Source organism: Vipera berus, assembly GCF_964194415.1.
Source record: "Vipera berus genome assembly, chromosome: 9".
NCBI lineage: Eukaryota > Metazoa > Chordata > Lepidosauria > Squamata > Viperidae > Vipera > Vipera berus.
The window spans coordinates 8,014,299-8,086,387 of record NC_138212.1 but is presented as its reverse complement, the minus strand read 5'-3'; the positions used below and the strand labels follow the sequence as shown (position 1 = coordinate 8,086,387).

General features: G+C 44.0%; 2 protein-coding genes across 2 annotated transcripts; both read right to left on the bottom strand.

Annotated features, from left to right (window-relative positions):
• Positions 1-16,273: 16,273 nt before the first annotated feature.
• On the bottom strand, positions 16,274-42,759 carry LOC308671881 (IgGFc-binding protein-like; the record flags this gene model as incomplete). Its single annotated transcript, XM_081334364.1, has 21 exons — positions 16,274-16,303; positions 16,399-16,563; positions 18,340-18,872; positions 19,479-20,043; positions 21,481-22,079; positions 22,607-22,872; positions 23,126-23,412; positions 24,600-24,782; positions 26,421-26,620; positions 27,370-27,928; positions 30,034-30,632; positions 31,926-32,475; positions 33,370-33,968; positions 35,736-35,793; positions 37,092-37,507; positions 38,834-38,993; positions 39,435-39,572; positions 40,115-40,396; positions 40,481-40,611; positions 41,731-41,769; positions 42,717-42,759. The coding sequence occupies 21 exons, from the start codon at positions 42,757-42,759 to the stop codon at positions 16,274-16,276; spliced, it is 6,402 nt and encodes a 2,133-aa protein (XP_081190490.1).
• Positions 42,760-46,662: 3,903 nt separating this feature from the next.
• HPN (hepsin) lies at positions 46,663-59,379 on the bottom strand. Its single transcript, XM_081334515.1, has 12 exons — positions 59,270-59,379; positions 57,992-58,093; positions 57,286-57,327; positions 56,914-57,043; positions 55,639-55,761; positions 53,791-53,831; positions 53,307-53,472; positions 52,278-52,468; positions 51,728-51,823; positions 50,054-50,196; positions 48,407-48,571; positions 46,663-47,107 (listed from the first exon to the last, which is right to left on the bottom strand). Exons 1-12 carry the CDS (start codon positions 59,283-59,285, stop codon positions 47,069-47,071), a joined length of 1,254 nt encoding a protein of 417 aa, XP_081190641.1. The 5' UTR covers positions 59,286-59,379; the 3' UTR covers positions 46,663-47,068.
• Between the last annotated feature and the right edge of the window lie 12,710 nt (positions 59,380-72,089).

The following is a 72,089-nucleotide window of genomic DNA, read 5'->3' as shown; positions in this document are numbered from 1 at the left end:
CCCATCTGGCTGACTAAAATCCCACAGAGCTCTTCGCATTCCTGCAGATTTTCACAGGGCTCCAGGGTGGAATTGTCATCCATACACCTTAATAAAATAATGATAAGAGCAAAGCAAGAGGTCTTGGGTTTGTTAGAAGCTTCGCAGCAAAATTTAAACAAATATAATGGAGCGTTCGTATCTTTTTAATAGGATAGGATAGGATAGGGTTAGGGTAGGGTAGGGTAGGGTAGAATAGAATAGAATAGAATAGAATAGAATAGAATAGAATAGAATAGAATAGAATAGAATAGAATAGAATAGAATAGAATAGAATAGAATAGAATAGAATAGAATAGAATAGAATAGAATAGAATAGAATAGAATAGAATCTGGAAGGGACCTTGGAGGTCTTCTAGTCCAGCCCCCTGCTCAAGCAGGAGAACCTATACCATCTCAGACAAGTGACTGTCTAGCCTCTTCTTAAAATCCTCCAGTGATGGAACACCCACAATTTCTGAAGGCAACTTCTGTTCCACTGGTTAATTGTCCTCACTGTTAGGAAGTTTCTCCTTAATTCCAGGTTGCTTCTCTCTTTAATTAGTTTCCAACCATTGTTTCTTGTCCTGCCCTCTGTCAGCCCCTCAAATACTGGAATGCTGCTATCATGTCACCCCTGTTTCTTCTTTTCTCAACTTTGGCAGCTTGAAGAAGTGTGGACTTCAACTCCCAGAATTCCTCAGCCAGGAATTGCCAAAAGTTGAGAAACACAACTCCGGCAAATGCAGGAAATGAAGCAAGAATGTTTTATCAAACGTGTTGTTGATCCTTAATGATCAGATGCCTTCCCTGGTGGTGCATTATTAGCAATAGCATAAAATGTATTCCTAGCTAGATAAAAAGACAAAAAAAAGTGAATATCACAATCTAGTAATACATCAAGCTGTGGCAGCTTTTCTTTCATACACAAATGTGCAATATTTCCATCTATTTTGGAATGCAAATTGAATTTGATTTCATTGGACTCACAGTGGAGCAGTGAGACTTAATATGTCATCTTTGAATCTTTCCTTACCCTGCTGGGCTGGTCTCTGTTTTCCAGGCATTGCCAAAGTGCAAATCATTGTGGGCTCTGCTTCCATCAGGCAACACTTTATCATCCTCTGGAATACCATTAAAATCTCCGCACATTCCACACAGCTTCCCCTGATACTCTGGTCCCACTTTGATGAACAGAGTGTGTTGGCTATTATAATGGATTTCTACATTTGCTGCCAATTTTATTATCACCTTATTTTTTATCTTGGAAATGGAGCCCGTAAGCAACAGGATATGGGGCAGTTCCACCATTTCATGGTTGACCTGAAAAAGGAATGTAGAATTAGGGAAATAGATAGATAGATAACCTTTATTGTCATCTTTTAGTGGCACACATTAAAAATGAAATTTTGTTGCTTGCTCTCAATAGAATAGAATAGAATAGAATAGAATAGAATAGAATAGAATAGAATAGAATAGAATAGAATAGAATAGAATAGAATAGAATAGAGTTGGAAGGGACCTTAGAGGTCTTCTAGTCCAGCCTCCCACTTAAGCAGGAGAACTTATACCATCTCAGACAAGTGACTGTCTAGCCCAGGAGTAGGCAACCTTGGCTCTTTTATGACTCGTGAACTTCAACTCCCAGAATTCCTGAGCCAGCATAGCTGGCTCAGGAATTCTGGGAGTTGAAGTCCACGAGTCATGAAAGAGCCAAGGTTGCCTACCCCTGGGCTAGCCTTTTCTTAAAAACCTCCAGTGATGGAGCACCCATGATTTCTGGAGGCAAGCTGTTCCACTGGTTGATTGTCCTCATTGTCAGGAAGTTTCTCCTTAATTCTAGGTTGCTTCTCTCTTTGATCAGTTTCCAACCATCGTTTCTCATCCTTCCCTCTGGTGCTCTGGTGAACAACCTGTCCCCCTCTGCCTTGTGGCAGCCCCTCAGATACTAGAACACTGCTATCATGTCTCCCCTATTTCTTCTTTTCTTTAGACTAGCCAAACCCAAGTCCTGCAGCCGTTCTTTGTAGGTTTTAGTCTCCAGGCCTTTGATCATCTTAGTTGTTCTTTTCTGATTTTTTTTCCAAACTCTCAACATCTTTGATTATCAACTCTGATCGTTTTAAAGGGAATTAGATTAATTATTGAAGAAAAGGGCCATTAGTCATCACAGGCCAGCCCTAGATTCAAAGACAACTTGTTGCTGGGGGTCATAAGTAGGATAGCAACAGACTTCCAATAGACATCTAGTAGACATCAGAGAAGAGAATGCTGGACTAGGTGAACCACTGGCCAGTTCTAGCTAGGAGGAGCAGAACCAGAATATATGGTGGTCTAGGACTAGGATTCCAACATTTATTTGTTGAACATTCAAGGCTGACTCAGCCTTCCATCCTTCCGAGGTAGGTAAAATGAGGACCCAGATTGTTGGGGGCAGTAAGCTGACTTTGTAAAAAATGCCACTGGGGGCCCCCTGAAAGCCCTAATAAGCAGGCATATACATAGAATGAAGGCTATTGCTAAGCACATTGATTTGTGCTTCTTAGATTGTAAGCCGCCCTGAGTCTTCGGAGAAGGGCGGGATATAAATGGGATTAAAAAAAAATTGTGCAAACTCTGAGAAGTTCTCCCCTACCATATGAGGAGACCTTTCTTCATAAAAGGATAAACGTTACTAACTTGCAGAATACCATCTCTTCGGTGTTCAGAAATATCCCCAGAATGGGAATTTGGCAGAAGAGAAAGGCTCAAAAAGAATTGTGCTGCAGCAAGAATCACATATGGCAATATTCCACACACCTCTACAATGGGACCACTCCTTAGGACAATATGAAAACTTAGCGTGCTGCTCCACAACCAGACTTCCACTCGAGTTACAAAAGACACCTGAGACTTTCCCCGATGTTGATTCTGTGCCACAACCCGGAAGAAGAATGGAGAGGAGGCATTGCAAGTCTTCGAGATCTCGTAGGCGCAGGTGCCTTGGAAATGTGCCACCGAGCCATCAAAGGTGAAGTAATGAGGGTCTCCAGTCACTGTGCAGGTTCCCCATGGCGAGTGACAGCCTAGTTTTCCACACTTCGCAGTACATGTCTGTCCAGGATTACAGCTGGCAGCCACGCAGCGGAAGTCAGAGGGGCCGTAACAGCTGCACTGCTCATGGCAACCAGGCAGCCAGACCCGGTCCCCAATCTGCGATGCACCCAAAAGAAATGTTAACAATGAAGTTCATGGGATTATGAAGCTCAAGCAACACCTGTAAATGCAACGTGGTCAGAGTGAGCTCATTAACCCATTTTATTACCCCTCCGGAAATGTCCTCTAGAGATGATTTTGCCTTTAACTATGAATAGTTATTGCTGGCTTAGCGATGGCTTAGATCAGGGGTTCCCAACCAGGGAACATGCTTGCACCCACTGGGGGTGCGAGATGATATTCCAGGGAGTGCGAAAACTTGGGTTTTCAAAATTATAGTTATATGCATAATTTGCTGCCGTTATCTTGAACTTTTGTAAGGGTTGCGAGAATATAACAGAAGCGTTCTAGAGGTGCGGGGTATAGAAAAGGTTGGGAAGCACTGGCTTAGATCTTCTAGAGATCCTATAGAGATGATTTTGCCCTTAACTATGAATAGCGATTGCTGGCTTAGTGATGGCTTAGATCTTCTTCGCTGTAAATATTTGTTGGGTTTTTGTCCTTGCTTATATTTGACAAGGATGAAATCTCTTTCTCTTTTTTTGTGGGGGGTTTGCATTTAGAACAGCATTTCTGCTCTCACCAAGAGGCATCTGGTTAAGTTATTTCTGCCTGAAACATTTGACCAAATAAAATGAACGGACTTTTGCTCTTGAAACAGAAGTCTGATTTTTCCCAGAAGAGGACACATTAAGCACTATTTTTAACTCTGTTTATCATTATTATTTTGATCTGGATTGCTCTGTTATTCTCCTGTATTTCCTGGCACATGCTTGCTCATAATTTATAGTTTGAATAAAAGCCTTGGCTAATTTGTAACGTTTACTGTCTGTTCCAGAGTTCAAAATCCATCTTCACTGCTAAAAACAGATATTATCACACTTAAAACAGGATCACGAAAAGGTCCTAGTTCCCCTCGTAGAGACACCACTTAGTTTTTCTCTCCTCCATCAGCAAGGGGCAGAAAGAGGAGGTCAACCAGAATTCAAGGAAGGTGAGGGGACAGTCTCCAAACCATCTGGATAAGCCTGCCTCAATTGCTGCTCTCAGCAAACTAGGTTTCATTGGCCTCCTTGGATATTTGTGGTTCTAGTTTCTAACAGAATATCAATGACCAGGATAGCTGCCCTGGCATCCTTAAGGTAGCTTCTTTCAAGACCATTGTGGAAGTTGAAATGGAGGTTACTAGCATTCTAGGTCAAAGCTAAGGGAAGTTCAGGAGAGACTTTATGCCATAGCAGTCACCCAATATTATATGGTGTCACCTGGTCAGGATCTAGGATTTTACCTTATAAGTCAGCCCATTGTATATGCAGCCACACTGCTGTTCTGGAATGCAACTGTCCCCACTGCGCAAGTACCCTTGGTCACAGAAACATCCTTCAGAGCACGTGGGAAGGCAATGAAGCTCAACCCAAACACGCGAGCAGACATCCTGGCAGGGAACCCCACAGAGTTCATAGTGGCTGTTGGTCTGGCAATCGAGGCCTGTTCAAGGAATGAAAAACAATCCTTTTATCAATCGCATGTTTGAAGCATTTAAAACTTTAGGCTGCTTTACTTAAGAACCGCTGACCTAAAATGGAGAAGATCACAGGATGTTCAGAACAGACATATTGAAGTCCAAAGCAGAAATGGATATTTCTCCACCTACCACAGAAATCTTCTCTCCTCCAAGATGAGATGGTGACATTGGCTCTCTGACAAGCTGCCACATATATCTGAATGGAGTGACATAGGATGCTATTGTCTCCAGAGGAGGCGTAAAGGTCAAAAATGCAGTCTGTGAAGAAGGACAGTGGCTCAACTTGGAGATGGCAAGAAGAAAATGGTCCATCTGGATTCTGGATGATCCAACACAGAGATTTAAAGTGAGTGAGATGTTCTCCTTGTTCAAACACTGGAATGAAGGCAACCGATTCACCTGTATCAGCAAGATTCGTTTCTGATCTCCAGTTCAGGACAAAGTCCAGTATGTCCTCTGTAGTTGAGCCATTTCTCATCATAAAGTCATCCTCCATGAGTTCATTGAAGTTCCCACATAGACCACAAGCCAGGCCTCGGTATTCAGGGGAAAGGGTAATAAAGAGATTGTGACCTGGCTCATAATTCACTATTAAGCCAAACTCTGTTTTTAAAACAGTATAAAATCCATGTTGATAAATGGTGATTCCTAAAGCCTGGATTTGTACTGGCAGGTTTACTACCACTCCATCAATCTGTGTGAAAGATGAGAACAAAGAACATTTACTGCTACCAATAGAAAACTCAGCAGCAAAAATTACGTAAAATTAATTTGGCTTTGGGATCTAGTTAATTGGCATCATTCCTCCAAAGCAGCAAAGGAAGAAGAGATTGTTGAAGAGAAACCACAGATGTGATGTACTGCAAGTGTCAGAAGCCTGATGTTTAACTACATTGGAATTGCAATTCCTAGCATCCCCAAACTGTTGTGTCACATCATCTGAAGAGCATCAGGTTAAGAAAGACGGAGTTTATCCTCACCAGCCAAAATTTCCACTGGTTCAATTTACAAAGAAACAAAACAGTTACTTAGGTGTTGATCTTACTTTATTTACCTTGACTGTTCCCTGATGTTCTCTCTGCAGGTATATCTGAGTATTGTTCACTGATACAATAACTCTTGATAGTACAGATAAAGGGCTGTTAAGCAACTTTTCATTCTTCACTTCAACCCTGAAAGAAGGTAAAGACTTGGACGCTGGGCACAGTTCCACCAAGATGTATGTGGAGATACCTTGGAAGTTATACTGCTGCCCATCAAAGGTGGTATAGTGGAGAAATTTAGAAATTCGACAGATGCCATCTGGCAATGCATGGCAGCCAAATATTCCCTTCTGAGTGCCACAGAATTGTTCAGGGCCACAGAAGGACCCATCAGCTTCAACGGCAGATATGGAGCCATCACAGTAATACTTTTTTTGACAACCTTCTCCTTCCAGGAAGAACGTTTCCCCTTTTAAGTAATAGCGTCCATTGTAGCTGCAGCCACACTGCTCCCACGGAACACAGTCAGTGCCACTCAGCACAAACCCTGCTTCACACTGGCATCCTTCTACACACATGCTCTGGAAGCAGTTTGGAGGTCCAGCTGGTTGGGTGCAAGAGGCAGGGCAGGGAGAGCCACAAAGCTCGTAATAACTATTTGGTGGGCAACTCAGCTCTGAAAGAAATAAGCATTGCCATTTATTCCAATCTGAAAGAAATTGGCCAGAAAATCCTTTGTGCAAAGGAAAATAAGATAGATTTAATATATATGTAGAGAGCCTGCGGTCTTCCAAAGGTTGAATTCCAACTACTGTTAGTATTAATTTACATGGCCTGTGATGAAAGGTGATGGCAATTGTCATTTAACAATATCTGAAAGACTGTACTGAAAAAGGAAGGAAGAAAGGGGGAAAAATATGCAGATTAAAAATGTAAATATGGTGCATGGTGCATGATCCATGTCTAGATCAAACTTTAGACTGCCAGAATGAAGCCACTTTCTTGGCTTGGTGGTGGGCCAAAAATAAATCATTATCAGTACATGATGTGGAGCAACTGTCTGCCTTGGTATGTAGAGTGCCTAACGAGAGAACAAGAACTGTTGAAACTATATTCAATGAATTCAATTATATTCACTTACCGCACTCTGCAATTTCCCTCCAAGCCCGAATGTTGATGCCACGAACCTGACATTGCCAAGCATAGCTTTGGAGGGCTTCACACAGGCTTTTATGAGCACCTTGACTTGTGCAAAGGTCGATTACACAGTTTTCCATGTGGTTTTGAAGACCCATAAGATTCCCACATTCTTCAAATGGTCCCTCTCTATTGCTGATCATCCCACAGTAATTCTGAGATCTGAAGAGGGCTAGTTGAGTTTCACTGCACGTGGTTGGGACTCCAACCACTGCACAGTAGAAAGGGGAATCAGCTTTCTTCCAGCTGTTGCCAAAAATGTCTCTGTTCTGAACTACAGAGCTGTTGGGAGTCCTGAAGTCCTGCTGATGGTTGTCACTGAAATTTCCACCAAGACCACAGAGGAAGCCAGAATAAGTCTCAGGAACAGAAACTGACACATAGTAAGACCAATCATAGGAGATGGAGAGACCGAACTCAGTTTGAATGATGATGGACATTCCACTGTAATAGGCATAGAGTTTCCCAGAGGCCAAGATAACAGGCAGATTCACCAAGACACCATTGACCTAAGACAAAAAAGTGATGCCAGAAATCCTTAAGAATGAATGGATCGGCACTCCCCAATTTTTCATCTAAGGATGATTAATTTAAGGTAAAAGGTAAAGATTCCCTTGAGTCAAGGTCTACTCAGAATAGACCTCAGAAACATCTATGTGGTTTTCATAGGAATAGGGTGGACATGGCTTGGCATTGACTCATTCTGGGATTAATACCAAAGAATCAAGGTAGGGCAATCTTGAGTTTATTTCTCACAGTTTCTTACTTTTCAGGGCAAAACTCAGGATTTAGATAACTTTGGAGTCAGGGCTGAAAAACGGTTCTAGGGCAAGATTCTAGGAGCTTCTCAAAGGAAAGAGAACATCACAGCTTTTCATTTGGACTCTTTTGTGGGCTGCAGTGAAATACATGGGGAAATCCCACTGACAATGAAAATGAAACTAGGGTTAGTGTTAGGGCTAGGGTTAGGAAGGGTTAGGAGACAGCCAACAAAGGACTTGCGGAAGGAGGTGGTAGGAGAGGCTTGTGCCGCCTGGTCACGGCGCAAGGCACAGGAGAGTTGGCGGAGGACTGCACCCGGGCAGGTGATCTGCGGAGTGAAGCTTAAAGAAAGCCCCTCCAGGGGCGCACAGTGGCAGCGGAGCTGTTCACCGTCACTCCCCCCTGGCTCAGAAATGGCGCAGGGGGACCGGGCCTACTCCGCCCATCCCATCCACCTTAGCAGGGCAGTCCAGCTCGGGAGGGGAGTGAAAGTTTGCCGATCAAGGAGTGGCCTGGCGGGGGTGGGGGACTGAGTTCTGGCACCTTTTTTTTTCTTACAAAAAAAGCACTAGATTTACTTATACAGGTAGTCCTCGATGTATGGCCACAACTGAGCCCCAAGTTTCTGTTGCTAAGTGAGGTTTGCCCATTTTACGACCTTTCTTGCCACAACTGGTAACTGAATCACTGTGGTTGTTAAGTTACTAACATGGCTGTTAAATGAATCTGGCTTCCCCATTGACTTTCTGGGACGCTGTGACCGTCATAAATATGAGTTAGTTGTACAGCGTCTGAATTTTGATCATGTGACCATGGGGATGCTGTAATGGTCATAATTGCGAAAAATGGTCATAAATCACTTTTTCCAGTGCCGTTGTAACTTTGAACGGTCACAGGACTATGCATGTACAGTAGCTATAGCATATTTTCCTTTCCAAGCCCTGTTCAACAGTCTACTTAATCTGCCATCTGCTAACACTTACTCAGACTTTCTTGAACGGCATGCCTTGGATGCTGGTTTTCACACCACAATGCCCAATGACAAAATTCCTCACATATTGCTATAAGCTGTGGTGGCACAGTGGTCAGAATACAGTACTGCAAGCTAATTCGGCTGACTGCCGACTGCCATCAGTTTGGCAGTTCGATTCTCACCGGCTCAAGGTAGACTCAGCCTTCCATCCTTCCGAGGTCGGTAAAATGAGGAGCCAGATTGTTGGGAGCCATAATAGGCTGACTAGGTAAACTGCTTAGAGAGGGCTGTAAAACACTGTGAAGCGGTATATAAGTCTAAGTGCTTTTCTATCGCTGTTGCTACTGGGAAGGCCCTTTCTTTAGACTTTGCAGAATGCCCCTCTTACCTGCACTTTGCCTTCCTGTCCTTGCTTTACAGTGATGCGCTCCCCATATACATCCAGCGTAAGTTGCCTAGTCAAAGATGGTGCAATGGAGTATCTGTGCCCATTTACTACGTGGATGGTGAAAGCAGGTAGCTTGCCAGGAGGGCCACAATACTGGGTGAGGACGTACGTGCATGCTCCTTGGTAGCTAAAGGCTGCCCCACTGAAAGTGATAACATAAAAGTAGCCAAATAACCACATAGTGCCGTACGACACAGGATAACAGTCCCAAATACCATCCACAGCTTTGCACATCTCCTGAGGCCCACAGGTAAGCTCTTGGCACTCCAGAGGGTGGCCAGGTTGTTTGCAGGTACACTTTTTGATGCAAGTGTCTGGCAGGACCACCTCTTCTCCCAGCTGATAGTCACGGCCATTGAGCTGACAGCCACACTGTCCCAGGGGAATGCATGCGCCTTCGTTCAAGACGTGCCCCTCCTGACAGGTGCATCCTGCTATGCACGGCTTGGGGCATTTGATGAGAGCTGTGTGGTTGGCACAAGTGAGTGGGCAGGCTGTGCCACAGAAATCGTAGTAAGCATTGGGTGGGCAGGTAATAACTAAGGAGAAAAGAAAACAAAAGGTTAAAATGAGACACAAACATCATCCACCTTTGGGGAAGCAGGAAGGTTAAAATAGGGCTTTGTAAATCTTGGGTGTAGAAAACCAAACCACGAGTTGGGGATGTAAAGCTCTATAAGTCTAAAAGTTGCCAAGTTTGGGGACCGCTGCACAAGACAGTCCAGCATTGCATCTCTGAAACTTTCCATACTTCAAAACTGGGAAACACCCCACCCCCCACCCCCCCACCCCCACATTTTCACACTAGGACCTTTTGAGGGACCAAAAGGAAAGAGGTTCCTTGCTCACCACATCCCAGCTCTTCCCTCCAGCTGTGCACCTGCACCCCGAGAGTCTGGCACATCTCCCCATAGGTTTCTATAGCCGCACACAGCATGTCATTGTTTTGTCCATACTGGCAAAGATCAAAAATGCAGGAGTTGTAATATGGAGCAGGATCCTCATGCCAGTGGCACTCTGAGAAAGGCCCAGATCGATCTGTGAGGATCTCACACTTCTGTTCCAGGCCTGGGTGATTTATGCATGGCGCAAGAGCACCTGTATCATTAGTGCATCTGAAAGGCAAGAAAACCTCGTTACGTTATATGCAGACTTCTCCCTGTCTTTCTCTTTGTATTTTCTTTCACTTTCTACTCTTTCTTTCCCTTTCTGAGTTAAGTTTGTATGTCTCCTATTATATATTTTTTTAAAAAAATCATTAAATTATTTCTAAAAATAAAGGATAAAGAAATCCATTATAAATCAAACTTACCTTGGGGGGCTGATTTCAGACTTCCAAGCATTTCCAAATTCAGCATCATTTTTGGCTTTTTTCCCATTGGGCAAGGCTTTGTCATCATCACGATAGCCATTGAAATTCCCGCACATCCCACTCAGCTTCCCCCAATATTCAGGACCCACACGAACAAACAAAGCGTGGCGGCCATTGTACTGGACCTCCAAACTGGGATGGCTTCTTACAGTTAATATCTGGCTTCTCTTTGTGATGTTGGCTAAATGCTCTAGTTTTGCTGGCAAAGCAACTTGTCTCCCATCAACCTAAAAATATAGTGGAAATCCAAGTAGGTATGTAATCAATTGTATGGGGAGAAGAAGAGGCTGAGGCTTTAGCACAACATGAAGCCCATGTGATCTCACATGAAGGGTGAGATTCCAAAATATTGTAGCCATTGTTTTAATTATCCTTGTTTGTATTTCCTAATCCTCATCAGGATGTTTTTGAGAAAAACAGGGGAGCATAGGTTCTTATTCTATACTGTAATAGCTATGATCATTTGCAAACCGATTCATATTAATTGGAAGACACTGGATGAGACTAGTCCAGGGGTAGGCAACCTCGGCTCTTTTATGACTCCTGGACTTCAACTCCCAGAATTCCTGAGTCAGCATAGTCCAGGAGTCATAAAAGAGCCGAGGTTGCCTACCCCTGGACTAGACCAACAGGGCTCAGGAATTCTGGGAGTTGAAGTCCAGGAGTCATAAAAAAGCCGAGGTTGCCTACCTCTGGACTAGACCAACATGGCTCAGGAATTCTGGGAGTTGAAGTCCACGAGTCATAAAAGAGCCAAGGTTGCCTACCCCTGGACTAGACCAACATAGCTCAGGAATTCTGGGAGTTGAAGTCCACGAGTCATAAAAGAGCTAAGGTTGCCTACCCCTGGACTAGACTAAGAGGAGAGTTTGAAGTAGTGAGATATATTTAATTCTTCTGGTGACCTGGGAAAGAAACCCCTTGAATTTTCTTTGAGCTCTCTTGGAAGAAAATATGAGCTATAATAATAATAATAGATTAATTAGGCATAATAATTAGAGGCCAAATTAGAGCTAAAACTGGATATATACAACCGAATTTCACGTTTCCTATATCCCTGTATTTTGAGAACATCCTTTGAAAAGCTCAGATTCAATCCCTACCATACCTAAGAATGTCTTGTTCTTGGGAAAACTACCTATCCTAACATCAGGGTGATGTTCTTCCATCACAGTGGACAAAGTCACTCATTGGTTAAATAATTTACTTGGGGTTTTTTTGTCCTAAGCATTGAAATTCCTGACTGATGCAGAATCATAGCAACTAAGAATTGGAGGGACGTATATGTGCCATTCCCTACTCATATATGGAAAAGTGCAACATCCCAACAAATAGGACTTCAGCTTCTTCTTGAAGACTTTTAACAAAGTAAAGATCAACCCATTAGATAATTTCATTGTCAACCTTCTTTTATCACTAAACATATCTGGTAAGATTTAGTTAAAATCTAGTATTCTGTCATCTCAAGAAATAACATATCTTTGCTCATATGTGTGCACAAACCAGCCAGATCTTTGTTCTGTACCAGCCTGCTACCGGCCTTGCAGAAAGGCAACCCCTGTACAAACGGCAGAGGCTGGAATACGTCTGCCAAATTTATTACACAAACAAACAAAACATGAAACAAGATACCGGAGCTTTGATCCTCTATCGGAGCGGTTGCTTTCAGCAAACCAGCCCTCCCCCAAACACTCCCTTTATAAGAGTTCAGGGCGTGGCCTCTCTTTGCCTCCTTCCGAGAAGTCCCACAGCCTTTCTCTGCTTGCTCCTACTTGACTGCCTCCTGCGTCGGGCGTCCTTGAACAGGGCCAGCTGTGGGTCATCTTCATCCACACTGTCGGGCTCACACAGCTGGGTCTCCACCAAGTAAGAGGGGCCTGGCTGGGGGCTCTGCGGAGCCTCCAAGCCATCATCAGCAAGTTCTTCTTCAACACCCCCCTCCTCCCCCTCATCTGAGTCATCCGAGTCATCCGACCCAACTGCCGAACCCACAGGCTGACCCTGAATCACAACAATCTTATCTCTTTTTTCCAAACTAAATATTATCTTAAAACTGTTGCTATCGTTATCAACATCATCATCCCATATTTTCCAAATGGCCATTGATTATGTTGATTTATTATACAGTTTTTCCCCTCCTTTTTTTTGCATGTATCAAGAAGTTGTCCTCACCTTCACATCTTTTCCTTGTTCCAAAACAACATGAGAACTGAACTGCTTGAAGCTAAGCCAAATGTCCACTCGGTAAATAAAAGAGACTCGGGGATTCCGGAAATTCTTATTAGTAGCCACAACCCGGAAGGAGAAATCCAAGGAGGAGTTGGGTGTCTTTGAGATCTCATAAGCACAACTGCCCTGGAAATGGGCTATGGCCCCATCAAATGTGAAGTAATGAGGGTCTCCAGAAACAGTGCAAGTGGTCAGCTGATTCTTACAACCCAGCTTTCCATCCTGAATTGCACATTGCTGGCCAGGATTGCAGCTGGCTGGGATGCAGTGAAAGGTAGATGAATTCTCACAGCTGCACCTTTTGGTGCAACCAGAAAGCCAGAGAAGGTCTCCAACCTGATAAGTAAACCAGTAGTTAATTACTCAAGACAACACTTGAACACTATGCCACAGTCTGCCCATCTTATTCAGATCAGTTTCCTACCTCTGCAAAATAGGTTTTGTTTATCTATTTTACTAGGTAAAATAAAAGATCTTAGAAGGTAGAATAGAAGATCTTACCTGGAAAGTTAATACAACCCAGGTGGCCAGAAAGGCCGAACAGAGACTTCACTTTCTCAGGCTCTTGCAGAAGAACAGGGTAGAATAAAGGCTAATGACCCTCTTTTACTGGTCTACTATAGAGCATCATCTCTATACATCCTCTTGTACTGTATTGTGGTTTGGTATGCTGGTCTGACAGCCGCGGATAGGAAAGCATTACAGAGGGTGGTGATTACAGCACAAGACATCGTGGGCTGTCCCCTGACACCACTGGATGACCTCGCCAGGGTCCGCTGCCTTGGAAGAGTGAGGAAAATTCTCAGGGATGACTCACACCCTGGTCGGTACCTCTTTACTCTCCTACCATCGGGTAGGAGATACAGGAGTATAGCCAGCTGCACCAACAGGCTGAAGAACAGCTTTTATCCATGGGCTGTCAGGCTTTTGAACGGGAAATAATTTTATAAACTTTATGCATGATTGAATTGCGAGGCCGGTGTGTTGTGCAATTAGCTCACATGGTGTAATAAGATGGAGGGTTTGTTGTCACTGTGAGTTGGGGGTGGGGGCACGAAGGGAGGCTCAGCCAATCTCAATGTATGCATGGTTGTACTTTGACAATAAAGGTTAATTCATTCATAGATTTGTTTCTAGTGTTCTATTTGATATGTTTGACCTTGGAATACTGCCCCTGCTGCTTCTCCTGTTTGGGGCTATTCCTCTTTTTCTCATTGTGCAGCTTATGTGGTGGCTCATGTTTCCTTCTTTGAAGAAGATCTGTGAGAGACTTGGGAACTCTTTCTTGCGAAGCATTTCAGATCCTCTGAGGTTTAAGTACTCTTTTTTTTTCCTCCTTAAGACCTGCTCAAGTTATTTTAAGAGCCGCGGTGGTGCAGTGGTGAGAATGCAGTACTGCAGGCTAACTCAAGAGTTCGATCCTAACCAGCTCAAGGATGATTCAGTCATCCCAACTTTCTGAGGTCAGAAAAACGAGGACCCAGAGTGTTGGGGGCAAAATATGCTGATTCTGCAAATTGCTTCGAGAGGGCTGTAGAGCACTGTGAAGCGGTATATAAGTCTAAGTGCTGTTGCTATTGCAATCTCCCTTTATTTTGTCTCAACAACAGCCCCCATGTGGGGCAGGCTGGGTTGAAAGAGGGAGAACTGGCCTAAATCACCCACCAAGCTTCTATGGCTTGAGCGGGGATGAGAACCTGGATCTTTCCACTCTTAGCCCACCACCTTTCCCACCACACAACACTATGTCACAAAATCACGAGTGAGGTCCAACTGTTGAAGTGGACTATAGGTAGTCCTCAACTTACAGCCGTTCATTTAGTGGCCATTGAAAGTTACAATGGCACTGAAAAGCATGACTTTGTGACTGCTTATCACACGACCATTGCAATATCACATGATCAAAATTTGGACACTTGGCAAATGGCATGCATTTATGACAGCTGCTGTGCCCTGCAGTCATATGATCATCTTTTGCGACCTTCAGATAAGCAAAGTCCATGGGGGAAGCCAGATTCACTTAATAACCATGCTACTCACTTAACAACTGCCCTGATTCACTTAGTAACAGTGGCAAGAAAGGTCTTAAAACTTACTTAAGAACTGTCTTGCTTAGCAACAGAAATTCCAGGCTCAGTCGTAAGCTGAGGACTGCCTGTAGTATCTGGGTCTTATAACCTTCCCCATTTCACCACACAGACCTTTGGTTCAAAGGGAGAACCTGACTTACATTGTAATAATGGCCATTGTGTTCACAGCCACACTGCTCCTGCCGAATACACATGTTTCCACTCCATAGATACCCTGCATCACAGACGCATCCTTCAGAGCACAGAGGGCTGCAGAGATGTGTAAGTGTGGCACAAAAACCCCGACAAGGCGCATGACAAAGCTCATAATGGCTGTTGGCTGGGCAATCTGGATCTTTAAAATGAGAGGTGGGGGGAAGGAATCAGTCATTTTGCTGCCGATCCTATCCACGAGAAGAAACTTTCAAAATCTGGGGTGGTGCTATTTGATGCATTTTTCTGGGTTTCATTTTAAACAACAATAATGTGGGCTTGATTCAGCTTTTCCTTCACACAAAAAGAAAAGAAAAGAAAAGCATATTCCCGCCACTGCCCATAAATCTTATAATGTTCTCTTCTAGAAAACATTCCAAATAACTCATGTTAAATATGTAAAAATGACCAAGTCTACAGCAAAATGTTATAGTATTTCCAAGTCCAGGAGTAAGCAACCTTGGCTCTTTTATGACTGGTGGACTTCAACTCCAAAACTAGCAAGATAGAGTGGGAACTTTTCTGCACAATCAAGGCATTTTTCCATACATCTCCCTTCCCCAGTTTAGCAGGAAGCCCAATATGACATGACATTAAACAAATCAGAGTCAATTCATGGAAATTTATACTAAGAAATACTATGTGTTCACAACAAGGTACTTAAATAGGTAATTAAATTAAGCCATTGCTTTTGTGCAAAATGTGCCTTGGAGATCTTTCAGAGATCTGATTAAGTATCACACAATGCATCTAACATTTGCTGAATTAATTGATTTTTGGGGGTTCACACATTATCTTGAACCATAAACTAACCAAACTGGCTGACTTCACATAGTACACTAATAATCTAGCCAACATTTGCAGTAATCAGACTTAGCATGTTGTGGGAATGCATCTGCTCAGCTTTTCCTTAACCTTAAACTTAGGTAAATGTATTGCATAAACACACCTATTCATAAACAGAATATTAAGTGATGTCCTAGAAGTGTTCCAGCCTTCATAAAATATATTGGCCTGTGCTAATTGACTCACCGCAAAAAGATCCAATTCTCCAAGGCCTGAGGGTGACGTTGGCTCTCTGGCAGGCTACTACATATGCTTGAATGGAACCGCACAAGATCCTCTGATCCCCAGCTGATGCATAAACATCCAGAATGCAATTTGTTAAATAGGGTTCGGGGTTGACCAGAGAATGGCAAGAAGCAAATGGCCCATCAGCTTTCTGGATGATCCAGCACATGGATTTAGACCAGATGAGACGTTCCTTAACAAATCTAGGAGGCACAAAGCTACCTGTGACCGTTGATGAACTCCAGATGCTAGCAAGGTCCAAGGAGTGTTTTGCTACGGAGCTGATTTGCAAGCTAGAATCGCTGTCATTGGCTCTCTTGAAATTGCCACACATCCCACATACCTGCCCTTGGTATTTAGAGGAAAGGGTTACAAAGAGGCTGTGTGCCAGGTCATAGCTCACGGTTAAACCAAAGTCAGTTGTTAAAACAACGTAAAATCCATGTTGATAAATGGCAATCCTCTGGCTTTTCAAATGGACAGGAATGTGCTGAGCTATACCATTGATCTATATGAAGGGGGGGGGAAAAACAGGTGATGCAGTGATTAGAATGCAGTATTGCAAGATAACTCTGCCCACTGTCAGGAGTTCAATCCTGACCAGCTCAAGGTTGACTCAGCCTTCCATCTTTCCAAAGTCAGTAAAATGAAGACCCAGATTGTTGGGGGCCATAGGCTGACTCTGTAAACTGCTTAGAGAGGGCTGTACAGCACTATGAAGCAGTATATACGTAGGTCTAAGTGCTATTGCTACTGCTATTAGAACTCATCTTTTTCTCAATTACCATTTACCAATGATGACACTTTCATTTGCTTCATGGTGACTACACCCTAATCACTATTAGCTGGCAGGTAATGTGACCCTAAAGACCTTAAGCCTTTGCTTGTGGAATGCCAATATCTGATGATGTCTACTGTGGATACTTAACATTTTCTCTTCTGACTCAGAACTGGATGGTCCCAGTTGATTGTACATAGCCACCATTTTAATTCTCTGTAATTTCTGGTGCAGTGCCAATGGGAGGCTTGATGGGAAAGAAAAGTAGTGATCAGATATTGCTAGGAGACTGACTCTATGGGACACTAATGGAGTTTAGAAAGAAGGGATTTAGACAGTTACCCTACTTCAAATATTGAAATAATGTGTCAAGCATCATGAAATGCAGAGGCTAACCCATATTTAAAAAGGGACGCGGTGGCTCAGTGGGTTAGGACGCTGAGCTTGTCGATCAGAAGGTCGGCAGTTTGGCGGGTCGAATCCCGAGTGCCGCGTAACAGAGTGAGCGCCTGTTACTCGTCCCAGCTTCTGCCAACCTAGCAGTTCGAAAGCAGGTAAAAATGCAAGTAGAAAAATAGGGACCACTACGGTGGGAAGGTAACAGCGTTCCGTGCGCCTTTGGTGTCTAGTCATGCCGGCCACATGACCACGGAGACGTCCTCGGACAAACGCTGGCTCTTCGGCTATGAAACGGAGATGAGCACCGGCCCCTAGAGTCGGAAACGACTAGCACGCATGTGCGGGGGAACCTTTACCTTTACTTTTTAACCCATATTTGTGTGTGTGTGTGTGTGTGTGTGTGTGTGTGTGTGTGTGTGTGTGTGTGAAAGAGAGAGAGAGAGAGAGAGAGAGAGAGAGAGAGAGAGAGAGAGAGAGAGAGAGAGAGAGAGAGAGAGAGAGAGGAGGAGGAGGAGGAGGAGGAGGAGGAGGAGGAGGAGGAGGAGGAGGAGGAGGAGGAGGAGGAGGTGGAGGAGGATAGAGGAGGAGGAGGAGGAATGGTTATGGTCGTGCTGATCCTAACATTGAATATGGAGCATTCATAGATAAAGACAGATTCAGAGATAAAGTTAGAGAAGCTTTTGGCATCTCTCCTTTAAACTCATTTACATTTTAAAGACCTAGTCTAAATATGTTCCAAATGTGGCGGCGTATTGGAGACTCTGAAGGCATAGGATTCCCAGCCTCTCCTGGTGGCCCTCAACCTCATTCATGATAGATCTTTTTTTGCTGGCCTACTCAATGTCAGTGTTTCCCATATTGTGAATAATTGCCCTCCAAAGCTGGAGGTTAAGCAGATATTCCTCCTCTAACTTAAAGCTCAAACCTCAGACTTATAAGGTGATACATCCTACATCCCTTGGGTTGTTGTCTCAGAGGTTACAGGAGGATGTTTCTAACACTCTTCTTTTTTAAAACATTTGTTCACTTGGAATACAACAATAAATGCAAAACATACTTAAAATCACACCCTACTTTCGGATTACAGATAGGTGAAATTGTCCTCACCAACACCCTCCCGTGGTGCTCCCTCTGCAGATGTATCCGGGTGTCATTCACTAGAACCATCACCATTGATATCTCAGGAAAAAGCCTGGTAGATGTCTTCTCATTCTTCACTTCAACTCTGAAAGAAGGCAAAAACTTGGACATTGGGCACAATTCCACCAAGACATACATAGAGGTCCCTTGGAAGCTGTACGGTTGTCCATCGAAGGTGATGTGGTGAAGAAATCCAGAAATTTGACAGATGCCATCTGACAACATGTGGCAACCATACACTCCCTTCTGAACGCCACAGAATTGGTCTGGACCACAGAAGGAACCATCAGCTTCAACGGCAGAGATGGAGCCATCACAGCGATACTTTTTTTTACAGTTTTCTCCTTCCAAGAAGAATGTTTCCCCTTTCAAGTAATACTGTCCATTGTAACTGCAGCCACACTGCTCCCACGGCACACAGTCAGTGCCACTCAGCACAAACCCTGCTTCACACTGGCATCCTTCCACACACATGTTCTGGAAGCAGTTTGGAGGTCCAGCTGGTTGGGTGCAAGAGGCAGGGCAGGGAGAGCCACAAAGTACATAACGACTGTTCTCTGGGCAAGTTAACTCTAAATGCAAAATATCAGATCATTTGTTTTAATACCAAAGACAGATTTGGGAATTAATATAATGGGGATAAAAGAGTAGGAACAGTAATGTAAAATATTTTTGCAAGATCAAATCTGGGTCGGTCACAAATCCGAAAGCTCGGAGGACTAAACTGCTAATTGTGAGAGTTTAAAAACCACATGTGTATGTGTTTGTGTACAACAGTGTACCTTGTTTTGCAACATTGACTTCTCTTCCAATAAATATTACTAATTGAAACTCTGGAAAACTTGTTCATTAACTGTTTCCAGTGCAGATTGACAGGAGTGAAGATCTGATTCACACACAAACATATATAGTCATTCATTCATTCATTCATTCATTCATTCAGTCATTCATTCATTCATTCTTTAAAAACTATTTAACAGAAAGAGAAGCAAGATTCTCACACAGTGGAATGCCATGTTTAACAGACACCATATTTTATCTGCAAACCTGCAAAAAATGTTCATTTCTGTTTTTTAAAACCAGTCTTTATACTGAATATGACTTACCACACCCAGTGATCTTTCTCCATGGCTGAATCCTGACGTGGTTTGCTTGACATCTCTGGGCGTAGGTAGATAGTACTTCACACAGAATCTTGCGGCTGCCCTGTGTTGTGCATAGGATCTTCACACAATTCTCTGCATAATACTGAGCTTCTGTTTGGTCCTGGCAGTCTTGAAATGGCCCATTAATATCACGAATGAGTCCACAATAAGCCAGCGATCTGTACTGGGCCAATTCAGTTTCACTGCAATTTGGTAAGGGCATGACAGCTGCGCAGTGGAATGGGGAGCCAGAATCTTTCCAGCTGTTGCCAAAAGTCTCTGGATCCTGAACCACGGAGCCCCTGGGAGTCCTTAAGTCATTGTGGTGATTCTGGTTGAAATCTCCACCAAGGCCGCAGAGAGACCCTGAGTAAATTTCAGGAACTGAAACTGACACGTGGTAAGACCAATCGTAGGAAACAGAGAGGCCGATATCAGTCTTAATAGTGAGGAAGGTGGTGGTAGAATAGGCATAGAGTTTTCCCATTGCAAGGTTGATGGGCAGATTCATCAGAAAACCATTCACCTGAGACAAAGTCAGGGGAACAATGTCCTTGTCAAATTCATTGGTGTATTTAACTAGTCAGTACACCCTCCATCTTCTACTAGCTAACTATAAGGATCTAGACAGAAAATTAGACAAATTACCTTCTTCTCAGGTAATCCTAGACCAGGGGTAGGCAACCTTGGCTCTTTTATGACTGGTGGACTTCAACTCCCAGAATTCCTGAGCCAGCATGGCTCAGCTTGGAAACCTGTCCCTTTCCCCTCAGCATGGCTAGCTCAGGAATTCTGGGAGTTGAAGTCCACAAGTCATAGAGCGGCCTAGGCCTAGGCCAGGGGTAGGCAACCTTGGCTCTTTTATGACTCGTGGTCTTCAACCCCCAGAATTCCTGAGCCAGCATGGCTCAGCTTGGAAACCTCTCCCTTTCCCCTCAGCATGGCTGGCTCAGGAATTCTGGGAGTTGAAGTCCATGAGTCATAAAAGAGCCAAGGTTGCCTACCCCTGGTCTAGACCAAAAAGATTTTCTATTTCCAGCCCAATTTCCTAATGTTGAATGTTATTCTCTTAAAGTTCTAGGTGGATGTTGAACAACAGGTGGATGTTATTCCACATCAAGCCCAGGAAACACAAGACATTTTCATTTATGTTAAACTAGGCTAGGCTAGGCAATAGCACCAACACTAGTAACTGTACTCTTGGGTTCAAGTCAGACTCTCCTCCCTGAACAAAGTGAAAGTTCGGTACCGCCTTGGGATCAGAGATACCTATGATCAACTTCCCAATCACCCATGGAGCTCATTGTGTGACAGAAGGGGGGGGGCAGTCACACACTCTTGATCCAATGAGTTTCCCAGATTCTTAGGGCTGTTGTGGGGATGTGGGAGAAAGATTCTTTTAACCTCAGAGATCTTTCTGCAAATGTAATTCTAATTTTATCTTTCTTTCTACATTGCCACTGTAGAAAGTAGATTCCCAACAAAACTGATCAACTTGTTAACAGGGTTCACATGATATGTTTAACTTGATCCATGAATTAAGCCATTCTATGGTTGAACCAAAGTTAGCATGTTGTTGAATGCACATCTACGTAAGCTTGTTGTACAGAGTATATAATGAGCTATAAGAATAACCTTGAAGAACAGGAGGAAGACCTGACACCAAGTCAATGGTTAGATAAAAGAACTTGGAGTCCAAGGCAGAAATGTAATTTGAGAAAATGTCTTAAATTTGATCCTCCCTGGTTTCCTTAAAGATAAAGGGAGAGAGAAGGAAAACACTTTCAGACTTTCAAGATTCTGTTACTATAACCCTATAATAAAAGTAATATTTGATTTCATAACTTTCTATCTTAGTCCGGTCTATTCTGAAGGGCTAATATAGACTCATTGTAAAGAAAGCAGTTTTTTAGATCCTACAGACATTCCAATGGAAACTAGTTAGAACTTACAATACTCTTACCTTTATTAAGCCATACTGCCCTTTTGCGACAATTATTTTCTCCCCATAGATTTCAAGTTCCAACTGCTTTATCCAGGATACCGAGATAGAATCCTTATGCATATTTAATACTCGAATGTTGAAGCCTGGAAGTTTTCCTGGAGGACCACAGTATGAAACAAGGGTGTATTTGCAGGCCCCTTGAAAACTAAAGGACACACCATCAAAAGTGATATAGTTTGAAGGGCCATATAGATGCATCAAGCCAAATGTCATTGGATAACAACTCCGTACATCGTCCACAACCTTGCACATTTCCTGAGCTTGGCAGGCATGTTCTTGACATTCCATTGGGTGAGCAGCTTGCGTGCAGATGCATCTTTGGCTACAAGTATCCCCCAGGATCACTTGTTCTCCCAGCTGGTAATAACGGCCATTCAGTGTGCAGCCACAGAGTTTCACAGGCATGCAGACCCCGCCATTCAGAACATAGCCTTCCCTGCAGAAGCAGCCTGAGATGCAAGGTTTTTTGCAAAGGGTAGGGGCCTGGAGATTGGCACACGTGGCAGGACAAGCTGGGCCACAAAAGTCATAGTACTTGTTGGCTGGACAGGTGATGCCTGAAAAGAAAAAGATCAAATGGGTTTGGGAACTCATCAGCTTTCAGGCAAAGCAATGTGCCCAGAATATTTTTGTAACATAAATGTGGTAGAATCTCCAGCTAGACTGGAAGGTGGTGTTAAAAGAGGGGGCTGAGTTTAGAGAAAGTGGCACAAACCTGACTTTTCCCCCCAGAATCCCTGAAACCTTAACTGACCATTCCTAGGGGAATACGGTCAGTCTGGTGAGATTCTTGCAACATAAGTGCATAACAATAAAGTTTCTGATTGAGACTGTTCATGAATAGTTCAGGTTGCTTGTGCCTGACAATAAATAAACCAGGTTTGGTGGTACAAGCATGATAATTATTTGTATGATAATTTGCTATCATGCAGCATATCAAATTCGCAAATGTGATAATTTGCCTTCGTTCATGATAATGAGCATTTCCAAGGGCAGATGTTATATACAAATGCTGCACCTTGACTTACGAATACATCGACAGACATTTTCCTAATGGGAACTACACCCTCCTTATTTTGCTTACTGCATCCTACTGCCTGCCGCCAGTCCATCACCTTCACACCAGAAATGGTGCACATTTCATCATAGGCTTCAATGGCCATACAGAACATGCGATTGCCTGATCCGTAGTGGCATAAATCATAGACACAGGATTCATAATACAAGTCTGGGTTATTGAGCCAGTGACATTCAGAGAACGGCCCCGAGCTGTTAATTAAGATTGCACAGAACTGTTTGTACTTGAGTTGATTTGGGCAACGGATGAGGTCTTCGGTCTTGTTCTTACAGCTGAAAAAGATACACAAGGAACAAAGTTACAAAGGCATGATTACGCATCACCCGGGAGACTGAGCTGTCCGGAAGAGGACTAGCTGATCTATCTAATTAAATTGTTTTAATTGCTCTCTTTCTGAAACACTGTTCTTCTCAAATGATGCTGTCCTGATATCCTGCAGTCGGTTGGGACCATCAGAATTTCTGGGCCCTCTGATTCCAGGGTGCTCTAGCTTTTCAGATGGGGGACAAAAAGGGGTCATCCTACCGTGCAGAGGTGGTATTTGATATCCAAGCATTTCCAAACTGTGCGTCGTTCAGAGCTTTGTCTCCAGAGGGTAAAGCTTTATCATCAGAAGCATCACCGTTGAAGTTGCCACACATGCCACAGAGCTGATTCCGATACTCTGGACCCACACGTATGAAGACACTACTTGCCCCGTTGAACTGGACTTCCATATTAGCCTTGGTTCTCACGGTCAGCATATTGCTCACTCTCAAGATTCGAGCAACGGATCCTACATTGGCTGGTAGTTGGGTTCTTCTACCATTAACCTTTCATAAAAGAAACACCGTAAAAGTTTCTGTAGTGCTAACATAACAAAGAAGAAGAAGAAGAAGAAGAAGAAGAAGAAGAAGAAGAAGAAGAAGAAGAAGAAGAAGAAGAAGAAGAAGAAGAAGAAGAAGAAGAAGAAGAAGAACAACAACAACAACAACAACAACAACAACAACAATAACAATAACAATAACAATAACAATAATAATAATAATAATAATAATAATAATAATAATGTTGAAAGGGACCTTGGAGGTCTTCTAGTCCAACCCCCTGCTCAGGCAGGAAACCCCATACTATTTCAGACAAATGTTGTCCAATCTCTTCTTTAAAACTTCCAGTGTTGGAGCATTCACAACTTCTGGAGGCAGGTTGTTACACTGGTTAATTGTTCTGTCAGGAAGTTTCTCCTTAGTTCTAGGTTGCTTCTCTCCTTGATGAGTTTCCATCCATTGCTTCTTGTCCTGCCTTCAGGTGCTTTGGAGAATAGCTTGACTCCCTCTTCTTTGTGGCAGCCCCTGAGATATTGGAAGACTGCTATCATGTCCCCCCTCGTCCTTCTCTTCATTAGACTAGACATACCCAATTCCAGCAACTGTTCCTTACATGTTTTAGCCTCCAGTCCCCTAACTTCATCTTCTCTGAATGACTGGCTATGTTGCTAAACAAGGAGTTGATGGAAATCTAGAACCAACACTGTCAGCAACAAAGTAGAAATGTTCTAGGATGGTGCTTCCCAAACTGTTTCCTTCATTTACCCCAAACTGCTCATCAGAAAGTCCTTTTTACCCAATGTCTGTAAAACACTTGTCCCTGTTGTGATTGGATCCTGTATTTGTGGGTCCAAAAATACTTTTACCCAATTTTGGGTAATTTATACTAGAGCTAATATGTTTGGGAAGCATTGCTCTAGGATTTGGAATGATTTTCTTTTTAAGTAAACCCACTTCATTTGCTTTCCCCAAACTAATATGGGACTCACAATAACAACAAAAGATGTTTACTCAATGGAACATCTTGCCTCCTGGAATTGTGGGTGCTCCAGGTTTTCTAGAAAAGATAGGACAATCATTTGTCCGGGATGATATAAGGACTCCTAGGGGGTTGGACTAGAAGACCTCCAAGGTCCCTTTCAACCCTATGATTCTATAAGTCAACGAGTCTCTGTCACTTAACCACCACTTACATGGACAGCTTTGCCTCGCTCAAGGAGAATGTGGGTACTCGATTGGTGCATCTGAAGCCAGATTTCCACACGGTAAGCAAAGGAAACTCTGGGATTCTGGAAGTGTCGGTTTTCAATGACAATCCGGAAGGAGAAATCCAGCGTGGAGTTGCAAGTGTGAGAGACCTCATAGCCACAGATGCCCTGGAAGTGCACCAGTGCACCATCAAATGTGAAATAGTGAGGATCTCCTGTGACAACGCAGGTAGTCAAGAGACTGTGGCAGCCATACGATCCCTGCTTCAATGTACATTGTTGGTCTGGCTTACATCTAGCTGGGAAACAGCGAAAATTGCCTCGGGAATGGCAATGGCATTTTTTAGTACAGCCAGGCAGCCAAACGTGCTTTCCAACCTGCATGCCGAACATAGAGGTCAATACGGAAGATGCAATGAGAACAGAGTGTGCTTTTCAATTATTTTTGTGTTATCTAGAGATCAGAAAGACACTGAATTAAAACTATGGAGGAAAATCAGAAGTCTAACAAGGCGATAAGTCATAATTTTACCAAAAGAAATGTTGTTGGAATTCTTTCTTGTAAGATCTAATAGATAATTTCATTGCTAATAACAGCCCATGGAGCTTTAACTCCTTACTCAGAAAAAGATGTATCTTTCTAATTGGTAAATGACACATTTAGATGTCGTGTGCATGATCCAGTTAAGAAATGGTACAGATGCTATATGTACAGTTTGTTATACTCTCTCCTGTCATAGAATGTATTTTAAGTTTTTGTTTTTTCTTTCTGTAACATAAGGTAATACTAATAGTAGTGTTGTAGCCAGGGAAGTTGAATCATGTCCACTTTTGTTTTTAAATGTACATTTAATAAAATTTTCTAATAAAAAAAAGATTCAGCCAGCCAGCTCATTGCCTTGTAGGTCATTCTCCCTTTCATGTGTGCATGAACATATTACAAAAATAGCGTGTAGGTACAAGAGAATGAGTTAAGAGAAATTAAATGTTTTGTTCAGAATGATTGTATTCTCATAAACCTATTCAACAGTGCATATAGTGTATAGGTAAAGGTTCCCCCGCACATGCGTGCTAGTCGTTTCCGACTCTAGGGGCCAGTGCTCATCTCCGTTTCAAAGCCAAAGAGCCAGCGCTTGTCCGAGGACGTCTCCGTGGTCATGTGGCCGGCATGACTAGATGCCAAAGGCACACGGAATGCTGTTACCTTCCCACCGTAGTGGTCCCTATTTTTCTACTTGCATTTTTTACGTGCTTTCGAACTGTTAGGTTGGCAGAAGCTAGGACAAGTAATAGGTGCTCACTCTGTTACGCGGCACTCAGGATTCAACCCGCCAAACTGCCGACCTTCTGATCGACAAGCTCAGCGTCCTAGCCCACTGAGCCACCGCGTCCCTATATATTGTATAGTGAAATGAAAATGTTGTAACTCCCATAAAATAACTTGACTGAAAAAAAAGAAATGGTAAGACCAAAGGGAAGATAATTATTTTTACTGAACAAATGAATCTTAATGGATAAGCTGGGATGAATATAATTCATAACGCTAAAGAACAGAGGTAAGAAAAGCAACGTCACAAATAGTCATGGCTGCCTCCCATACAAGTTGCCGCTTTCTAATGTTCATCCAATCTCCTCTACTCTATTCAACTTTCCAGATTGTTCTGCGGGGTTTATTGAGACGATGACTTATGGTACCTTCTCCTCGATTCCCCCACTCGCCTAATTCTCTCCAAAAGCTGCCCGTAAGCAAAGTACATGTTCCACTGCGTTATGAAGTGTTGGCTTTGATGGGGGCATCCCACTTACTTTATAATAGCGTCCGTCATACTTGCAACCGCACTCTTCTAGCTGGACACACTTGCTGACACTCTGAAAGTACCCATCATCGCAGAAACACCCTTCAGAGCAAGCGATGCCTTGGACACCCTGAAGAAAACTGGCAGAACATTCTTTATCCACAGGATTCTCGCACAGCCCATAGTGACTATGTTCTGCGCATTGAAAATCTAGGGGGAGAAAAATGGGATAATCTGAGAAGCAGCAATTTGCATATATCTGCTGGGGGAGCTATGAGTAGAAGTGCACATCTAGTAAAAAAAGTAGAGGAAGGGAGGAAGGGAGGACGTATAGGTGTGCTAGAAAAAGTAGGAGAAAGCTCCACCCAATACTGGCTTTGGTCCTTCCTACAACAGTAACTTAGGATAAAGGAAGTTTTTTATCTAAAGCAGGGCTCCCCAACCCCCAGTCCATGGACTGGCAACAGTCCGTGGCATGCCAGCAACTGGGCCACACAAACAAGTGAAGCCCCATCTGTGAGATGCAGGCACCATGCAAAACCACGCCCCCTCCAGTCCACAGAAAAACCTTTCTCCATGGAACCGGTCCCTGGTGCCCAAAAGGTTGGGGGCCACTGATCTAAAGCCTCTAGAGCAGTAAGATGTACAGGATCCTGAAATGGTGTTTATTCCTCACGATTCAAGCCAAAAGAGGCAATGTCCCCAGTTATAATGCAACAACAGCTGGAAAGCTGCATATTGTCCACCCAAGCTCTAGATGATAAAACAGTAGATGAACATTCCCAGAAGACCATTAGATGGGTCTTCACGGCAGGACTGCTGCTGGATTCAGAAAACATGCTTATCTAATAAGTGCATTTGTCTCCTATAGGGGAGCATTATCTATATCTAGTCTTCCTGTATCACGTACAGTAGTACAAATTCAAAATGGCATGTTGGATAAGCGATGAGATACATACAACAGAAACTTTCATTCCTCCAGGCAGAAATGTTTACATTTTGTCGTTGGCAGGCTGCTGCATAGTTCTGAATGGAGTGGCATAGGATAGTGTGGTCCAAGGCAGAGATGCACAGATCCAACATGCAATTGTACATGTAGGGCTCAGGATTAACTTGAGAATGACAAGAAGCAAAGGGCCCGTGGGGATTTTGAATGATCCAGCATTTGTATTTTGCCTGGATGAGATGTTGCTTCTCCAAACATTCTGGGTAAGAACCAGCAGAGTCATCCTTACAGCTAGTCTCTGGCTTCCAGCTGGCAGCAAAATGGAAGACATCCTTTCCTAAAGAGCCATTTGGCATCCCAAAGTCATCATTGGCCACGCCGTTGAAATTTCCACAGAGCCCACAGGTTTGTCCCATGTACTGGGGAGGAAGGACCACAAGGAGGTTTTGCACTAAGTCGTAGCTCACAATCAGGTTGAATTTTGTTTTCAGAATGATATTCAGCCCATGCTGGAAAATGACAGTCTCTCCTTGATTGAGGTTCACTGGGAGATTCACGGTTGCTCCGTTGATCTGATTTGAAGAAGCAAAGAAGACAGGAAGACCGGTTAATTTGAAGGTCCGTCAAGAACAAGCTACTCATCTATTTGTCTCAAAGGTGCTTTTTCGCGAGGCCACTGGGCTTCCTGGTTTTTCTTTGAAGACGTTTCGCTTCTCGTCCAAGAAGCTTCTTCAGCTTCTTGGAGGAGAAGCCAAACGTCTTCAAAGAAAAACAAGGCAGCCCAGTGGCCTCGTGAAAAAGCACCTTTGGGACAACTGTGACCTGGATAACTGGGAATCTCCATAGATACTCCTCTATTTTTACTCATTGGAAGGAGCTTTAAAGGTTAAGATTCTTTACTTCTCTCTCCTTCGTTTTTGTGCTGCCCTCTTTCATTCACTAAACCACCTTTTTTTTTTCAGCCACTTGCATCACACTGTGATAGAAAGCTAGCCTGTCAGCCGCTTCTATGTCCCTATGGATTTTTTTTCCATTAGTTGTTTATCACTTCCATTAAAAGAAATCAATAGTATAGCTAGCATGCTGATCTAGTAGGAAGGGACAAATAATGAGAAGGCCATGTCTGCCTTTTCCTTTGTCTTCTCTTTGAAATGTAGTAGGCCAAAGGTATATAAGTGGTCATCTGCCTTTGCTTGGGGCGGCTCAACAAACTGCCGATGCTTTCTTGGGAGGCTGATGCACGCTGTCAGAACTTGCATGCTTAGTAAATCTACGTTGTTATTTGGTTGTTTTAAGCGAGCAGGTTTTTGAGCAGGTTTTAGACTTTCAAGAGAGAGTTTAAAATTTAAGGTCCATACTGCCCGCTGTCAGGAAAGGAAAAAGAAAGCTTTTTAAGTTTACTTTTTAAAAAGCCACCTAAAACAGTTGCTAACACCATGACAAATTCCACAAGATTGTTCCATTCAGCTAAAAAACAAAACAAAAAACTAGTTATTTTATAAGAGTTAAAGTGCGATAGATTTAATATTTTATTGTTGTTTGCATAAGGTAGACTATGATTGCTTGTATTTTTATACCCTGTATTGAGCTCTGAGAAGTCGGGGAGGGGGGAGGGGGAAGGGAGGGAGGTGTTGGGGAGGGTTGGGGAGAGGGGAGGGGGTTGGGAGGGGTTTTGTTTTTTAAAAAAAATGTATTGTAAAACTTTTCAATAAAAAAAAAAGTTTAAATAATGTCAACAAGTCAGGTTGATCAACAGCTTTCAGCTATAGCAGTTATGGAGAACAGCCATATTTGGAGTGTGTGTTTCTCTGAGACATCAGACTACTACATTACAAAGAAATCTGCTTCTTAGATGTCCTGTTTGTACGTTTCTTATTACTGAAAACAAACACTGAACTAAATAGACAAGATTGGGATAACCTCTCAAAAGCAAAAGAGGCCATTGCATTCTTCCATTTTTTCTCTCTAAATGCATTTGCAACTTATTTTCTTATTTCTCTGAATTAGGGCACTAATGAACCGAAGAAGTTTTTTGGATGAGAAGTGAAATGTTTTCAAAGGAAAAAAAAACACCACCAAGAAAGTCCAGTTGCCTTTTGGAAAAAGCACCTTTGGGACAACCGTGACTTGGATGATTGAGAATCTCCATAGACATATCTAGAAGAATTCTCTCTAATTTGGTGCCCTCTTGGCAGTGGCGTAGTGTGGGTTGTCAGCACCCGGGGCAAGGCAAGTAATTTGTGCCCCCTAACCCGTGGATTTTAGCACTCGAGTCTCTTCCACTAGATTAAAGAAACCCTTACCCGCTGCACTGTCCCTCCCCCAGATAGTCCCTCACTCTCTCTCCGCACCGCACCGCACGCCTGGCACACCCCCCCTTCACAGTGGGCGGCGACCCGGCGGCTCGGATCGGATTCGCACAGCCAGCACTGCAGTGAGAGAGAGTGAGCCAGGCAGGGGCAGAGAGCTGCGAGTGCGAGCGCCCCCCCCAGATGTTGCGCCCGGTGCGGCCAGCCCCCCCTGCACCCCCCACGCTACGCCACTGCCTCTTGGCGCCCAACCTGGTGGTAAGTAGGGACTACAACTTGCATCACAGTGATAGGGTGTTCTGGGAGTTGTAGTCCCACAGGTACCTAGCTGGATGAGACTGCTCAAGGCCTTGCCCAAGAAGTGTTACCTTGATGGTTCCCCAGAAACCTTTCTGCAGACGTATCTGATGGGCGTCCACTTGAACAAACACTTCTGAAGTCACAGGCAATGGCTGGTTGGTCAACTTCTCATTCTTCACCTCAACTCTAAAGAAGGGCAAGTCTGCCATGCTTCCACATAGTTCTGCAAAGACATATTTGCACGTCCCCTGGAATTCAAAATGCTGCCCATCAAACGTGGTGTAGTGAAGATACCCCAACGCCTGACAGAAGCCCTCGGAGAGCTTGTGACACCCATGAACGCCTTTCTGGGTGCCACAGAACTCTCCAGGACCACAGGTGGAGTTGACACACTCCACAGCATGGCTGGTGCTGTTACAGCTGCAGAAGCTCCTGCAATCCTCTCCCTGCCAGAAATTTTCCTCAGCCAGGTAATATCTTCCCTCATAAGTACAGCCACATTGATCTTGGACCACACACTCCACGCCACTCCGCACAAATCCAGGGTTGCAGTGACACCCTTCCACGCAACTCGTCTGACAGCTGGAAGGTGTGGCTAAGGAGGCACAGGAAGATGAGCAGGGAGGTCCGCAGAGATCATAAAAGCTATTAGCAGGACACAACAATTCTGGGGAGAAAAAAAAGCACTCCTATCAGAAACTGGGAACGCAGAAGTACAAGTTCTTTCCTATTGCTTAACCTAAGGGGAAAGGAAGGCAAACCAAGAAGCAATATAATTTTGCTTCAGCCTGCACATCAGCACAACCCTAGTCATGTGATTCCGAGATGTTAAATAGAAAAGGTGAGATCCTACTCAGTGGACATGGCAATGCCAGGCCTCAGCTAATGATGGGCATTTGCATTTATCTGTCATACTGTATTAACTTCCCATAACTGCAGAGCAATGCATTGGCAAGGGTATCTTGGGAAAATTTAAATGGCAGATGAATGCAATGTTTTGGAGAAGCAGAATGAGATTATTATTTTTTTTAAAGAACTGGAAAAGTTCGGAGTAGGTAGTAACAGTTGGGCCTGGTGATCCTTAGCAACTGTTCTAAAAGACTAGATTCTAATCCTGAACATCTTTGTTCAGTTTTAGCCTTCCCAATTTACCTAAGGGATATTTGTAAGTATCAAAGCAGAGTGGTTAGACCAGAGGTCCCCAAACTTTTGGGCACCAGGGACCGGTTCTGTGTAGAGAGGTTTTTCTATGGACCTGAAAGTGCGTGGTTTTGTGTGCTGCCTGCATCCCACGGATGGGGCTTTGCTTGTTTGTCTGGCCCGGTTGCTGTCATGCCACAGACCGGTGCTGGTCCACAGACCAGGAGTTGGGGACCCCTGGCTTAGAATACAGTATTGCCAGCTAATTTTGCCAATTGCCAGCAGTTTGATTCTCATGGTTGACTCAGCCTTCCATCCTTCTGAGGTCGGTAAATTGAGGACCCAGATTGTTGGGGGCAATAGGCTGACTCTGTAAACCATTTAGAGGGGGCTCTAAAGCACTGGGAAGCGGTATATAAGTCTAAGTGCTATTGCTATTGCAGACTGACTCTGTCCACTGGCTGGAGTTCGATCCTCAAGATTGACTTAGCCTTCCATCCTTCTGAGGTCGGTAAAATGAGGACCCAGATTGTTGGGGGCAATAGGCTGACTCTGTAAACCATTTAGAGGGGGCTGTAAAGCCCTGTGAAGCAGCATATAAGTCTAAGCTCCATTGCTATTGCTATGAATAAGATAGACTATGTGCACAAGTAATTTTCATTTAATTGATGCTTTTCGATTAGTTGGGGGTTACAGTTATTGAAAGGTGCAGTCCCACACTTCTGGAAGGTGACCAGTTAAGGAAGGCTGTTCTGAAACAACATGAATATGCGTAACATTACTATAACCCCACCAGGCTCGTAAATCAGCACCAGCTTACCACACCCAGTCATCTCCCTCCAGGGCTGAATGGCAATGCCACGGCTTTGGCACTGCTGGGTATATGCTCCCAGGGTTTTGCATAGGCTGGTGCCAGAGGTGGCACACATATCCTTCACACAGTGATCAAAGTGGATTTGAGCAGTAGCAGGGTCACTGCATAGTTGAAATGGCCCACTTGGATCCCGGATGATGCCACAGGAACGCAAAGGCCAGTATTGAGATTCGTCACAGGAGGCGGGAAGCCCAATGACTGTACAGTGGAAAGATGAAGTGGGTTCTTTCCAGCTGTTGCCGAGAGCGATAGGACTGGAAACAATCCTGCCATTGGGGCTTTGGAAATCGTCCTTCTGATTTCCATTGAAGTTTCCACTAAGGCCGCAAAGCAACCCGGAATAGTTCTTGGGGACTGACATTGATACAGAGTAGGACCAGTCGTAAGAGACGGAGAGACCAAAATCGGTCTGAACGTGGACGGAAAAGCCACTGTAGTAGGCATAGAGCTTTTCTGCTGGAAGAATAAAGGGCAGGTTGACCAGAAGGCCATTCACCTGAGAAAGAAAGGAAGAGAAGTCAAGGCAACATTGGTTATCATTGACAGTAAATCATTACAACTTTTCCACTAATGGCGCAGCGATTAGAATGCAGCATAGCAGGCTGCTAACTCTGCCCACAGCCTGGCGTTCGATCCAGACTGGCTCAAGGTTGTCTCAGCCTTCCATCCTTCCAAGGTGGGTAAAATGAGGAGCCAGATTGTTGGGGGCAAATAAAATGCAAATAACGCTGACATTGTAAAATCCCCAGAGAGTACTATAAAGCATTATGGGGCAGTGTGTATGTCTATGTGCTATTGCTATTGCTAAAGTGGCACCCTTTAAAATGGATTGGGTTGAGACTTTTGTAATCACCAGAAGTAATTGCAATTATAGTGGGAAAAGCTAAAAACCATCAAACAGATTATGAGTGAATATGTAAACTGTATTTCATTACTTTAAATTAAAATTAAATGAAAGGCAGGGTTTTATCCTGGCCCCACCAACTTCAGGCATGTGGCTTCTATATGACGCAAGATTGGTTAAGCTGTTTTTGTTATTCCAGCTTCTATTGCTATTCTTGGATTTGGTCAAAACTATTTTAGGAATGGACATTTTTGTAATCTCATTAAATATTTACTGATGTGGCTTCCCTTTTTTGACGGTCCAGAGTTTTGTCAAGAAGACTTGGTTGTACATTTGTGGCGAAACCACAGAGAGTGAGAAGAAGAGATTGAATAATGACCACAGCAGAAACCTCAGCCAAGGAATTGTGTTCTGCAGGCATGGGTCAAAAGCAATAGGCACATTTGTTCTATAGGGCGAACATTCATCAAGTATTGTGATGGTGAATTAACCAAACGGTTGCTAATTGAATGGTGGGTAAACAAGAGCCACCAGTATTGTTCTTACCTGTATTTTGTCATAGTGATCCGCCATCATAACAATCTGCTGCCCGTAGACCTCCACCTCCACCTGGTGGATCCATGATGCGGCCAAAGATGTCCGATGTTCATTCTGTACTTTGACAGCAAAGCTTGGTAGCTTGTTCAAAGGGCCACAGTACTTGCTCAAAGTATATGTGCACGTCCCTTCGTAATCAAATGCCACTCCGTCAAAGGTGACATAATGGGGATCTCCAAACACCCAGGAACTGCCAACTTCCTCAGCATGGCATCCCAAGATGCCACCCACCACTTTGCAGGTTTCCTGACCACTACATGCGTGCTCTTGGCACTCCATTGGGTGGGAAGGCTGCCTACAAACGCATTTCTTGCTGCAGGAATCTATCAGGATTTCCTCACCACTCACTTCATAATACTGGTTGTTCAACGTGCAGCCACAGTGGCTCAGGGGCACACATGCACCTCCACTGAGAATGTAGCCTTTGTTGCAACAGCAGCCCTCTCGGCAAGGCTTAGAGCAGAAGAGTGGAGCAGTGGAATCCAGACAGCTGGGTGGGCAAGCAGTAGCGCAAATTTCATAATGGCTGTTCTCCGGACAAGTGATTTCTGAGAGAAAGGACACATGAAGGAAGAGGGGAAAAAAAAATCAGGTGCAGACCGTGTCATGTTTTGTATCAAACCAAGTCCCAACACCTCCGCTATGCAAATATGTCCTGCTGCTCCATTCAGACACACGTTCCACCTCCATCTGCTCTCAGCCTTCTCCAACTTGATGATGCCCTATGAATGTGTTGCATCTCATTTCCAACATCATCAGAGGCAACAACCAGCTGAAGCCCATCATGTCCGGAGGACACCAAGTTGGAAAAGGTGCATCTAGCCGCCTGTCATTCTCCCCAATGCTGCTGTCTGCAAGGTTAGATGGGAAGGCTGAAGTAACATGTTGCAATAGGAGCTTGTGGTAATTGGTTCTTCACATCTACATATGTTGACAGACCCACACAGAAATACACACACAAGAACATATTGTTTTTCTCTCTCACCAAACGTCCACCAATCCCTTTTCTTCATGCATCCCATATTAAAGCTATTAGGATAGTACCAATCACAAACTAAGGGACGCAGTGGCTCAGTGGGTTAGGACACTGAGCTTGTCGATCAGAAGGTCAGCAGTTTGGCGGGTCGAATCCCGAGTGCCGCGTAACAGAGTGAGCGCCTGTTACTCGTCCCAGCTTCTGCCAACCTAGCAGTTTGAAAGCACGTAAAAATACAAGTAGAAAAATAGGGACCACTACGGTGGGAAGGTAACAGTGTTCCGTGCGCCTTTGGCATCTAGTCATGCCGGCCACATGACCACGGAGACGTCCTCAGACAAGCACTGGCTCTTCGGCTTTGAAACGGAGATGAGCACCGGCCCCTAGAGTTGGAAACAACTAGCACGCATGTGCGGGGAAACCTTTACCTTTACCTAATCACAAACTTCATTACCAGGAAGATCAGTCATCAGAACACAGCAATCAGGACACATGTTTCTGCCATCTTACGGGTTTTAAGAACAATTTGGCAATTTTAAGACTTGTGGACTTCAACTTCCAGAATTCCCCCGCCAGCATGGTTTGCTGAGGAATTCTAGAAGTTGAAGTCCACATGTCTTAAAGTTGCCATATTTGGAGATTTCTGGGTTAGAAAAAAGCATGCCCCATCAGTTGTCTGGATGTGCCCCAGGTCCCATTAATCATATTTTTAATGGACCAGAATGTACAAATTGCATCTCTCTCTACTGATTACTCACTGCACTATGACATTTATTACAATTCCCTCCAGGGATTGAGAGGTTGTTTATTTATACTTATTAATTTTACTCACCGCATTGTGTCTGTTCTCTCCATTGCCCAACTGTGATGTTGGCTGATTGACAACGTTCAGCGTAAATATGGAGGAGATTGCATAGCACAGTCCGGTTCCCTCCAGCGGTACAGACATCATTAAGACACACTTCCATCAAGCTAGATACAGGCACCATCTGTGCACAGTTAGCAAAAGGACCTGGGGATTTTTCTAGAATGCCACAGTATTCTGAGCTGGAATAATTGGCTAATTTAGTCAAGGGGCAAGTTGTTGGTTGTTGGATGTCCCCACAGCGGTCCTCAACATTTTTGACCTGCCAGCTTCTAGCAAATAGAGTCACTGATTCCACCAAGGATCCATTAGGGGTTGAGAAGTCATCCGAGGGATTCTCATTCAAAGTTCCACAGAGGCCACAAGTAGCATTTTGATATCTGGCAGGAACCCCAATCGCCACATGCTGATTCCCAGTGTAGGAAAAGGTTACTCCAAAATCAGTATCTAATTTCACGGAGAAGCCACTCTTACGCATTTGGATCTTGCCACCAAGCAGGACCACAGGAAGAAGTGTCTTTATTCCACCAATCTACCAAGGGGTTCCATACAATAAAGTGGAATCAGAGTTACTGGTTTAATCTTAGCTAGATTGGATCAATCGATCTATCTGGTCATTAGGAGTCAAAACCAATTTGTTGTTCCATAATCAATCAATCATACTGGATTTAAGAAAGTGTTGCTGGCATTTGATGCTACCCAAGACCCAAATCTGCTGTGCAAGAAACAACCTAAACTACTATGTCCTACTAGACACAGGCTTGGGATTTAGAGAATTGCTAACAGCTGCTCCCATTGCTCTGAGGCCTTTTCTCACTTAAAGTCCAAAGTTCTGAACAGCCCTTGTTACTATACAATAACCTAAGACAGGGGTCCCCAACCCCACCCCCGGTCCATGAAATGGGACTGGGCTGTAGCTTGCCAGAAACCAGGCCACACAAAGCAGAGAAGCAGGCACCACTTGAAATCACGCCCCCTCCAATCCATGGAAAAACCTCTTTCCACAGAACCAGTCCCTGGTGCCCAAAAGATTGATGGGCCCTGATGTAGGAGGTGGGTTGAAAATTAAAATCATCACCTTGTAGACCCTGAAAGTTAGAAAGGTCCATTTAGGCCACGGGTAGGCAACCTTGGCTCTTTTATGACTTGTGGACTTCAACTCCCAGAATTCCTGAGCCAGCTATGCTGGCTCAGAAATTCTGGGAGTTGAAGTCCACGAGTCATAAAAGAGCTCAAGGTTGCCTACCCCTGATTTAGGCCCATGAGCCAAAGTCCTACTAATGAATTAAACTGAACCAAATAAAATCATCCCTCAACAACATCTAGAAGGTGGGTGTCAGGACCCACCCCAAACCACGTCTTAGGAAGACAAAACTCTTGGAGTCAAATCTAGTCCAAAAAGAATCTTTACTATGACATGCTTGGTTGTAGGAATACAAGACAGGACTTATTATTTTCCACGAACTAAACCCTTATAAAGAGTTCCCGGTTTAACCTTAACCCCATTTGGTCAGTCCCCCATCATTTACCTCGTATCATCCCTCTCGTGGGAAAAAGGAACTTAGGACTTTTTATGTTTATTGCTCCCTTCCGTGACAAAAGCCAGATGCTAGCCCCCCCTTTTGTTTCCCCAGTTCAAAAGGCTTCTCTTTTCCTTTGAAATGCCTAATACCGGTTCAATACACATCCGTTTCCTCCTCTTCGGGAGATGGCAGAATCCATGGAATAATGTTTTAAACATACATTTATGAATATGATATAAATGGATTCTGACAGTGGGGCTGAATTAAGCCATGAGCTGAATTGGAGACACTAATTCAGATGACTTACCATGACATGCCCAGTAGAGTTGGTCATTAAAACAATGTCCTGCCCATAGACTACCATGCGCAAATATTCTATGCGGGGAGCATCTGAGGCTGTTCCTTGTACCTTGGCTTCCAACTGGTAGTACGTCAGGCTTTGGTTGTGCGAGGGTGCGCATGCCTGAGACAACACATAAGTGCAATCACCTTGAAAATGGTATAGTTGGCCATCAAAGGTGGTGTAATGTTGTCCACCTAAGACTTGGCAGGATGCACTGAGGATAGGCTGGCACATGTGATACCAGGAAACCGGCTGGCAGATCTCATCTGCAGAGCAGTTTTCAGACTGGCATATCACTGTGTGAGTGTCCAGCATGCACTGGCACTTCTTCTCACAGGTTGATTCACTCCAGAAGATGACACTGAGAGGTAAGAAGTTAGCTGTGAAGACAAAGGACACATCACAAATATTTGGAAAGCCCAGGAAATGCATGCTTCTCGTAGCTTATTATTTGCACTGAACTAACAAAAAGAAAAGTTAAATACATAAACAAAAGTAACAAAATAATTCCCACCCTCCTCAAAAAATAATACCCATACCCCTATAATGGAAAACAATGCATATATTTGTAACAGGAAGGCCTGGACACATTGAAATATTCCAAGTATATGACAAGAAATAGAAATCCATTTTCTTATTCCGATGCTGAAAACAAAAGAAAACAAAGCCCCCACCTCATTCACAAATTATAAACCATTGCTACAAATTATATGTCAATTTGTTCTTATCATATTGCATTAAAATTCTTCTGCTTATTCCCCACCCACCCCCACTCCATATGGAAAGTTCACTTTTTGATGTTTTTGGTCAGTTCCAAATTTGGGGGATGCAAGCAAAACATGTGCATCCTTAAAATTAATAAAATTAACATCCCATTATTTCAACTAGAAATGCCACTACTAGGACGCCTATAGATTTTGAGGATTAGTGTCTGCCAGAGACTGGTCAACAGAACTCTTATACAGAACTAGAAAGCGTAAAAATGACAGCTTATCTATGGATCACAGTTTGAATTAGCTGTAAACATGTTTATTCTAAAGCATTCTGGTAATAATGATGTGCTTATTGTTCTCCCAGTGGCAGTTTAGGGAGACATGTGGTTCATAAATCAAAAGCCATGTCTTAATGTAATAAAGATTGCTCCTCTTAGAGGAACTATATCATAAGTAAGTAGTCATAGCATACTGTATATACAGGGGGGGTTAATGCAATTGTGGTTATACTGACTTTAGATTAATGTGCAAGCAAAAGCAAAGCTATTCAGAGACTATCAAAGACCTATGTTTGAACATGTAGGAGATACACAGAACATAAATATTTCTTCCATATTAAGTACTGTGAAGCTCTTGTGCTTCCTCAATATTAATTTTATTTGTATTTATGTCGATATGCCACTGTTATGTCTAAAGGCTTGCTGAACATCTCACTATATAAAAAACATAAACAGATGAATATTCTACATCTAGTTCTTGGGATAAATGAAGCACTTTCGTGGAATATTGGCTAGCCATCATAAATTGATAGAAGGTCTATATTCAGAGAGTCATCAAAAGCAACAACCTGGTGCAAATAAAGGGACATTGCTGTTGACATTCTAGCTAAAATTATGAGGTGAACATGACTACCCATCACTAGATTAATGAACTTCTGGCTGATTCCTTTATGGCATTTTTTCTTATGATCTCATTGGGTAGCATTCAATGTACCTTTGTACACACAGCCATTGGGCACTGCAAAAACGTCCACCTCAAATACCCAACGCCCAGGGTCCACAATGTTGCTTGTTGAGCTGATGTTCATTATGCTTGGAGTCCAAGAACCAGGAATATTGAAATAATTATCAGCATCCCCATTATTAAATCCGGCCTATAAGAAATGAAAAAAAAGCATTATAAAAAGATGGGAAAAGAGCAAGGGGTGATGCTGGGTTATGGGACCTTGGCCTTCTATTCAACCTTGGTTGTGTTACTGGCCATAAAATAAGCATGAAAATAAACTGGGTGGATGGAGATAAATGTTTCTGTAAGTCACACTTGCCTTTAGGTGCTTACAATATAAGTGTTTTCTTTAACAGGAAATTGCGTCCATGTAATTTTTGGGTAATATCTCACCCAAATAACCAGATATAATTTCACTCAGGTTTTCTAGATCAAGGTCATCTAGTTGGATGCAATATCTCTAATTTGGGCATTTCCTACTCTAGGACTTTACAGTAGTTCCTTGCATGTTCAGCAAAGACCTTGTTGGGAAATCCTGAGTGTCTGGCTGGGAAAGGCTGGGAAAGATGTGCCTTTAGGAGACACTTACCTGGGCAGGTGTGCCCTCTAAGCCTGTGTGAGCATCTCCACCGCTTGCTTGCCCTGATATCCACTGAATATCCTGATAATTCAGCATCACAAAAGACTTTTTGCCATCGGAAGTTAAAACAGCCTGAAATGTGTTCACCTGTAGAGAATTGATTACATTATAATTATATCAATTATTAATTGGTGCTTTCAAGTCAGTCTTGACCTCTGGTCATTGCCTCTGCAGTTTTCTTGAAAGCATTTTTTGGAAATGGTTGACCTCTTCTTAGGGCTGAGAGGTGACTGGCCCAAGGTAACCCAGCTGGCTTTGTGCCTAAGGCAGAACTAGCACCCACAATTTCCCAGTTTCTAGCTGGGGGCCTTTAACCACTACACCAGAGGTCCCCAACCTTTTGGGCACGAGAGACCGGTTCTGTGGAGAAAGGTTTTTCCGCGGACCGGAGAGTGTGTGGTTTTGTGTGCTACCTGCATCTCGCGGATGGGGCTTTGTTTGTTTGTGCGGACCGGTTGCTGGCGTGCCATGGCTTGGTACTGGTCCACGGACTGGGGGGTTGGGGACCCCCGCACTACACCATACTGGCTCTTTCACATTAGAAATAGATGTTCTTATGACAGGAGGTGTCCATCAAAACCTTTTTGAGTGAAAAGTTCCCTCGTTCAAGTTCAGTTGAACCAGCCTACCTTGGTAGACAACGATCCGTAGAAAGCCACTTGGTCCCAGGTAGCCACAAGGGCCCAGGTTGCTGTGAACTTTTCATGTGGAAAGTAAGCATTTATATCAGCCGTGACTCTCTGCAGTAGCCCCTGGTCTTGGCTCTGCCTGTAGTATACCTCCCCTGTGATGCGATTGTCAACATCAGCCCAGAAGGGAGCGACAAAGGCTCTGCCATCCATCAGAGGGAAAGGATCCGGGGTGAACTGACTGACAGGGTTGCCAAAAGACACCACCCCATTGTTGTTCACCTGGAGGGATGAAAGGAGAGGCCTGTGGTATGGTCAAGCCATCGATAAATGTAACTTTGTAGGAGACAGTCAGAGAATACTTACGTAAAGGGAATGATATTTCCGCCCATAAAAGTAGAAATATTCTGAGATGGAGATCTCAGGAGATGCGCCATCATCTGCCTTGGGGGTGCTTCTGTCCTGATACTGGGGACCATAAGGATAGAGCAGGGTGTCTGGAAAGGTCCCCAGGAAACAAAAGAGATTAAGGTAGGTAAATGGTAAAGGTAAAGGTTCCCCCGCACATGCGTCCTAGTTGTTTCCGACTCTAGGGGCCGGTGCTCATCTCCGTTTCAAAGCCGAAGAGCTAGCGCTTGTCCGAGGACGTCTCCGTGGTCATGTGGCCGCATGACTAGACGCCAAAGGCACACGGAATGCTGTTACCTTCCCACCGTAGTGGTCCCTATTTTTCTACTTGCATTTTTACGTGCTTTCGAACTGCTAGGTTGGCAGAAGCTGGGAAGAGTAACAGGCGCTCACTCTGCTACGCGGCACTCGGGATTCAACCCGCCAAACTGCCGATCATCTGATCGACAAGCTCAGCATCCTAACCCACTGAGCCACTCTGTCCCTCTAAGGTAAGTAGAAGACCTAATATGCAACATTTACAATATCAGTAAGCGTCGGTTCTCCAGATTGATTTGAGCAGCCATAATATAAAAGCTGTGGAATTCTTAGTAGTTCCAGGAAAAGAAGCCACTTCTGGGGGCCACCCAGAATTAGGTATGAGATGGGTGGCTATATAATTGCTTTTTTAAAAAAAAATTCACTGTAAAGCTGGGCAAAAGAAAGTCAAAATGATTCTGCTTTCATATACCCAGAAATACATAGGTTCTCAGTTCAAAATGAGTAGGCTTCCTGGAATCCTTATATATTCCTTTTATGTTAACAAATCTTGTTAAAGCGAACAAGATTAAAGCGAATCCAGATTGGGAAGAAATCACGTTCAGGCAGCAGCCAAAGAGCTTGATATAGTCCCAATATCATGCCTATTGTTCTTTCGGGAGTAATTTGGGACAAGATTTGTGCTATTGGGGATACCATCCTTACTCAACCAGGGCTTTCTCCAGATGTGCCCTCAGCTGAGACTTTTGGGATCAATCCACATATCAGGAAAATGTCTTCAGGTTGTTGTTCTTTTTGCATTTTGACAACCTCAATCAAACTGACGCTCATGGCTTTTTCCTTGGTGCATTCAGATGAATTGTTTGGTGCAGTTGATCCAAAAACTGAATGTGTCTCATATTGGCTGGAATATTCTACAGGCTTTACCACAACATTTGAAGATCACTTACCTGTGTCAGGCACACTTTCCAAAGACAACACTTGTGATGCTTAAAAGAAAAAAAAAGGCAAGTGAATAGAAGATGTTGAGACTCTAGAAAGAGTACAGAGAAGAGCAACAAAGATGATTGGGGGACTGGAGGCTAAAACGTATAAGGAACGGTTGCAGGAATTGGGTATGTCTAGTTTAATGAAGAGAAGGATGAGGGGGGACATGATAGCAGTCTTCCATTATCTCAGGGGCTGCCCCAAAGAAGAGGGAGTCAAGCTATTCTCCAAAGTGCCTGAAGGCAGGAAAAGAAGTAACAGATGGAAACTAATCATGGAGAGAAGCAACCTGGAATTAAGGAGAAACTTCCTGACAGTTAGAACAATTAATCAGTGAACAACCTGCCTCCAGAAGCGGTGAATGCTCCAACACTGGAAGTTTTTAAGAAGAGACTGGGCAGCCATTTGTCCGAAATGGTATAGGGTTTTCTGCCTAAGCAGGGGGATGGACTAGAAGACCTCCAAGGTCCCTTCCAACTTTATTATTATTATTAAACTCAGCTGCACCAAAAGACAACTAGGAAATCTGAGTTTTGCAGGGCAAAAGATATAGAAGATACTAGATGAAATCCCCACATCCCCCCCCACACCATTCTGGAACACAGCAGGAAATTTAAAGCACAGTTCTCTCATTGGATACCACCTGTTGCTGCTTAGCCGTCAAGGAAAACTTGTTGAACTATGGGGAACTCTATCAGTCAACAATTCCTCCTCTCTCAGTTGGGGAACTCAGTCCTGCCTTCTTATAAATTGCTGCTAATCAGATCTAATCCTAAAACGTCTTATCCAGAATTAAATAGAAATAAATTAAATTAGGTGTTGTGTAGATGCCTCCACTAAAACCATGAAATGGGTTGCAAAAAAAAAATTGGGGGGGAGAGAAATAATAGTGACAATAAAGTAAATCATGCTGTGTAATTTATTCAACAGAACTTTGGCACAAACTCACCCAGGGCTAGGAACTTCATCAGCCAGGGAAGGTAAGATCTCATATCCCCAACTGTTCTTTCCATTCATATATCAGAAATTATGCAGGAAACCTAAGAATGTATAAATTTATTACTGGCTTAATGTTGTTCTTAATACATTTCTTGGCAGTAATATTACCCATATTTATTGTACACTGTGGGGTTTATATCTGAGCACCTAAACAAAGAATGGGGACGCATATAATTACCTATAGCTAAGAGTCTACTTAATTAAAGCAAATATTTCTCCAACAGCTGTCATTTTAAACTTATTTCTGCTCAGCCCTTCAGGACCTTGCAAAGGAAAAAAAAGAACTCACATAAATACAGTATTCAGAAATATTCCTTGCCTTTAAAATGCTACTATTTACCTTCTTGATATGACTTACAATTTATTTTCTCCTTCTGATAGCCCTTATTCTCATCAGAGTTTTTACAGCCTCTTCCCAACTTTTATTTCACATTTAAAGCATGAAGTTAACTGTGACTGTCTTAAAAACTCTCATTAACAGGGAGAGTTGAGGTTCCTGTGGATAGGTTTATTCATCTTTTCCACCAAGGCTTTCATTTTAACATCCTGCAGATTTACTGCAATTAGGAAATGCCACTTTCAGTCAGTGGCATTTTATCCACTGATTTTATCCATCCAAGAATTGCCTTAAAAGGAGGGCTGGGGGGGGGGGAAGAAGAGAGGGACTGATCCAGCAAAACTTACCTGATGAATTCAGTGACAAAATGAGAATTTCAACCTGGATCTTTCTTCTTTTAGCTTGCATGCTAAAGCATGATTGAAAGATCAGTGAAGTACTGTAGGGGAACAGGAATAGAAATATTTGCAGAAAGGAAAGCAAAACGGGCTCACCATAAAATTCTTACCCATCAGTTCTCTGCAGCGCAGTGCTGGAACGGGCTCAGATCCCTGATCTTTATTACCCTCTGTTCTCTCTCTAGGGGTTATATACAATCTCCCAGAAAGTGCAATTGAAAACTAATTCTGAATGCACGCATAGGAAAGAATAGGTTCATTTGTCAAACCCAGCATCAGTAGAAACATTTGGACAAGAATATAACGATTCTTCGAGGTTTTCCCATTGCAGCTAAAAGCTCAACATCAGAAACTGCAAATGGAAATAATGGATTTCACTAGCATCAGCAACGGCAAGAGATGGGCAGAAAATACGTAGTATTTATGATGGTTCTACTATCCTGGCGTCACGTGACTTCCGTGTGTGATCTTCCCAGCCAGTTTAGGACAAGGAAAATCATTGGAGGAAAGACAGATCACTTAATGACGCCTGATTCACTTAACAAGTGCAGTGATTTACTTAATAACGGTGACCAAAAAGGTTGTAAAATCCGGTACAACTAATAGCAACAGCCTTGCTTAGCAATGGATATTCTGATCTGGTCATAAACTGAGGACTATCTTTAGAAGACTTCCTATTCCCTTCCTATTCTGAAGATTAGGTCAGATTAGGAGACTTGCAAAATCTCTTCCATGAAACTAACTGGAATCTAGGCCTGTTCTCCAACATGAAGGAACCAATGATAGAATAGTCTTGTGAAGAGTTTCGTGTGTGGGGGGGGGGGAGTGTTTTTAAAATGTTGTAGTAGTACTACATGTAGCAGGAGGACTCATTAGCCTATCATAGGTTAGGGTAGTAGGAGTTAACCCGGCTGCAAAGTAGCAATATGATAACGTACTGTAATCTGAAAATTGTGGTCTGGGTTGGGCTAATATGTGGACCGTTTTTCACACTTATGACCATTGCCGCATTCCCAGGGTCATATGGTCAAACTTCAGATGTTTGGCAACTGATTCATATTTATGACGGTCTCAGTGATCCCGGGGTCACGTGATCCCCTTGTGCGACCTTCTGACAAGCAAAGTCAATGGGGAAGACGGCTTCACTTCACAACCGTGTCACTGACTTAACAACCGCATTGATCCACTTAACAATTGTGTCAAATGGAGCAAAATTCACTTAGTAACTTTCGTCATTCAGCCACAGAGGTTCTGAGCTGAGTTGTGGTTGTCAGTCGATTGCTATCTGTATTAGAGGAAATGCCTACATTTCACGGGAAAAGCAGAGCAAACGTTCTTTGCTTTTTAATGAAAGGAGGCAAGCAAAACCCACCAGGAATGGAATGGGTTTAAGATCAAATATATGAGAAACTGCCATGAACAGAAAGTAGATTTCTATGTGAGAAGCTAATATAGACTAATAGATTAGTTATTTAATTCCTCATTTGGACCCTAACTGCTGGACATTCCTGGCTGCTGGTTTAGTAATGTTGGGTGGGGGGGGAAAAAGTTCAGTTAACCATTAACAAGTCATTAACTGTTCTGTGCTCTGTTCCTCTCCTTTAAGCGGATGTCCAGTCTCTCTCCTGCAACACTTGCATTGTTTCCACATGCTGTGGGGCCTCACAGCAGGCTAATCCTTATTATCCTGCCACTCCGGGAAAAGAAAGAAAAAGGGCATTGCTTACCCAGAACTAGCTTGAGCAGACACAGTGACCTCACCAGCCATTCTGAAATTAGTGAAGGGTGCTAACTATTGAGAGCTGAACATAAGGGACCAAAGACTGGTTAGACGTGTCACGGAGATGATTTATGAAGTTCTTGGTGTAGGGTGTAACCATGATTGTCCTGGACAATTTCAATGTATATTGAGCATTCCAGAATGAAAATCTCTAAATGGACTCACCAAGACATGGTTGCCTAAACAGCAATTGTTCTCCAAAGGCAAGAAAGTTCCAAGAATAAAAGTCAGTTTATGTGAAATACCCAAATATCTTAAAGGGGGGGGGGGGGAAATACCTAGGAAAATTGAAGCAAATTTTACGGTTTGCTGTCCTCTGCTGTTCAAATCATGCAATAAATATTTCTCTTTCCTTGCAAGGATATTGGTGAGGCATTCCTGGAAAAAAAATACACCTCTTATGAGACGTAAGTCTTAGTTAAATTGACTTGTGACGTGGAGAACCCCATTTTCAATGGGGATTCTCAGGGAAAACTATTCAAATCCATTCAAGAACTGCCCACAGTCAAAACCAGTTTTCTTTATTGAGATCATTGCAAGTATAAAATATACACAATCTGAGTGAACAAGATTAGGTAAGACTGAAGACAGTCAGTACAGTCATCTATATGCAATGCACGAAGGCATAATAAACAGACTGTCTTTGATGCTTTCTGGTCTTGAAAGGTACTGCCTTGGCCAAAGGTAAAAAGAGAAGGTTTCTTTGTAAAAAGAAAATGTCCATTGTACCTAGCTGATAACTTATAAATCATCATTAACAATTACTTAAAAGAGCCGTGGTGGCACAGTGGTTAGAATGTGTGATGTGGACACAATGGACTGTAGGCCAATGACATAAAGCAAGCTTTCCCAACCATCTTTGTACTCCCACACATCTGAAGGATATAACTGCACAACCTGTGACAAGGAATGATGAAAACAATAATCCACACAACTGAGGAACATCAAGTTGAAAAGGGCTGGTCTAAAGAACTTTGGGCAACAAAGCTCCAAAATCAAAGAATGATAAAAAACAGTCTATTGGGATACATTGTTATGACAATCTACTGAAAATGAATTGATGTGAAATGACACACTAACCCACTATAGTATAGTGTAGTGACTATACTAACCAATTTTCAGATTTGTGCTTTGGCCTTCAGCTTATGATCTATTGGAATATAGGATTTTTTTATTATAATCCTTTAATACAAGTGCATCCATTAAAGTCACAAAGCTCTGTGTGTGATTTTCTGTAGCAGGAGCCCACCTGGAAGCCATTCTTTAACCAATTAAAAAATGGGTTGGGAAGCTGGTCACAGAATATTACTTTCCAATGGATAGAAACTAATCAAGGAGAGAACCAGCCTAGAACTAAGGAGAAGTTACAACTATTAATCAGGGTTGCCTCCAGAAGTGCTGGGTGCTCCAACAGTGGAGTTTTTAAAGAAGAGATTGGAGAACTATTTGTCTGAAATGGTATAGGGTTTCCGGCTTGAGCAGTGGGGGTTGGACTAGAAGACCTCCAAGGTCCCTTCCAAACCTGTTATTCTGTTCAACCCATCCCTACATAGCCACTGAAGGACCAGAAGCACCATGAAGACAAGGTAGCAGAACAAAAGCCTTAAAGAGCCAATAAGCCATGACAGCTTTAGCAATTGGCAAAGACTTTTCTGTCCCATTCTGCTCATTTGGCCAGGCCACAGGTACAGTATGTTCATTCCTCCTTCCCCCCCCCCTCTTCTTCCTTGATTCTTCTTTTTAAAGCAGCAATTCACTGGAAAGGGAGGAGGCCAGCTCCATGCATTTCATTTCTGAATCACCAACCCACTAATGTGGGAGTTAGTCTGCAGAAAAGAAAGAAAGAAAGAAAGAAAGAAAAAAGTATGTGAAGCATCTCCAGTTACCAGGAAAGTGGTCCAGCCTTCCTCAAGCCTGACAGGCTTCAGATATTGTAACTTCTGATTTCCATCATCTCCATAGGAATAACGTAGGAACACATCAAAAGAATATTAGCTGAACTGGGGTTTCTTTTTTAACTCGTGGAATTCTGGGGCTGAAAATTAACTACAAGGAGGACTGATCCATGCCCACGTTCGATTTCTTTCCCCAGTTACTCAGATCAGTGATGGGGAATCACTGTTAAAGCAATGGGGGGGAGGGGGTCAATTGCTAATTCAGAAGGGAAGGTATGACTGTTGAGCTAACTGCCCCACCATCTACCCTTGATTAGACAAGGACTGTGGTAAACATAGTGTCAAATCCTCCAGAGCTGCATAAGGTGAAAATTACTTCTCCAGCCTCAATCTTGTCACTTTCTCTTTCACAAACTTCATGAAAGCAAAAGCAGTAACGATGTTCAAGCAAGTGGATTTGTTTTAATTTGTAAGCAATATATCTGTTCGTAGATGCCCATGGAGGTTCTCAGTCATCCAGGTCATGGTTTGTCCCAAAGGTGCTTTTATTTTACTTCCAAAAAGGCAGCTGGACTTTCTTTCTTTTTCCTTGAAGACATTTTGCTTCTCATCCAAGAAGCTTCTTCAGTTCTGACTGAAGTGGGGGGGGGAATCACCTTCGGTATTTCTGTTTGTGTTTAAGACAGAAACTTTCTGACTGTTGTTCTCTCCGCCTTATTGAAGAGGTGTCTGGTTTGGTGATTAAGTACATTATAGGTTCATTAAGCTGTTTTTTTTTTGTTTTTTTTGTTTTTAGGGCTTACAATACAGGTTTTCTTACTTCCTACCTCAAATCTGGAAATAAATTGTGTTACTGATTTTCAGCAATTGTTCCCCTAAAATTTCAGTGTCGGGGCAGAGAGGCTTTGAGGAGCCAAGAGCAAGGTTAGATCACGTTGGAATCAAACTGGGGGGGGGGGGTAGGGAGAGAAATAAAAACAACCTCATTTACTGACTGTGTTGCTATAAAATACTTCACGTTGCAACTGAATTAATCCATTTTGATGGTTTGTGCACACACAGAAACAAACTCATCAAACAGGCTGAGTTTGCCCAGCATTTTATGTCTTCCTGCCAATTCACCAAAGTTTGAACCAAACATAGCATGTTGATTAAACATTTTGTGTGAGCACAACCACAGATTCCCACAGCAGCTTCTCTGGAGCATTCCCCCATTCATGTGCTATTTACCTTCATTGTGCGGTGGATCCACCCATGGAAATCGTTAACCTTGGTGTACACACCAGGCTTATTGGCCAGGGCACAACCTGTGCCCCAGCTCACAATGCCACACAGCCGCCAACGTGACACTTGTGAAATACTGTCTTCACACATAAAAGGGCCCCCGCTGTCACCCTGTTGTGTGGAAGAAACCTAGGTTAAAACGAAAACCTGCATTTACGTGTCATCCTCACTTCTGTATTCACTGCACTGCTATCCCAGAATTCAAAGACCACATGGGCCTGGATGTCTGGGGACACTGGGAGTTTTAATCCATCCACATCAAGTCAAGGAAAGCTATTATGGCTTGTTCCCTTCTGGGAAGAGGGGGCTTCGTAGTATCCGTAGCAGAACATCCAGATTCAACCATAGTTTCATTCCATACAGCATTAACCTTGTGAACTCTCAGGCTTCCTCCTTCCGTTATATATTCAAGATGGACAGTATTTAATTTTACTCTTATGTATATGTAGGGGTGTGGGTCTATACATATGTTGTGTGTGTGTGTGTGTGTGTGTGTCTATTCAAGGTGGACAGTATTTAATTTTACTCTTATGTATATGTAGGGGTGTGGGTCTATACATATGTTGTGTGTGTGTGTGTGTGTGTGTGTATATGTTTTAGGTGTGTGTCACATTTGTGTTTCACTTTGAGAGCGGGCAGCTAAATTTCATTTTTGATGTGTGCCATTGTGCCCACAGTAACAAAAAAATGACAATAAAGATTATTTTATCTTATCTTATAACAAAAGAAAGTTTAGGTTTTTAGGTTGTGTGTCCTAAAAGATGTAAAATGACCTCTTTTGTGGCAGTCATTAAGTGAACATCATCGTCATTAAGTCAACCAATTGTTTGCTATGGGTGTGGCTTTGCCAGGGCTGGCTGGGGAATTCTGGGAGTTGAAGTCCTCCCATCTTCAAGTGGCCAAAGTTGAGAAACCCGGTTCTAGAGGGCACCAAGTCCAATTCTAAGAGCTTAACGCAAAATTGGGTGAATGGATTCACTGTAACAGAGATTAGGTTGTTCACAGTGGGCAAAGAAAAGAATCCAAACCACTCTGGAGAACTTGTTTGGTCTTCCTTTAACGATTGCTAAATGTATCAGTTCTAGAAGCACTATATTTTTTAACTGAATCTAAGGCGTTCAAACCAGTCAGTCCTAGAGGAGATCAACCCTGACTGCTCTTTAGAAGGCCAGATCCTGAAGCTAAAACTCAAATACTTTGGCCACCTAATGAGAAGGAAGGACTCACTGGAGAAGAGCCTAATGCTGGGAAAGGTTGAGGGCAAGAGAAGAAGGGGACGACAGAGAATGAGGTGGCTGGATGGAGTCACTGAAGCAGTAGGCGTGAGCTTAAATGGACTCCAGAAGATGGTAGAGGACAGGAAGGCCTGGAGGAACGTTGTCCATGGGGTCGCGATGGGTCGGACACGACTTTGCAACTAACAACAACAACAACACAAGCTTAGTGTATATTTCCTGGATTACTTTTCGCATCAAAGGAAATTGGCCACACGTTCCCCTCGCTATGCTTGACAGATCAGAAGTGCTCTTAATGCACCCCTTTTTTTCATCTACAATACCCAACTCCTTCTTCACCATGCCAAACAGCCCCTACCTGGCAAGCATCTGTGCCTCCAGCTGCAAAACCAGCACAGAACATCCTGGGCCTTATCTGGCTGCCATAGTAATCGGGGGCATTGCAGACACTGGTGCTGATGATGGGTACACTGGCCTCTTGAAGGACATCAGACTGCTGGCCTACAAAGAGGGACAAGGGAGAAGCTGCCTTCGTACCAGACGGCCTGGGTGCTTCCATCGGCTCAAGGCAGCTTTGCAGTAGTTGGCAAGTTCTCTCTTGATGCCGTGCTTCCCCCAGGCCCCGCTGTAAACCTTCTTCAGCTCCTTCTCACCTTCTCTAGGAAGTAACTGAATATAACTCAGCCAGATTCTTGCAGAAGAGCATAAAGCCACATAGGCAGAAAAGATAGAGCACTGCAGTGCTTAGAAATCAAACCCTTATAGAAATCTACAGTTCTGGATTTCAAATTTAGTCTTTTTCCTTCGTTCACGATCAGTGGACCCTTGCCCATTCTCTTAATAGCCTCGGAAGGGACCTAACCTATAGCGCATAATTGTTCTTTCTGTTGTGGAAACTGCTGGCAACTGCCTTATCCAGCTTTAATGGGTATAGGTCAGGGGTAGGCAACCTCGGCTCTTTTATGACTCATGGACTTCCACTCCCAGAATTCCTGAGTCAGCTATGCTGACTCAGGAATTCTGGGAGTTGAAGTCCATGAGTCATAAAAGAGCCGAGGTTGCCTACCCCTGGTATAGGTCAGGGATACAGAGTTCTTTCCCCTTCCTGAATTATGATTAAGAAGTGCTGGGCAGCAAGGGATGCTGGCAGTTGTAGTTCATCAACATCTAGCGAATCAGAGGCTCTCTAGACAGGACCTCAGACTTGTTTTCAGATCCATTGAGTTGGCCTTTGGATCTGAGATGTTCCATTATCAACCCACAGTCTTTCCAAAAGTTTGTTTTGTTTTGTTTTGTTTTACATTTTCCTTAAGCAGAGAAGTAAGGACTTCTGGACTGAAAAGGCAAACATCTGGAGAAAAGAGTTATGTGAAGCCTCAATCAAAGCAAGGATCTTCACTTTCACTTTTCCCTGAGCTGCTTTGGCTCCAGCTTCAGAACAGAGACCGGCTCATTTCTCTTCCGATCCACTGAGGCCGATTTATGTGAGCTTATACGTGTCCCGCTGTAACTGTATTATTACCCAAAGAGGTCTGCAAACTCCAGTATCTTCAAAGAGAAGCAAGACACAGAAACTGGCATCTCGTTGCTTGTCTTAGGTGCCAACAAGAATGTAATGATACCTGATAAATGAATAGTAATATAAATTCTGTAGCCTATATAAAATGCTGGGGGGGGGAAGGAAGGGGAAGAAAACATTTATCTGCTAGCTTTATGGCAGTTGTGAGGCTTACATTCATGGATAGATATAGGTCTATGCAGGGCAATTATAAATACTCTCTTTATTTTGTGTGTATTTTCTTCCTTTTGGCCTGGCCTGCCTGCCTGCCTGTCTGCCTGCATCCCCCTTCCCTCCCTCTCCTTTCTTTCTTTCTCTTTCTTTCTCTCTTTCTCCTTCCTTCCTTCCTTTCCTTCCTCTTCCCTTCCCTAAAACGCAGAACTTTTCAACGGAAATTAAGCTCTCAAACAACTTGACTGAAAACTCCAACTGTGCAAACACTACTGCCATCTTGTGGCAGCAAGAGGCCCTTACCGTAGTATTGTGTGTTGCCCCATCCCGTCACAGTACAGATCTTGCCATCCACCAAGGTTTGCCCCAATGCTGGGAGGCAGATTGGTTGAATAAATTCTGTAAATTTAAAAAAAAATGCATTGCTATCTTGGGAAGGATTCTTCTTTCCCTGGCTCATGGTCAGGAGTGGCAAGTTGCTTCTGTGAATGGTGTGCCCAAAATGTATCCTTTTTTAAAAAAAAATCAAATGGAAGAGAGAATTTGTGAATTGGAGAAATTCCTCAAAGGAAAAGTGACTTTCAATGCAATCCCCACTAGATGGTGCTGGTCTTCCACAACTTTAGGGAGAAAATGGCCAGGGGCAACATGGACATCTCAGGCCATTTTTAAGATATATTTTTTATCCTGCCTTTATTATTTTATAAATAAGGCAGCAAATATACAGTACCTAATACTCCTTTCTTCTCTATCCGTTCATCTTAATGTGAAGATGTTGCACACAAACAGAGGATGGGTGGGCTTTGCATTGTGATGTCATGACCCAACAACTCCTACCCCGCAATATTCTCACCATTGAAGGAGAGTGGTGTGGCCAAGCGCAACAAGGCAACGTCATTGCTGTTCTCCTCACTATTGGGGTCCACAAAGGGCCTGTACCCACCATGGTACACAATGCCGGCCACATTCATCTGCAGCCCCCTAGTGGATTGCTGAGATATGGCGCCCATGAACACTTGCCAGCGGCTCACCACGCGATTCCTCCTGCAAAGCAAACCCAAAAGGGGAAAGTTGGACAGCAGCTGGGATCAGTGGGACTTTGGATTTAGTGATCTCTTGAGAGCTGGGCACATCTAACAGGTTTGCTTGAATTAATTAAAGACATAGCGGCTGCATTCACATCACAAGCTGAACTTGATTCGTCGTAACCTTGGTTATGGTTGGTATTTTTATTTTATTTTGGGGGCATGGCTTGTTAAAGGCAGGAAATGGCTTTTATGGCCAAGCAGAGCACATGGTGCTAACCCCGCCCAGATGTATTATTTCATTTGCTTCAAAATGCAAAAAACAGCAGCCCTGTGGTGGTTTTTTTTTGGGGGGGGGGTGTCTCTTTTTTCAGTAGCACTTTGATATTATGACCAGCCTTGCGGCTAGATTTACCCATTACCCAAAATGTTCATTACTTCCATTTATTAAGAAATAAGCCACAATTGTCTGAGTTCACAGCCTGCTAAGCTTGAACTAACCAACTGTATATTGACTTAGGACCTCTTCCTAAGGTCACAATCTTAACAAGCTGAGGAATCTTCATGGCCTTAGAGACCAGCGTTAAATGCTTTTTTGAGTAAAATCTACAATTAGCAACAAATCAGGGCGCACTTTAGAGGGCTTCCTTGAATTCCCCAGCTGGCATGGCTGTGGGTTTAGAATTCTAGGGATTGAAAGCTAAACATCTGGAGGGCACTTCTGAACTCTGAAATTGCTCATCAACAGTTGACGTTCCTCCCTAGTGAGCACTCAGAAACATCTGGTCAACTCTTGAGAACAATCAATATTACAAATCTGGATCTTATTCTACACACATCTCTAGGCCGAGACTTACTCTGGAAAGCAATGAGCTGCTGTAACTATCCATTCATTTGAGATGATGGAGCCGCCACAAAGATGTGTCCCATCATAACGTAGGCTGACTTGCCAGGGCCATTTACCCAACCTGGCATCTTGGCCACCTACAATCCGGTCTACGGATAACTTCCTGCGTCCACAGTCTGCAAAGCATACAATAGTTAATATCCATTTTGATGCACCTTTGTATCCCACATACCTTCATGAATGAAATTCATGAGAAGCAAGGATATCAGAATAACCCAGCTGGGCGCTTGGGATGAAACCAACAAGCTGCAGAGGAGAATCTAGCTTTGAGCAAATCGGAAGACAGGAAAGTTGGATGTAGCATATGAATAAGAGAAGATCGGAGGGAGATTTGGAGAAAGGTCAAAGGTGAGAAAGAAAGGCGTCGATTGGACAGGAAGGGGGCAGAGAAAGAGGGCTAAAAATATTCTGGAAATAGTTTGTGATTTCCATACCTTGACAGAGAGTTGCCAGGAACCGGCCTGTCAGACAATCACTGTGAGAAAGATAAGAAAACTCAAGTCTATGGAAGGAGAAGTAAGAGGCATTGTCAAGAAAAGTGCAAACTCCCAATTTTTGCAGTTTTGAATTTTCTGCGGGACACAGAATATCTCTAGTTTTGATTTTCTTAAATGATGATGGACCGATTGCATTCAGTTCCCAGGGATCTTTCATTATAGACTTCAAGTTCACCAGTTGGTCTCCCATGCAAAGACAAGATAATTTAGGAAAAGTAGCTACTATATATATCATGTTGCTTCTAAGCAACTCCTGGACCAAAAATTATTCTCCGTGTCTGTGTGCCAAAACAACCTCATGCTCTCAAGATGCTTTGAAATCTCACAATCCTTGGTCATATGCATCTTGATTTCAAAACATGTGACGTGCATAATGTTTTATTTCTGGGCTGATAAGGCAGAAAATGGGCAATAGGAACCAGCTATCGAGAGACCAGCTGTAATGGCAGGTAGGCAAGAGTTTGGGAGAATGGGCGAAGAGACTCTAGCAAGAGAATGGTTAGACATAAGACAGTAGAGCCCACAGGTGGATAATGGGTGAGGCAAGAGGCTCAGATTAAAAAAAAACACACCTTTCTCTTTCTAAAGGTTGTAAAGAAGATGGGGGGAGAACTGTACTTTCAGACTTGCAAAATTTGTCAATGTAGCTTTACAATAAATTGGATTGGCTCATCTGGTGGTGATTACTATCTGTTTACCTGGCAGGGGTGACGACATCTTTTCCCAATTACATCTATCCATCCCATCGGGGCCAGTGGAGGGAACAGGGGAGGTGGGATGTTGCAAGTCCTGTCCTCCAGGGAAGCTCATCTGATGGAACCCAGAACACATGCCTTTTCTGCTCTGACTCTCATCCTGTGGAACATCATCTCCCTGTCCCACTCACCCCAAGGTGAGATTAGCCCCATCCTTCTTAACCTTCTAGAAAGCCCTTAAAAATGTAACCTTTTTCAGGATCTCCTGGAGAGCCTCTGAGCTAGTTGTACAGTATTCCATTTCAGTCACTTATTCTCCCACAACCCTGGGTTATATGCTTCATTGAGGTTTAATTATTGTAATGGGTTATATTGTTTTATTTGTTACTCTTGGCTATGCAGCCCACAGTCATGCTCAGTGAGATGGGCGGATATATACATTTGCTAAATCAATCAATGAACGCATTCCTTAACTCAGAAGTGCTCAGGTTTCTGTCATTAGGAGTTGCTAGGTGTATTAGGCAGCATCAGTTCCCATCATTCTTGCCCTCTGGCCATGCTAGCTAGAAATACTAGGTGTTACCCTGTACATTAAAGGCTGGGAAGTTTTGGCTTAATGTCATGGTTCCGACAGATGAAACTCTTCAAAGAACTTTGAGGCATTGTTTACCTTAAAGAAACTTTATTTGAGTAGCATAGCATTGGCACTAACATAGTCGAAGCCAAAAACTGAGTTTCCCTTCCCCTGAGCACATAGTATCAAAGCACAATTCCCTCCTTCAGTTAACAGTCATAAATCACATTCCCCAATTAAAGCACGGCTTCCCCTCCAGCTCTCCAGCCCCAATTCTTTATCATCTCTTATTTCAACAACCTTGGTTCTCATGCTAGGTTCAGCGTTATTATGTCTAGCTAGACTCCCATGCACATTCCTCCCCATCCCCCCAGCATCATCTAACCCTAAAAGCAAAAAAGAAGAAAATGGCTGCATTTCCATCTGTTGGCAATGCAAAAACATCCAAAGTTAGCAGCGTGGACACTAAGTATTTAAGCAAAGGAAAGGGAGGAGGAGGAGGCAAGTGGTCCTTACCACACCCAGATGGCCTCTCTAAGCTTTCTCACAAAAGGCAGGCGAGAATCATCCACACAGAAGTAGCCTGATGTTCCGTTGGCACCTATGCTGTCTGCAGCCAGGACTGAATGGGAGAGAGATCTGGAACAGAGAGACAAATCCCCCCCAAATCAGCATCCAACCAGTGACTTGGTAAGGTTTCATTAGAGTACGGCGTTTTCCATGCTTTGGGAAGTGGTAGCACTGAGCCCAAAGCAGCCTTTGCTTTGGGAAAGTCTTTATTTTTAGGCAGTGTCTCCCCTAATTTCTGACCCACTATTCCTGGCGCATGTTTATGGAATTCCATCAAAGAGAGATATGAATGTGTATGAAGGGGTGTTCTTTTTTTTCCTTTTTGAGATAGCAATCTGTTTAAATAGCACAGATCCAATTTTATTTAACAAATTGACAACAAGTAGACTCAGGTGCCACTGGACTCCACCTAATCTCTGGGGACAATCTTACAATGGCATGAAAAGGTCCGAGCATTATAGCTTAGGAGAGCTGGAATCACGCTGAATCAACATGACCGGATCAACATGAGCAACTCTGCCAATCTACAAGCCCAGTTGCCTAAGTTTTTTTTTAATTCCATTTATGTCCCTCCCTTCTCCGAAGACTCAGGGTGGCTTTACAAACTTAGCAGTAGCCTTCATTCTATGTATATGCCTGCTTATTAGGGCTTTCACACACACCCCAGCGGCATTATTACAAAGTCAGCTTAATTGCCCCCAACAATCTGGGTCCTCATTTTACCTACCTCGGAAGGATGGAAGGCTGAGTTAACCTTCAGCCTGGTGGGATGCGAACCTGCACTAATTGCAGGCAGCTGGTGTTACTTAAGGAGGCATAGACTCATACCAGTCTATCTTTGCTTATGCCTCTCACCTCCCCATCTAAAGCCTTGGTGGAGCAGTGGGCTAATGCCTCCTTAAGTAACACCAGCTGCTTGCAATTAGTGCAGGTTCGCATCCCACCAGGCTCAAGGTTGACTCAGCCTTCCATCCTTCCGAGGTAGGTAAAATGAGGACCCAGATTGTTGGGGGCAATTAAGCTGACTTTGTAATAATGCCGCTTGGGGTGTGTGTGAAAGCCCTAATAAGCAGGCATATACATAGAATGAAGGCTACTGCTAAGCTTGTAAGCCACCCTGAGTCTTCGGAGAAGGGCGGGATATAAATGGAATTAAAATAAAAAATAAAATAAAATAAAGCCCCTCTAGACTTTGTCATCACAGCCAGGTTTCTGGTGTACCTGACAAATCCCATCTCCTCACAACTAAGAGCTGCCACCTGGGCATCAGATGAAGAAGAACAAAGGAGTCTCCACTTCCCTTCAGTCTCATCATACACGGTCAGGCGCAGGTCCTCGGTATTCACCTGAACTGAACAGAACAAAGGTAGTGATAAGATAGGACCATCCCTGCCCCTGCTCCTTTGTTGCTCCCAGGTAGACCGGCTGATCCCATCTGTTGCTGAGCTACCATATTTGACAGCTGCTTTTTAATCAGACTGGGTGGGAATTGGAGAAGCTGCCGTCCCACCATTCCTGAAGACATCAGGCTGGAAAAGGTGAGGCTACGTCACAGGTGGTGGAAGAGCTCACAGCCATTTGACGCACACTCACCTGCATATAAGCTTTCCTTTTCACTCCCAAGCACAGACAACACTGTAGTGGGAGATAATAAGATTGATTAGAACATTGGTCAGCAGGACGACAAGCAAAATCCATATTCTACAGAAGTTAATGCTTGCTCTTCACAGTGGAAATAGGGTGGGTAGACTGAGAGGGAGTGACTGGCTCAAAGTCATTCATCCACCTTTCATGCCTAAGGCAGGACTGGAACTCACTGTCTCCTAGTGGTTGACCCAAAGCCAGCTTTCATGCCTAAGGTGGGACTAGAACTGACAGTCTACTGATGATTGGCCCAACGTCACCCACTTAGCTTCCTTGCCTAAGGTGGGACTAGAACTCACTGTCTCCTGGTGATTGACCCAAAGCCAGCTTTCATGCCTAAGGTGGGACTAGAACTGACAGTCTACTGATGATTGGCCCAACGTCACCCACTTAGCTTCCTTGCCTAAGGTGGGACTAGAACTCACTGTCTCCTGGTGATTGGCCCAAAATCACCCAGCCAGCTTTCACGCTTTACTAGCCTATTGTTGTATGCAAGTGTTTCTCACTTCCATGCATATCCCCATCTCTGCCAAGCTGCAGCTGAGAATCACTAGCTTTATTGTACATCACAAACAACCCCAATTTTGTGACTGGGACCCAGCCAGAGTTTGGTGTAAGATGGAGCAATATATAAAGATCTCACAAGGGATCTTACCTATTGCCCAAATCCCAGCTCCGATTCCAGCCAACAGCAGGAAGGTGCTGATTCCCACTGCCATGACTTTAGGCAGAGTCCAGCTGCATGCTTTAAGTTCTTCTGAAAGGTAGAGAGATCATCAGGCAGCAAAGCTCAGAGTTGTGCCCATCAGGCAGAAGCAGGTGTTGGAAAAACAACTCCCTAGATGCCGTTAATAACAGAGAAAAGGTTTTCCCCCAAATTAGCGAGAGGAAATGGAGAAACGGGGCGATTATCCAAGAGAACCAGGTCCTGCCTTTGTACATAACGCCAGCCTAGGATGTTAGTCACCATCCTAATATGAAGGCCATGAGGATGGATATACAGTGGTACCTCGGTACTCATCGTTAATCAGTTCCAGCAGGCACGATGAGTACCAGAAACGATGAATAACTAACACATTTTTCCCATAAGGAATAATGCAGTGAGTTACAAGGCAGCTGACACCGACAAGTTGAGGACCAAACAAACGATGAGTAAGGAACAAAATGTTCACATCAGAATGCACTGAGTACCAAATTCAATGAGTTTCAAAGCAGTTGAGTACCAAGGTACCACTGAATATTCCCTGCTGAGCCAAAAGCAAACAAGCTATATGGCAGGGTTTTGTGTATGTGTGAACCAGGTCTATACTATACAGTATTATTACAATAATTCATCTTCTAGATGTTCTTCAGAAACTCCTCCACCTTTGAACCTAAAGCTAAAACAAGGGGTGGGGAAAGCTTATTATTATAATTATCAGATTAGAGAGAAAGTGACAGAGGTCACCCTCGTGAGCAAACAGCTTTGCACTTCCCCTGAATGCCTGAAAAATGTTCATCGTAAGTCCTGCTCTAGAAACAAGAAAGACGGCAGGAGGGTTGAGGATTTATTTTATTTTTATTTATTTTATTTATTTTAATTCCATTTATATCCCGCCCTTCTCCGAAGACTCAGGGCAGCTTACAAGCTTAGCAGTAGCCTTCATTCTATGTATATGCCTGCTTATTAGGGCTTTCACACACACCCCAGCGGCATTATTACAAAGTCAGCTTAATTGTCCCCAACAATCTGGGTCCTCATTTTACCTACCTCAGAAGGATGGAAGGCTGAGTCAACCTTGAGCCTGGTGGGATGCGAACCTGCACTAATTGCAGGCAGCTGGTGTTACTTAAGGAGGCATGAGCCCACTGCTCCACCAAGGCTCTTTTAAAGGAGGAGAGTAAGATTTGGGGGTTTATTCCTTCCCTTCTCTTTTTGTACAGTTCAACTCACCATCTTTTTCCGCCATTTCAAAAGCAACTAATCGTCAAAGCTGCTCGGCCGTCTGCTTGGAAATCAAGCTCTTCGGGCCCAAGGGCCTTTGGGTCCAATCCCCAAGTCCTAAAGGAAAAAGAATAACAATAGGACCTAGACTTACATACCGCTTCGTAGTGCCTGACAGCCCTCTCTAAGCGGTTTACAGAGTCAGCTTATTGCCCCCAACAACCTGGGCCCTTATTTTACCAACCTTGGAAGGATGGAAGGCTGAGTCAACCTTGCCCAAGACCGAACACCTGGCAATGAGCAGAGTTTGCCTGCCATACTGCATTCTAACCACTGCGCCCCCACAGCTCACGTTAAAAGTTTCTTTTTCTTAGAGCGCTTGGCAGAGCAGACCAGTGCAGCCCAGTAGTTGACCTGTGTTCCTCTTAGAGCTCACCAAATTCTACCTGGAATTTCCTACTAGCGTTGAAGCGTTGTTTAGCTTCTACCTTTATAGTTATTTTGTTGTTATTCAGTCTCTAAGTCGTGTCCAACTCTTTATGACTCCATGGGCCATAGCGTGCCAGGCTCCCCCGCCCTCCACAATCTCCCAGAGTCTGCCCAAATTCATGTTTATACTTAGCTATTTCATTGGGTGAATTTCGAAGGAAGAGAAAGGTACAACTATCCTTGAAGTCTGAAATCTGGGCTGCTTTGGGATTCATTCATTCATTCATTCATTCACCAAGGAATAGTTTGGCCTTCCAGGTTTCCATTGAAGCCTAAAAAATGTCAGGCTGGTTCAGGGACTGTCAGAGGGGTGATCTGCTTGCGCAAAAATCAACACCTTCTTCCATATCATTTTTGAACCTGTGCGGTCCTAATGATAGGAAGCTAAAACCTGGCTTACCTTGAGCATCCTAAACCTAGATGATTAACCTAGCAAAACACATTACCACTCCATGGCCAACGTCCATTCAGGCACAAGAAGAGGCTGTCAGCATGCCTGAAGGACTCTCCAGATTTGCAGGCAAATCTCTCCCACACATACAATATACACAAGACCCAAACGCAGTGCTAAGGGGGAATGGAATTTCCCGGAAGATAGCTTTGCCTCTCTTCAGCTCTGGATTAACCATTAAGCAAAATAAGCACAGGCGCCAAGGCAAGGGGGGGGGGGGAAGGAAACACCACAGTTTTTTCCCCCCATACCTACTATGTCCTTAACTCTTCCACTGCTGTAATTGAGTTTACTCAAACTTTTTGATTAGTTGTCCTTATCCGCTGCGCTGGACTTTAATCTGCATTGTTTAACGAGTGAGTAAAGTTTCAGAAGTTTGGGTTGCAGACATCATGAGGTCACATATATGTTTCCATCGCATGGCAATTTCACTTCCGTTGTTGAGCTGTGCTTAGGGCAGGGGGGGGTCTTCAAACCTGGCCTTTTTATGACTTGTAGACTTCAACTCAGCCTGGCTGAGGAATTCTGGGAGTTGAAGTCCATAAGTCATAAAAGGGCCAAGTTTGAAGATCCCTGGCTTATGGCATCAGTCCGGCTATGGAACTTTATTTATGAACACTCCATATTGCAACATGGCTTTAAATCCCATTTGCATGACGCACATTTTCTCCCAATGCATACAGCTAGTCCTCAATTTACAACTGTGATCGAGCCTGCAATTTTGGTCATAAGGCATGACGGTTGTTAAGCAGGCCATCACATGACCATGCCAGCTTAACGACCATCACGACTTATGACTGAAATTGCAGACTCAAATTATGCCTCCTTTTGTGGCACTTAAGAAATATGGCAATCACACAGCAAATGCCGCAATCATTAAGGGAACCCATTGTGCATATGGGACGTTATTTAATTATTTGTATCCCGCCTATATTATATTTTATAAATAACTCAAGGAGACAAATGTATCCAACAGGCCTTCCTCCTCCTACTTTCCCCACAACAACCACCCTGTGAGGTGGGTTGGGCTGAGAGAGAGGAACTGGCCCAGGATCACCCAGTCAGCTTTCATGTCCAACTCACCATCAATTCTTCTTCCGTTCAATTTAAGATGGACTTACCGGTAATAAATTGCTGGTTTTTAATAGTAATTGATAGCTTGGTTTGTCTGTTCCTGCATTCCAATAGGCCACAGTGTGGCTTTGCTTGCTTTTGATTAAAATAAGGGAATCAGGCTTCACAGTTTAGAAAGCAAAGTCTGCGGTTTAACACGTTGTGAATAATTGAATAAATCGTAGCTCAACAACTTGGAGTTTAATCAGTGTGCGGATCAGGATGGGGCCTCTATTGCTGCAGCATGTACAGTATCCTGTTTCATCTTACTGTATGTGCCACTGTGAGAAACAAACGGCAGAACAATATGGCCCCTGGCTTGATCCCACTCAATTCCTCTTACCTGTTTAACTTGTTAGGGAAAGATGCCCATTTTTGGTCACCTTTCGCTCAATCAAATGAGACACTTTTCAAACAAAGATGCCTAATTTTAAAGGACAGTTCAATTGCTCAGCCAACAACAGCTGGAAAAGTAGTTTTCCTCTCTAAAGTTTTATCCTAAAATATGTTTGTGGTTCTGTTCATGCAATCCTTGCATAAAATGCTGAGACTGCTGAGTTTGCATTGGGGTAAGGGTGCTGCCGTTGCGTTACTGACTCAGCATTTTGTGGGATCCCAACCCCTTTGGGTTCTTTTGTTCGGTGCATGATGTAAAACTAGATTCCCCAAATCAAGGAAGTGATGTGAATCCACCCAGAATGTCTGGCACAGTATCGTACTTGAGCAAAAAGATTGTGTATCGGAGAACATCTGACAATCTCTGCTAGTGAAAGCTGTTTTACTGGGAAGAACATATCCAAAATGCAGACACAGTCGTATATTACAATCCTTTTCAGAAAAGTATTCAAAAGGAAAGAAGACATTAAGATTAGGAATGCCATTATCCACACCTACCTTAGCTATATTCATAGAATACTAGTGATTGAAGGGAATCAGAGCAAACAGCATATCATTTGATGAAAAGGTGAAGTTTAAAAGAGGATGAATCATTTATTGCTATGGACTCAGATCATCTTTCTAAAATGTTTGAGAATCCTCCTTAGCCCCAGGTATTTAAATTACAAAATTGCCAAGCTCACTGTCTGCAGAGTCTAAAATGCCACACAAAGACACAAACCAATGGCACCAGTCCGATATAGTATAGGGTCTCCTCCTTGAGCAGGGGGTTGGACTAGAAGACCTCCAAGGTCCCTTTCAACTCTGTATTCTGTCATGCTCAGAGAACCCAGCCATCGTTTAAGCAAGCTGAGTGAACCAGGTTATTCTATTAAACCATAGCGTGGTTTATTTGTTTGAACATAGCTTGAATGCAACATTTGTATTTTGATCACTTGGGTTTCAGGTTTAGGATGCTATCAGAACTGACCCAACATCAGATAATCCTGCTAGGAACCACCTGCAGAATAAGGGGCACAGCAGAAGGGATTTTGCCCATCCCTTCTGGAGTCAAATTTTGGTCATCACCAAGGTAGGGCTACTAAATATGGATGGTCACTAGTGGGTAGCAAAGAGCTAGGGTTTTCTGTGGCTCTTGGTGGCCACTTAGTGGCCCTATGCAGTATTACAACTCATACAGAGTGCCTCTGACTAAAGCAGGGGTGTCAAACTCAATTTCATTGAGGGCCGCATCAGCATTGCAGTTGCCCTCAAGGGGCCGGGTGGGTGTGGCCAGGGTGGGCGTGGCCTACTGGGTGGGCGTGGCTAGACTGCGTATGGCCTACTGGGTGGGCGTGGCCAGCTCTACATCGTTCGCATCAAGGGTGCCTATGGGGGCCTGGGCAGGAGTGGGACAGATCTGAGGGTCTCTGGCAGAAGGAGGGTCTCTGGGCCGGGGCCAAGGCAGTGGGGGCCGTTCCCTCACTGTTTCCAGGATGGCTTCGCGGGCCACATGAAACCACTTCGCGGGCCGGATCCAGCCCCCGGGTTTGACATGTCTGGACTAGATATGAATGGCTTGTGGAATCTAGGCAAAAGGCTTATAGAACTAATTTATTAAGCATGAATTAATTTAGAAAGCCACAAGCAATATTTATTCTGGTGGCATTACAATGACATGGACAAATCAGTGCCACGGAATCTAATAGTTACTTTATCGTGATGAAATAACTATGGATACTTATCAGAAGACAAACCTTTTCTGAATTCTCCCCCTACACCACATACAGACACATTTAAACATTTAGATAGTTCTCATTTGGGTCCGATTACACCAAATCAGTTTCGAGTAACCTGCCTCGCCTTCTAAAGAAACATTTGGCTCTAGTGAAATACAGCAAAAGTTAACTGAGGTGTAACACAACAGTCAAGGGTTAATCCAGCTTTGGGGACAAGCAAACAAGTGGACTGCTGTGGAACAAACTGATTCTCTGAGGAAAGCGGCTGAGTTTCAGGAGAGTTGATCAAAAACAGATCAGCGCGACACAACTGTTTTTAACGCAGTTCATTTCTGACGAGATTTGGTGTGGTAGGACAACTTGGCTCCTTTTATCTATCGGTCAACGATGCAAATTTGGAAAAAGGGTTGTTTCAGAAACCTTAATTCAAAAATTAAATAACTTTTAAAAGCGTTAGAAGCATCTATAAGCCTTGGTGGCTTTATTTCTGACCCTAAAATGGGGGTGTAGAAAAAGTAGCTGGTGACTTGTTCCCACAAATTAACTAATTAAGAGAGAGGGGGAGGGGGGGAAAGAGAGGGAGGGGGGAGGGGGAGAGAGAGAGAGAGAGAGAGAGAGAGAGAGAGAGAGAGAGAGAGAGAGAGAGAGAGAGAGAGACAGAGACAGAGACAGAGACAGAGAGAGAGAGAATTTGTGACTCTGGGCAACTGCCTGGACAAGTTCCTGCAGTTTTCTTGCCAAGGTTTTTCAGAAGTGGTTTGCCATTACCTCCTTCCTGGGGCTGAGAGAGAGTGACTGGCCCAAAGCCACTCAAGCTGGTTTTGTGCCTAAGGCAGAACTACTTTGCTGGTTCCTAGCTTGATGCCTTAACCCTTACACCAAACTGGGTCTCTGAGATCCATTTACCAATATTCTACAAAGCCGCAAGAGCAATTCTCACACACAGTAGTAATCTATGAAAAGTGCGAGGAGCAAATCTGATCATGACAAAACAGACAGGCAGGCAAGCAGACTTTGGTTATCAAGACAGGGCAAACTTTGCTCTCCAAAGAACCGGGTTTTCGGGAGAAGGGAGGCTGCAGCCCCAACTGCTGGGCGATTTTAGGACCCTCACCTCGCTCTTCACCGCCTCAAGCACTGCGGGGCAAATGCGCCCAGCCGAGGGGAACTCGCCTTCTTCCAGCCCAGGGAGGCGCGCTCTTCATCGCCGGGACCGGAGGCGCTGCTGGCTGAGAGGCGCTTCTTGCCTTGATCCTCCTGGGCCGATCGCCAAGGCTGCAGGAGAGCCGGGAGATCGCAGAAGCTGCGACCGGGCAGGTGGTACCTGTGGAGAGAGAGAGAGAGGCAGAGGAGCCGAGAAGGGATCAACGCGAAAGGGGGCGCAAGTGAGTGGGCGGGGCTAGGCGGCGGTGGGCGGGGCGTTGGCTTTTTTCCAATATTCCCTCTGTTAAAGCGAAGGGCGAGCAAAGCGGGGAGGCAAAGGCGAGGCCGAATCCCCGAGCTGGAACGTCGGGACTTGATCCCAAATGGGGAAACTCCAAGGCTGGGATCCTGGCCTTTCCTTGACAGATGGAGAGAGATTATTGGTTTGCTTGGCTTGGCTTGGCTTGCTTGCTTGGCTTGGCTTGCTTGCTGGTTGGTTGGTTGGTTGGTTGGTTGGTTGGTTGGTTGGTTGGTTGTAGGGTTCCTAAATTAGGGAGCCAAGGCGCATCTCAGCCGAGCATCCCGGGAAGAGGACGCAAGCAAAGCCGTTCGGATCAGCAGCGGCGCCCCGTCTGACCCCTTCCAGGTCCATCCACCTTTTGGCAACGCAGGGAAACCCGTCCGAAGCCGAGCCGGGCCTTGGGAGTGTGGCAGCGAGTCCCGCTGGCCAAGTTGGAGGGCAGCAAGGAGAGGGTGCCGGCGGGCCGGGGAGCCTGGATCTGGGATCCGAATGCTTCGGGCTGTGGGGTCCCCTTGCCCAGCTCGGCAGGCTCCTCTCGGGGATCCTCGGCTTTCAAAGACAGCCGCCCGCGAGAAGGCTGCGAAGCCGCCGCCGCCGCCGCCGTCTGGAAGCGCGCCTTCTTCTAGAGGCGTCGCTTGGCGAGGAAAGCGCCCGAGCAGCTCATCTCTTTCTCCTCCGCCGCCACACACACACACACCCGCTCAGCCCCGCTGCTTTCTGAAAGAGCCCATTGTCCGACCCACCTGAGGACGCACCTAGGAGCCAAGAAACTTGCGCCAGCGAAAGAGGAGGAGCTGATGGCAGCGCAAATCCCCCCTACACACACACACATGCACACACAAACAGGGAGAGAGGGAGAGGGAAAGAGAGACTGACTCCCACCTGTTTTTAAACACACACCCCCCCCCCCCAACAAACTGCAGTTCCCCCTCCAAGCAGGACATCAATCAGCTTTTTCCCCACCAAGCCAGCAGTCTGCTTGGAGTTTTCGGCTACTTTATGAATAAGCTCTTGTACAGAAGTAGTTGGGTCGCCTTTTCCCAAGTTAGTGGGGTTTCTTGGAAGGTGGGGGGGCTTTCTGGTCTACCTTACCCTGCTGGGATCTCTTGATGGTGTCCCATCCTGCCTAGTGAGGATCCTCCCCAACTGGCAGCAGAACTGCTTGATCACAAAACCAAACTGGGTATGATTAAATAAAAGAGACATTAACTCTCATGCAGATTGGAATCAAATATTCAGCCACCGTTTGTATTGAACTAAAAAACACTGCGGACTTTTTGAAAATGCTACAAAGAGTCAGAGTTAGCTTAACAACAACAACAACAACAACAAACACTGTATGAAAGGGAAGAGAGGGGAAAGGAAAGGAAAGGAAAGGAAAGGAAAGGAAAGGAAAGGAAAGGAAAGGAAAGGAAAGGAAAGGAAAGAAAAGAAGGAAAGGAAAGGAAAGGAAAGGAAAGGAAAGGAAAGGAAAGGAAAGGAAAGGAAAGGAAAGGAAAGGAAAGGAAAGGAAAGGAAGATTAAATGAGTTTGGACAAGCCCTCAAATTATCCAACTGTGTTTTAGGGGGTCACAGGAAGAAGGTTGGCTCAATGATCAAGTTAAGCAGTTCTGTAAATGATGCCATAACAGCACAGTTGTGCCAGTTCACTTTGTACCATGCCCTAAGCTCCCAAACCCCACAGTAAGTTAAATACTAACCTAGCTTAATGTGTGGTGTGAACGCAGCAGGTTTGTCCTGAATGAACCTGCTTAAACCTGCCGTGTGAAAAACAAATCGAATTGCCGTGCAAATCCAGAAAATCAGATTCACCGAGTGAAACGTGGTTCAGCTGCTCAAAGGTGAGCAGATCAGGGAAACCCACTGATCTCTCTTGGGTCTGTGAGATTTGCCACCCCAGAGAATCCAGAAGGCCTTTTCACCAGGGGTGGGATATGGAGCCTTCAGGAGACCAAAGTAAATGAACCATTTGCCGCAGGAGTGGGGGAAAGGGGAGGGGTCCGTGGATGACTCACTGCTGCAAAAGCAGGTGCGGGTGGGTTCAGCAAAAGCGCTTCAGAGGTAAAGGGGAAGAAGAGATTTGTACTGTTCGGTTACTAATTACCTGGGCAGCCAGCCTGGGCAGCTGTTGGAACTGGCCCAGGGGATGGGGGAAAGCCAAGAAAAGAGCAGCGCCCCTGAACTTGACCCTTGCATAGAGTAAGAACATCTGAGCCAAACCCCGGGTATCTCCCCTCCCCTGCTTCAATTTCCAACTTATGCACTGGAGCAGCATTTGAAGTTTTCACCAGGGAAAATAGAATCAGGAAATCAGCTGGCTTTTGAGGGTTTGAGGTCCATCAAAGACCAGTTGGCGCTAGTTGTTTTTATTGATTGGAACATTCTTTTCTGGGCAAAAAAAGAAACGGAGAACTAGGGCAAAATAAAGCCTATCGTCAGTATGAATCGAGAAAACGCCAGTTCCCAAATATCGGTTCACAGGGCAAAAACCAGTCATACTGTACTCGGTATTGGAGGCAGTTTAACTGTTTTCGCTGTATTTTAACAGTGTTCTTATTTGACTGCTGTGTGTCAGCCAGAGCCACCTGTGTGAGGTGAGCATCTGTATCCATGTAATAAATAATCCCTGCTGTTTTCTTGATGTTTGGAACTGTTTCTTTTTAGCTGAGCCGTTCTTCTGAGTTGGAAAGTGAAAAATACAGCATACTATTCATGGAATGAAGCCGGAATATTTGCCATCAATTGAAAAAAATCGAAGCCAAGCTGAGCCCCAAATGGTGCCAGAGGGAAAAAAAAAACAGCAGCTGAGAATAGGGAAGGGCACCCCCCCCCCAAGCAAAAGGCAGGTTGCAAACGGCATCCATTCTCAAGAAAAGAAAGTGATTGAGCATTATCGGTGCACATGAGTAAAGTAGCATATGACTCACTGGGATAAACTAAAAAGGGGTTAATATTGTAGCTGTTGGATTCTGGATGATCAGCCTGTTGTCTTTTATAGCTTACCAAATTGCGTTTTTTACTCGGTGTGACTGTAAGAAGCAGAGTTCAGCAACCTCTGAAGGAGCATGGATCCCCCACCCTGATTGTCTTACGGTTGCACCACACCAACTCTCCTGATGCACAGATCTCCACCCTGGAGCATACTGGTAGAAAATGCACCTCCTGGGGGGGGAACGGCTGTGTATACCAAAAGTGTGCATGTTTTATTTCCAATGGAGTGTGTGCGAATGCCTAGCTTTGCTTGAACCCTCTGCGTACATTAAAAAAAAGGACTCTGGGTCTTAGACTTTGGAGGGCACACCTGTCCTTATGGGCACACCTGGTCATAATGGGAAAGGGCATCACTGTTGCATAATGAGAGATAAGCAAATAGTGACCTGAATGGGCCAGGTCTCCAGAGCCACAGCCACTCAAGGTGATGGTGTTTCTATTAGTTCTGAAGCCTCTGGTGGGGGTAAGTCAGCTCTAGCTCTGTGACTTGAGAAGAAGAGGAGATGTTTTGGAAAGCAGGGTTGGTGTTCTGATGAGCCCTTTTTAATCAGGGCAGAGGAGACAGAGGACAATTCTGGATTCCAATAGTGTTGCTGGGGTGAACATATGGTAGACTTACAAATCTAGAGCAACAAAGATGATTAGGAGACTGGAGGCTAAAACATATGAAGAACGGTTACAGGAACTGGGCATGGCTAGCCTAGTGGAGAAGGACCAAGGGTGACATGATAGCAGTGTTCCAGTATTCACAGAGAGGAAGGGGTCAACCTATTTTCCAAAGCACCTGAAGGCCAGACAAGGAACAATGGATAGAAACTGATCAATGAGAGAGAGCCAACCTAGAAATAAGGAGAAAATTTCTGGCAGTGAGAACAACCAACCAGTGGAACAGTTTGCCTTTGGATGCTGTGGGTGCTTCACACTGGAAGCTTTCAAGAAGAGAGTGGACAGCCATCTGTCAGAAATGATACAGGGTCTCCTGCTTAAGCAGGGGTTGGACTAGAATAGATGACCTATAAGATCCCTTCCAACTTTGTTGTTCTATTCTATTCTATTCTATTCTATTCTATTCTATTCTATTCTATTCTATTCTATTCTATTCTATTCTATTCTATTCTATTCTATTCTATTCTATTCTATTCTCCTTCTTCCCCTTCCCCTTCCTTCCCCCTCTTCCTCCTCCTCCTCCTCTTCACAAACCTCACTCCCTTCTAGCATTGATGAGGTTTCCTAGTTGAATCATGAAACATGTGCAATAAAACAGTCAAAGCTCAGAGAGCACCAAGGACCCCATAGACCTTGGCTGCCACCTCCTCCTCCTCCTCCTCCTCTTAGTCGTCCTTTTCCATGCAGGTGGAACATGCGTGTGGTGACATCATCACATGACTACTATGACTTAATACTGATGTGAGTTTTGGCAACACAATGATGTAAGAGTAGTACTAACACAATAACGTGTGTGTGTGTGTGTCATGTGTCATTGGCATCATTTGTTACCAACCCCCCTGCCCCCCGGGTGTGAACTGGATGTATGTCCTAAAATTGAATTCTGTAGACTTGGGCATTAACATATTTAAAGTTTCAAAAGTCTCTTAGCATTGTAATAATCTGAAGGGTTCACATTGTCTCGTTCCAGTAACCAGATGCAACCTTAAAGGTCCAAACATATTCAGAGCTGATCATCATATCTTGCAATAAGGAACTTTTATCAAATCTTTTTTTCCTTAAAGGCATGACCTCACCCCTCTAGAAAATGGTAAGTTATGAATTGTAAAGCTCAGAGGTAAAAAAAGAGAATGCTATTTTATTTGCAATTATAATGGGGAAAGACTCCTCTTATTTTAATTCTACAACATGCCTGTGAGATAGATTAGCCTCAGAGGGAATGGCTGACTCCAAATCAACCATGGAATCCTAAGGCCCTTCAACCTGTATCTTCACAGTCCCACTTCAGTGTCTTCACCACTTCACTACACTGGCCTTCCTAGAACTCTCACTGGACCATAAGGTGGCTTTCTAATGTATGTAATGCATACGTGGATCAAATCTCTGTTTTTAATTTGGCCATGACTATTTTGTATCTGGTGTCATTGCTTGTTCCCTTCAATGTGACCCCTAGGTGGGATATACAGTCAAGGTAAGGTTCTTGACTTGGGGAAAACTTGTGTCGAGAAAGGAAGGAAGGAAGGAAGGAAGGAAGGAAGGAAGGAAGGAAGGAAGGAAGGAAGGAAGGAAGGAAGGAAGGAAGGAAGGAAGGAAGGAAAGGAAGAAAGGAAAGATGGAGGGAGGGAGGAAAGGAAGGAGGAAAGGAAAGAAAAGAAAGAGAAAGAAAGAAAGAAAGAAAGAAAGAAGGGAGGGAGGAAAGGAAGGGAGGAAAGAGGGAGGGAGGAAAGGAAGGAAGGAAGGAAGGAAGGAAGGAAGAAAAGAAGATAGAAAGAAAGAGGAATCAAAATAATCAAAATGACAGTTGTGACCCTGAAATCAAAATATTAGACATGTAAAAAAAAGGGGATCTGCCATCCTGCTGTTTTTGTTCCCTCTGCAGATGCCTCAGGAAGGTAGGAGAAGACGTCAGGTCTGCTTCTTAGTGGGGAACTGTTTCTCCTTCTTTCTCTTCCTCCATTCAGTTTCAGCTCTACAGAAATGATTCAATGCCCACCAGTGACAGCAGCGACACCTCCAGCTATGGTCTGATCAACCCTGGGGAGAGCTCCAAGAACATCCTCTACTCCACCAGCAGTCTGCCTCACACCTTGGATGACCTGCTGGCCGGCATGAAGGTCCCACAGAAAGAAGCCCGCCAGCCTCCACCAGCCCGCTCTAAGGACAGCACCAGGAACAAAAGCGTCCTCATCAATCTGGACGTCAGCGATGGAGAGACCAGCGCCTCGGACAGTGGATCGGAGTCCCCTGTGTATGTGCAGTTGCCGCCACAGCCCATCATCCAGGAGCACACGGTCAGCACCATCAATGCTAAGGTGAGCCTCCTGAGCGTGAACGAACAAACTTCGTCAATGGACATGGGGTGAAACGGGATTTTTTGCTAACCTTTGCTTGTTGAGCGAGCCATCACAGCTTGTTTCTTATGTAACCTCAAGCCTTAAGCCAGAGGTCTTCAAACTTGGCAACTTTAAGACTTGTGGACTTCAACTCCCAGAACTCCTCAGGCAGCCATGCTGGCTGAGGAATTCTGGGAGTTGAAGTCCACAAGTCTTAAAGTTGCCAAGCTTGAAGACTCCTGCCCTAAGCCAGGGGTAGGCAACCTTGGTTCTTTTATGACTCGTGGACTTCAACTCCCAGAATTCCTCAGCCAGCATGGCTCAGCTTGGAAACTCTTCCTTTCCCCTCAGCATGGCCGGCTCAGGAATTCTGGGAGTTGAAGTCCATGAGTCATAAAAGAGCCAAGGTTGCCTACCCCTGCCCTCAGCCATAGTTTTAAAAGATGATATGGAATGAAGAAAACTTTGGTTGAAATTGTTAGAGAAAGTGATAAGTTACTCAACCTGTTTGTACTTATTTTGATGAAGGGGGAAATGATTTCTTTATATTTCTTCTTTCTTTATATATTTTTTCCCGTCCCCCTGCCACGTTTCTGCTTTCTGCACTTATTATTTTTATGTATATTTTCCTTAGTTTTTTCTTTTTTCCTTTTAAACTTCAATAAACATTTTTTTAAAAAAGCAATCCTAAGCCATAGTTGTCAGAACACAATGGATGGGGTGCTACGATGCACTAAGCTATATTGTCTTTTAACTGTGATTTGCTCCAAATTACAGTTTAAGCCATACATAATGATTGACAGATTATAACAGTGTGCAGCAGGAACCAGCTAACTGAACTCCAGGATGGCTTAGGATGAAGTGTGAATCCAGTTGGTCAAATTTACAATGAGGAAAGTCGCAGGGACTTGCCTGTCCAATTCCTGATTTGTGTTCTTCCATTTTCCCCCCCCTTAATGAGGAGAAATAAGCCCATTTTCGTCAGCAATGCTCCAACTTATTTCCCCACCAGCATAAAAGGAATGTTAACCCAAGTTTTCGGGAAGCAATTACGTTTGTAGACAAGTTGATCCCTGCTTGTGAGTTCCAGTACAAATTCCAGTTCTCTCTCCTATGCAGGTCTCTTGGGCAGGCCCACAAAACGGTGAGTTGATTTCCTTCTATGAACTTCAATTGCAGGAGGCTAAGCTAGAAGGCCAAGGGAAAGATATCCATTGGTTCTGCTCA

Bases quoted from the DNA above. Each gene is read 5' to 3' on its own strand.
- HPN (XM_081334515.1), bottom strand. The intron at 48,572-50,053 runs GTAGGGGCTGTT...TCCACACAACAG, and splicing joins GAGGCACAGATGCTTGCCAG to GGTGACAGCGGGGGCCCTTT. The intron at 47,108-48,406 runs GTAAATAGCACA...TCTTTTCTGCAG, and splicing joins GGATCCACCGCACAATGAAG to ACTAACTCCCACATTAGTGG.